General features: G+C 36.0%; 2 protein-coding genes across 3 annotated transcripts; one reads left to right on the forward strand and one right to left on the reverse strand.

Moving 5' to 3' along the window:
- Nucleotides 1-11,721: 11,721 nt before the first annotated feature.
- On the reverse strand, nucleotides 11,722-17,585 carry LOC115920033. Its single transcript, XM_030974903.1, has 5 exons — nucleotides 16,892-17,585; nucleotides 15,675-15,817; nucleotides 15,344-15,412; nucleotides 14,627-14,722; nucleotides 11,722-13,827 (listed from the first exon to the last, which is right to left on the reverse strand). The coding sequence occupies exons 3-5, from the start codon at nucleotides 15,400-15,402 to the stop codon at nucleotides 13,563-13,565; spliced, it is 420 nt and encodes a 139-aa protein (XP_030830763.1). The 5' UTR covers nucleotides 15,403-15,412; nucleotides 15,675-15,817; nucleotides 16,892-17,585; the 3' UTR covers nucleotides 11,722-13,562.
- A 5,013-nt stretch (nucleotides 17,586-22,598) lies between these two features.
- On the forward strand, nucleotides 22,599-60,747 carry LOC100893238 (extracellular sulfatase Sulf-1). Of its 2 annotated transcripts, none has more exons than XR_004062132.1 (15): nucleotides 22,599-22,746; nucleotides 23,346-23,516; nucleotides 41,807-41,957; nucleotides 47,459-47,634; nucleotides 48,327-48,446; nucleotides 49,309-49,389; nucleotides 49,765-49,882; nucleotides 50,640-50,820; nucleotides 52,096-52,247; nucleotides 52,715-53,382; nucleotides 55,130-55,299; nucleotides 56,049-56,197; nucleotides 57,028-57,160; nucleotides 57,547-57,670; nucleotides 59,775-60,747. XR_004062132.1 is itself a non-coding variant. In XM_030974905.1 (15 exons), exons 1-15 carry the CDS (start codon nucleotides 22,721-22,723, stop codon nucleotides 59,803-59,805), a joined length of 2,376 nt encoding a protein of 791 aa, XP_030830765.1. In that variant the 5' UTR covers nucleotides 22,599-22,720; the 3' UTR covers nucleotides 59,806-60,747. The 2 variants fall into 2 exon arrangements, 1 of the variants encoding a protein (XP_030830765.1); XM_030974905.1 differs by having other exon boundaries at nucleotides 57,547-57,595.
- Nucleotides 60,748-60,948: the final 201 nt, after the last annotated feature.

The raw sequence follows: 60,948 nt of genomic DNA on the forward strand, positions 1-60,948 counted from the left end.
TGTTTATCTATGTTGAAAGAGGTGCGCCTCAGTTTCATCAATTCATTTTGTGCCAATATATTATAAGCACTATATTTTGAGCAAGAAAGTTAGAAAAATCATGTAACTTTTGTATAGAAAGTTGAGTAAACATTCCCAGCTATAATTGACATGCCCTCTTATTATCTGCTGCAAGGCATTAAGGGGTGTTAACTGACTTAAGTTTACACAGGGTAAACACTAATATGGCTGCCAACAGAATATTTATATCCTTAAACAAATTGTCGCAATCACCATTTTTTTTCTGGTTCCCTCAGACAATGAACAAAATAGGAATATCCATTTGTTGGCTCTGTAGTTGAAACATGAGGAACCTGAGAGTATGTGCTGGTAGAACTATAGGTCCCTGGATATTAGAAAATCAGTGATGCATTGATCATCAGCGCTACTAAAGATAGCTGCATTTATATTCATAATTATGTTTATGCATGTTGCTCATGGATATGATTGCACTACCAGGCCAGCTTAATTTCATATGGAGCTGGTAAAGCCCATGTACAATGATAATTTGTTTTGACAAACCTCAATAGTGATTTGATAAACTCTTTGTAGTTGTTTTCTTTCAGAAAGCAAGATTCTCACAATTCTGAGAAGCTGTAAATTTGTCTTTTTTTTATTTTTTTATTGCAGACTGAATAGCAAAAATTGAATTTTATGGTGTAGAAACTTCATGCAAAATGAATTTCATTTTTCTCACTTCTATGAAATCTGCACATAGTTGTTACTGTTTTTTAATTCTTATACAGTGCACTTCTCATTTAGGATATTCATGCCATTATGATCTGTCTAAATTAATTAATGATCAAGCTTATATTTATAACTTTATTCATCAATTGTGGTTATATGTTAAATCTGTAAACTGGCATAGTTAATTTATTCTTCAAATTCCAATGGCTTAACATCTACCCCTGATATTCATATACCTTAATAGAGAAATATCATTAGGTTTTTATCATTGTCTAGCAATTGTTGGAGTAAATATTAATCATTAGGTTAATTTATAACTTTGCCTTGTGTACTCTTTAAAAAGTGCTCTTTCAAACAAAAATTTAATCATGATTAATTTTAATAACTATATACAATTTTAAAGTGTAAAATAAAGCAAAGATTTGTTTGATTGTAGATTAAAGGCCAGTTAATTTTTTGGTATCTAGATTGAACATCACTTGATTATGCTTTAGGGCAGTTGAAGTATGTGGGCACATTCCCATGACTGGAATTATTAAAGAGATGTAATTGACAGTTCATAAGACTGCATTTATTATATCGAATTTCTCAAAAAAGAATGTTTCAGCTATAAAAACAGACACTCAGACAGTCATTAATTATTAGCGGAATCAAATTTTACCAAATCCCTGTTTTAACCTCCCGAATTGGGAAGAATCCAGACTCCACAAATTAATCCTAATAATATGACCTTGAGCTGTTCATATCTCTGGAGTCTTCTTCCAATGTTAGCTGGTGTGATTGAGTAGGGGGAGGGAATCAGTCATCACAGCCTGTGCAAATATGCCATGTCAATCATGTCATGGAAATCGAGTTTTAGAATTAATAATTTGTAGGAATGTTGAGCATTCTGTATTTTGGCTTGCAATTTAACTAACTCAATATAGAGACATTTTGCGTGAGAAGATTTATACTTCAAACATATTTGAAAATGCTATTTCTGCAATTCATTCAAGTTCATGGATACTTCTCCCCCTTTAAGTTGAAAGATGAACTGTTGGTGTATTTTGGTAATCGTGAGTTGTTGCTAGATCAGAAAATATCAGTCAAAGTTAAGGTTTTCAAAAGGGACTTTTGTCAGGAAAGAATGCTTAGGATTCAGGCCCTATACATTAAAAGAAAATGAATTATTGCTCAGTGCCAATCGAATAAAATAAGCAATGCAATGTGGTTACCGTACTTTATTAACTTGTTTTTGGTGTATTTAAAGGTAATACAAAGTTTTGGTATGGGGTCATGAATTTGGTTCAAATGAACATATTTGAAGCATATGCGATTTTACAATATTCAGTGATCGTTGTCGCAGTTGAAATTGAGTCCAAAGTTATGAAATTGTCAAGGTCAAGATATTAATTAAGCGAAAAACAATGTTTCTTTACTAAAAAATCGACTGATTAGCTATTCCTGTTTGGAAATTATATATCAGAACTAAATATTCTGAGATTTTCATGGTCGCAGTTACTATTGTAAGGCCGTAGGTGCTATTTGAAATTTATCAAAATTTACCAGGAGCACCGGTAAATTTTGATATTCAATTTTTCTCGAAAGCAGAAGTGTTTTTTGGGCCAAATTTTTTAGTGCATCCAAATATATCAAAATTGTAATTGTAATTCAAAATTTCCCCAAACTTCGTATTACCTTTAAGAAAGGTTATTTCGCTGTTTTGTTAATACTGCAGCATAATTAGGCATTTGTTTAGTATTAAAAATACAGCACTAACCCATAACACTGCCGTTCTGGGATTCATGACTGACACAAGGCATTTGAGCCCCGGTCTTATTAAATGCATGTACCATGGAAAAACAACTCGTGTTTCTGATTGAAACATTATTTTAGCTCAGTCATTATCGGAAATCATTGTAATGTATGAAACGGAACCAATCGCTGAATCAAACATGACGCCTTTTATACTGGATTAAAGAGATTCGCTGCAGTTTTTAAAAAAAATGCTAGTGGTTTTGATGCTTTGCTAGCATTTGTGATGCATAAAAATCAAATGGCATCAAGAAGATACAATGTATTAATATCTCTACTGGTTACTCCATATAGTCAGTCAATAGTGAATTTAGGGATAACAAAACATATAAAAGTTGTTCATCATTGAAATGAAGGTTGACTTTTAAAAATCACAAATCAATTCCCAATTTTATAAGAGCTGATCTCTTCTTTTGAGATAAATTGTTTTACTTTCTCTTTAAAACTCCAGAATTTTATCTTTTCCAAAGTTTTACCATGTGCCTTTAAAAGCTAGATGAGAGTGCAACAGGAAGTTTGAGAAGAGATTTGTAAGCAGAAAAGTTCAAACATTTGGAGTACATTATTATGCTTGGCTCAGTGATATTACTATTCTTGATTGATCGCCATGGGAATGGATTTCCATGAGTGAATATTCCAGTGATCTAATCACTATTTGGCTTCTGTTTGCACAATTGGATTCATGTTGTGTGGTGCGAATATTGATAAGAACAATCGTGTTCAATCACATACAAGCTTACTGTTACCTTGTTTACATGCATTGAAGTCACGTTTTGTTCGTTGAAATTTGAAGTTTTTGACACATCCAGTTATAACCAATACAGGTGTTTATCACATACTGGATTTGCCTAATGTAAAAAAAGGTTTTGAAGTTGAAGGCTGTAAATCTGTTCTTCATATTACAAATACATTCAAGTGCATGAAGATTTGATATTTTTTGTTATTGGAATTTACCTGTCTCTCATGACAGACTTGTTTAAAGGTACCAATTCCCTTCTATTACGGTAGTCAAATTTGATTGGTAAATTGTATACAGTGTATATAAATGGTTTGCTTTTAAAAGTATAGTGAAATGTTTTTGACAATATCATTACCATTTAGCATGTTTTTTTTATAAAGAAATTTGCTTTATTATACTTACAGGTACAAGTATTTTTGAAGAAATACATGAAAATTAGTCATTTCCTTCTTCTGTTAATTGTCTTTCTCACTTTTCATCTTGATGTCTCAAACATGTTGGATGAATTTCTTATAATGCAACCCAAAATATTGAATATTACCATCTAAAATTTGACAGGGTCATGGGTGTATTCATAAGTCTTTTGAATGATTTTGCTAGAATATAAGAGAAAGAAGTTCTTATAAATTTTGAAGGGTGTAAATGGGGCAGAATTACAAAATGCTTTTATTATTCAGAAAATTTGGAAAACATAGTGCAACACTTTTGAAACCTGAAGTTGTCAGATTCTGACTCATCTCAATTTTGGAGTAATATCTTGTAATTGGGGTTGGCTCCATCCATGTCTAATTAAATAGAAACAGGGCTATTTCAAGATCACTAGATAATGAGTGATTGCTCATTAGTATCAATTGATCCTCTAAAAGATGTGGCATCACTGATTCATGTTTTCCTGTAAATTCTACCCATGTCTTGATATGTAGCATGGTGAACATGTATGATTTAATCTGATAAAGGAGGAAAAGAAACAGGGGTTTACCCTCAGGAATGGTTATTCTGGAGGGTGTGAAATGAAAAGGAAGTACTGTCATAAAATCCTTCTTCATTTTAAATAATGTCATCATATAGGTGCATCTGCTCTGCATTTACAGATTGATAATCTTTTAGAAGTTAACTTTGTAGTGAAGTACACAGAGACCACGCAAACGATTGCTAAGATTTAAAGATTAAAAAAAAACCTAAGCCAATTGCAGTAAATTTATTGTCCATCACCTATTGGCATGTATGAAAAATAAAACAATGTATTACAAACAAACATGATTATTTTGTAATGGGAAATACAGTAGAGTACTAGTATTGTAATTGCCTGTAGTTCCTTTGTGATCATGTTCACACATAATATTCATTCATTTTCCACCTTTTTGAGAAGTGTTGGGAGTTTACAGGCTCCAAAAGTAAATTGAGCTTAATATAGCTGGGATGAATTCATATGCACATACCAGTAATGCTTTTCTCCTTTCATTCACGAGCAGCTTGGATGCATATACAACATCCGTCTAGCTTTATCTATTTTCACACGTCCCTGCTTCATCTACATGAATATAGAAAAATATTGAGATGCCACATTCATTGTAGGATGCCAAAACTTATGTTCCTACCAGGGTCCCATTTTCTATTCCAGGGTTGAGAGAGACAAATGTAAATAAAATGACTTTTATGGGCATAATCACTGGGCTAGAATTTATTTGAACCATGAACAAGTCATGATAAGTAGTAATTAGTAGTCATGTATATTACAAACCACCATTCCACAGTACTCCCAAACTTGTTCTTCTTTGGAATATCATTGCTAGTTTATTACAAGCAGCAAATACTTTGTAGGAAATTAGAACATCAAAATCTGCCTCCAAGTTCCAAAGACAGGTTCCAGAACTTTATATTTTGTAGTTCTATCAAGAACTTTTTTTGTAACCTAAGTAGAACCATCACATTTTTCTTCACTTATTGCAAGTTGTAATGAAACTTTTCAGAACTTTATTTCATAGAACTTAGCTAGTGTGTGTGTGGACTTGGCTCTTGTATTCAAGCTAAAAAGTACTTGTGACATTTGAGATGAAGAAGACTCTGGGTGAGAGACCAACATCAAATCAATCATTTTGACTACCTCTTGGGAGAGGTACAAGAAAGAGACATCAATCAAAACAAGAAAAAAGAAAAAAGAAACAAGGAACAAGAACAAAGAATAGATGCGATGTCATGCTGTGATGAGCCATCGTTTTAAATCACATCACATGAGCAAGAAAGATAACGGAATGACAAGATGTTTCTGTTGAGGTGATTCTGGGGTGGGTGATGTTCATGACCTGTACTATCCTCTGTTCAGAGCCAGAAGGCCTTTAAATCTGTGTCAAAGTGTTTGAGTATAAACACATGTATGTATCTGTTATAGTTAACTTAGTTATAGTTTATGTTAAAGACAAGGTTGAGTTCTGGTTATGCGGTCGCATTGTAAAAGAAAAGGTGTGGAATGGATCAGAAAAAGTTGATCATGTAGCATGTAAGTATTGGTGTGTACTGCAAGGTACTGGAGTCATCAAAGTCATAATACATTTGGCCCAGTCTTGGTAAAGTAACAAGCACTGTACATATGGGACTACACAAATGGTGTCGGGCCTACACCAATGGTGTCGGGCCTACTTACCTTGATTTCCTTATGATCATTTCCTTATGATTTCCTTATGCTCATTACTCAGCCCAGTATACATTTTTGACCAAATTTTTTTGGCAAATGTTATTTATATATAATCTTGAACAATCAGTGTAAATTTTGTTTGATTGTGTGAGAATTATTTTTTTAATTTTTTTTTTACCAGAACTCAAGTTTATCGTTAACATAGTCTGGCTCTCAATAGACTGTCTTATGTCACCAATACCATGACAACTGATCACTGATACAAATCATCTTCCAATCAGTTATCGCCCATATAAAAAATATAAAGATATGAACAAATTGACAGTGTTATCTTGATGTAGACATTCCATATATAATCAATCAATCATCTTTGCCATATAAATGCTTCATTTAAAGCATGCATTTTAATGATCTAAAGAAGTTTCCAAGTCTTGAGTGATATTTCCTACATCTTCTTTTTAATAATGCTTCAAGTGGCCAGGGGAAAGTATGGGGTGGGAAAGGAGGAACTCTTCAAACTCCATCTGAAAATGATTCACCTCTTTCATATCCTTTGGAAACACAATCAGTGCATTACGGTCCAGTCATTCAATCATTTTGGGATATGCCCCCAGTTCACACTAGCAAAAATCATTGTATATAGCTATGTGAAAATCTGTATATTACAAGTGATCATATTTTCTAGTCTTGATTTTTGTATAATAAAACATGGGATAACAAAAGATTGTATAGTTAAAGGCAGGTTTGAGCATCTGAAAACTGAAAACTCTTTATAGAATTAGGGTCCATGTGAATGTTATTTTATACAAAATTACAAACCCTGCATGAATTTGCCTTATCATGAATGCATGCTGATGATGGGGGGGGGGGGGGGGGGCTCATGGGCTCAGAGACTCTGGTGGTAAGTGCTTTATAAGCACCGTTTTTATTTTTATTATTATTATTATTGTTATTATGGGGGCTTAATCAATACCATGCAATGAGCTATATAATAGTGTCAGCTGACTTTCTCTCCTCTAAACTAATTTCTTTGAATCTTTATACAATGTTTCTTTAATACTTTTTTCAAGTGTGCATGTTCTTCTCGGTATTACAACGATTCTGTGTAGGACATTTCTATATACGCGGTTTGAATGAATTTCCTCCAGTCTAAACAGGCTCATCGATCGTTTCTGTCACTAGAGAGTTTTGAATAGGATGTGATTATGATCATAATATTTCATCCATGTCCTCTGAAAGGAAAGGGGCAGAGATGACAAATCACTCGGACTTGAGAGATTGAATGTTTCCTTGAGCATGTCTTCATCAGCTCGAGATTGCGAGATTGCCAAATAGCCCGCAATTTCTGATTTGGGAAATAATCCCGAAGTTACAAATCACGTCTTCATCAGCTCGAGATTGCCAAATAACCTGCTATTTCTGATATGGGAAATAATCCCGAAGTTATAAATCGCGTCTTCATCAGCTCGAGATTCGACCTCGAGACAAAACTTGACCTTAAGAAATTAGCTCAAGATATTTTGCTCAGCGTTCGCGCATAGTGCAAGTCTTCGGGCTAGTGAAGACGCACCGGATAAATAGCTGGATATTTTGCGAAAAAATGGGATATTTTGCAAACTATTCCAAGATATCTTGGGATGATAATCCCGACCAAATATCCTGCTAATTGCAACTTCGGGCTGATGAAGATGCAAATTAGCTGGCTAGTTTGCGATCGGGATAGTTCAAATAGCAGGATATTTGGCAATCTCGAGCTGATGAAGACAGGCCTCTTGAGCATCGAAACTTGACCGAGGGGTGAGATGACATCGATTGATTTTGAGAAAGATGGCAAGAGCAAACAGATCATACTTAGACCATGTAGGCATTTTATACTTTAGAAAATGGTTGTGAAGAAGGCAGCTTGTGTTTTAAATATCAGGCAATCATTGATTATAACATTTTGAAGAATGTTTGTTTTCTGTCTGTGAATATATAATTTTAAACTCTAATTTAATATCAGTCATCAGAAAATGTGTAGTTTGTGGATTGGAAGAAAAAAAATGTGGAAAGAAATGTTCATTAACGCCTTGGGGAGGCACATGATAAGAGGGAGATGAAGGGGCCGAAGAAGGAGAAGGAGAAGAAAAGAGGAGGAGGAGGAGGAGGAGGAGTAGATGAAGGATTAAGAAGAAGAAGATGGAGATGGAGAAAGAAGAAGAAGGAAGAGGATTATAAGAACCTTGTCCCCCTTGCCTAAATGTTGAATACTTTAAACCCCTCTGTATACACCAGCAAGTTTCCTTTTCTTCCTTTTATTTTCCTTTTTCAATCTTCCTTTTTCCATCTCACCTTCCCATCTCACCTTCTGATCTTACCAGTATCTATACCCATGGTTCACCTCTGGGAGTGTTAAAAATGAGGCATACGTGAAGCCATTAGAAACTCCCTAAATCTGCTCGTGATTAGTTAGTAACTGAAACTTCCTTTCAATCTGCAAGGATGAAGACTGAAGAGTCCAGGACATAGGCAGGAGTCAATCCCGAAGAATATGTTCATGTATGTCTTGAGCTGATTTTCTTCGTCATTTGACCAGAAAACCCCCGGAAACCTGTGTAGGGTGTGTTTGATTTGTGGTCAAATTTTAAATTTGAACCGACTTTTGGGTTAGTCTGGCTTTCAACCTCTCGACCAGAATGAGTTTTCAAAGTCATTCTCAATGAAAGTAAGCTTAAAGAATCTCTACATACCTTGCTCTCCTTCTGTGTTCACCCATAGGTCTATGGTTTACCTGCTTGAAGTGAAACAGCAGATTCTTTTTTTTCCTTCAAAAATAAGGATGAATGATGTGAAAGAAAATAGAGTTAGGGGGTGGAGAAAAGACAAGAATAAAGAAAAGGGGAAGTTTCCTCTTTAAAGGAATAGTTGAGTGTTGGTCAATACTCACATTAGCGAACGAAACTATGATCTAAACATAAAAAACATACAATAAATGTCTAAGAATGCATCATTGAAGATATAAATCCGAAATATTACATTAGAGTGAATTTATATGCAAAAAACCTGTTCGACTGCAAATGATTTTATTTATCAAAAATTTTACTTTCGAGGCGTGTTCAGTGTAATTGTATAGCGCCACCTCTCGGTCAAGCGGCAGCACACCGTGAATTTTCGCCAAGACGACGATCGGATATGGGCGTGCAAGTAATATCCGAACCATGTCTATAGCGCGCTGACTGATTTATATTATACACATTATGGTATGCGAGGCCTGCACATAATTGCATGGTCTGTGGTACTGGTAGCGCTATTGTTTTTGAGCGCGATATGCGAATACTGTATGTGTATGTAGTGCGAGTACGCTCGACCTAGTAGTAGTGTATGTGTATGTATTGTACGTCGTATGACCCAGTTGATTACTTCTACAGTGTAAAGAAAGTGGCTTATTCTATCTATCAACCAATATGTGAGACAACGCAAGGGCAATTTTGTATTTCGTTTGTAGGAACAAAGCTGTGGAATGATGAAATTAGATTAAAAACATCGAGGTTATCTGTCCACCTACCTTCTATGTAAATGACGTGGGCCTTCGTTTTTCCTTTTATATTACTTGTCTTCCTTTTATAATATGTGAAGAGTTTCATTCCAAAAGGAGCCAAATCCACTTTGGGTACTTCTGAGTAAATTGCCTTTTTTATTTCTCCACTTTCCCTTTAGCCATGTATACCTTCATGTTGTTATATATGTTAAAGGTGTCACCCTGCATGGACCTGATTATCTGCCAATAATGATAAGAAAAAATCTTCCCTTCGGCTTTTCTGATGTTTACTAAATTTTTTGATTTTTTATTTTCGTGGATTTAGCTCCTTTTGGAATGAAACATGTTATTGTACCTAAAAAATAAAAAATAAATCATATTTTCTCAATAAAGTCACTGAAATTTTATTCAAATTTAGCAGCAAACCTTTCCTTTTAAATAATAATAGTGAAATCACACATAAATATAACCTTTCGAAAAGAAAGTAAACAACATTATTACAGTTTCATTCCAAAAGGAGCTAAATCCATTCAATTCCAAAAGAAGCTAAATCCATGTTTCATTCAAAAAGGAATTACTAAATCCACATTTTTTTTTTGGCACATATCGCACGACAACCAAATGCCCTAAGATGTTGATACCCACTTTGATAGAAAAATAAGGTTTTACAAAATGGAAAAATACTAGAAGAGAAAAGGTAAGAAAGAGTAAAGACGGATTGAGGACGGTAAACCCCAAACAAGAGACTCAAAAGATCTACCCCAGAATCCTCTCACCGGCACCAGAGTTGCCTAGGCCAATGATGGCCGAGAAGATTGCGCAATGTACCGCGCCGGTCTGGCAGGAAGGTGCCAATTGCGGTGAGGGGTTTTCATGGACCAGTAGATCTGAGATTATATTATCCAAAAAAAAGAGATGAATATGAATTGAAAAATAGTACCAAAAATAGAAGAAAAAAAAAGAAATAAAGTGAAAGGCGTAAATATTCTAAAAAAGAATGAAACGCCGATAATACCAAACAACAACAACAACACAAAATCTAAAAAATTTGATAGAAATCAGAAATAACTGGTGGATTTTTTGTCTTATCATATGTTATAGGTCCAGAGCGACACCTTTAACATATATAACAACATGAAGGTACATGGCTAAAGGGAAAGTGGAGAAATAAAAAGAAATAAATTTAAAAAAATATTAAAAATTGTTGTACAGTATACTATAATGAATAACAGTAGTGAATTAATTTAACATCTTACTTGATTCATACTTGTCCATAATGCAGTGTTTTTCAGTATTCTTATTTTGGTACTGCATGCAATTGTAAAGTTTTAAAAAAAAAGTGATTGTAACTTCTTGTAAATAAGTTGTGTTCTACAGTGCCTGTGTATTGCATGACCTACGTCAGTACGTGATAACTTGTAAATGTGTAAAGACATAAGATTTTAATATAATTATAGTAATGCTAAAATGAAGATACATAACATATTTTTATGGTGTACATTGAAAGCTTTATTCGGCCATAACTAACAGTTAAATTTACACAACATTATTGAGATGAATACAAATTATAATTGCTGTACTGAAGGCAATATTTAAACGTGATGTTGATTTCAACCATTGCATACAAACAGATCATGTGTATTAAAAAAGGCACATTTTTATTTAGCATCTATCGCTATGACAACTTTAACCGTCGTCATTAAGAAGGAGCAATATACTTTATTTGTATACCACCATGTCTTGTTACTTATTAGTTACTGCTTATTTATATACATCTTATCTTGTGTCTTTCATAAAAACTTGACATACTCTATAGGCAATGTGTAGATAAGTTTACCAAAGAAAAGTATCTATAACAGTAATGCTTCTACGCGCTTGACAAATATACTATTACCCCGGTCATTTGATTCAGTGCTTGCCCGCACACAATGTTTTGACTAGTACGTGATCATACAAATTTTGCCGAGAAACTGCCTACTAATTGATATATTTGGTAAATTATTATATCTATTTGGACTTGATAGATATAACGCATGTGTCGCGCACTTGTGCGTAGTCCCATATACATCTTTCTGTGTACAGTGCTTGTAACTTTACCAAGACTGGGCCAATTTTTTTATCATTTCGATGATTCTAGAACCTTGCAGTACACACCAAGACTTATATGCTAGATGATCAACCTTTTCTGATCGATTCCACAACAATCCTTTCACAATGCAGTCGCATGACCATAACTGGTTTTATCTTTTAAGTTTCACATCTTACTTTATATATAAATGCTTTAAAAATTGTCTGAGTGATTCTTTTCCTTAATGTGTACGAGTATACATGTATACATACTCCATATCGATCTCAAATCCTGAATCATATCAGTTTCAGCACAAAATTAAGTATAGTTAGGTACATATATGTCTTTCATCTTCCCTAATGCTCGACTATGAATATCACCTCAAGTGATTAACATCCAACATAAGGTTTTTCAAAAAAATAGCACAGACATTTCAAAACTGGTCATGTCCTATACGCACACAAAAGACAATTCTGCGTTGTGTGTACTGAGTTTCATATGAATTGATCAAACTACTTCCAATAGTTTGCTCACATACTTATTTTACACACTGCACATGCATTGAGTTTTATACTGTTATTATAATGCCTCATCAAAGATACCAAAACTATAAAATTGCTAAAACTTGGAAAGAATATGCTCCACAAGATTATTAAAACAAAAGTATATTCTTTGTGCAAAGCTTGGTTACCATGGAGGTACCTTAACAGACAGACACAACAAATGTGTCTTGCACACCCTCGGGTCAATCGGTATACCAAGTTTTATTACAATTTGCAAAAAAATTGGAAAAAATTTGACCCAGTTTTTTACAATAGACCAACAGAAAGACTCGCCTGCCCAACTGTATCGTTATTCCTTTATACACCCTTTCAAACTACAAAGTAGTTACAGGCAGCATATCTCTTGATGGTATAACCTTGAACCGCAATACTTTGGCGTTGAGCTGATTCACGTTCATTGATTCAAATGATGCATGAAACCAACTGTTTTGCTGTCTTGTGATCATTTCTCTTTTTCGCTTGCATTATTTTAGTCACATTGATTGCATTAAACAAAAAATGAAGACTATTTACAATAAGATATTCTACAAATCTTTCTTCTGTCCATGTTGATTTTCAACAGGTTCCGAAGTATAGTCTTTTTCATGATCGACTGTCACCTCAGTTACATGCACAGTCACTAAAACCAAACACATTGTTGACTCATGGTTTGACCTCTTGGCTGTAAATTTTATAATTACTACCGTAACTTCTTCAAGGAATATAGGTTGCCAAATAGATACAAATTGAAATATCCACCATTTCCACATGAGCAAGCACTGATTTTATCACAAATTATGAATTGTATAAATCACATAGAGCTTTTATACACTGATGTCACAATTTGTCTTTTATATTCCTACATTTCTTCCATTTGTAAACTTGCCAACCTCTTATTGTAATACAATATACAAGTGCCAAGCATGGTGGCTAATCTAGCAACAATAACAATTTATTTCTGGTACATGTATATCATGTGTTATGTGATTTTTTTTCTCCAGATAACCACATCCCCATGATCCCCAGGGACACTCTAGTATCAAGTTTGGTGGTATTTTGTCAAAGGGTCTCTGACATATCAAGAATACATGCTCGTAATGCTAAGCCATGCAATCTTTCACCTCCGGACCACAAAATCATTAGCAACCAAATGAGTCCAAAATGTTAAGTTCCAACCAATCCTCAAGATAGCCTAAAAACATGCCACATGGACAAATTAAATCGAGGCGATTAAGAGTCTAGCATGCAATCATGCAACAATGAACCTCATTTGACCTTTGACCTACTTATGTGACCTTCAACTCCAGAATATCATGGAGGCCAATAAAGGGCATCTACCAATCAAGTATGGTTACAAACAGATGCAGGGTTGGAAAGTTAGCAACCCTAATTGATTTTTGCAGGTAAGATTTCACATTAGACTTCATTCAAATTTGTGTACAGTCACGGAGGATGGACGGAAGGACGCCATTTGGATCCCTTAGTCTCTGCTCGAAAAAAAGCAGTTCTAAAGTCAGACAATCCCAAATGTTCACTACAGAGGATTACATGGATTTCTCTAATCGGCCTAGTCTCCTGGCTAGGATCACATCAACTTGTGGTGGAGGAAATGGTGCAAGCCGGGGCCTTGTGTGTCTAGGGTCATCAGGGAGCAGAACAGCCTTCGAGAACAGTGGTCCTTGGTCCTGTTCTCTGCGTTCCAGTATCGCACCGATGAGTCCTTGTACATACATGTAGGGGTAGGTCTTGGGGACCTTCTCCTTCCGGGCCACGTAGTTGTTGGCACGCTTTGACCATACTGCAACATATCTGTATCATAAAATAAAAGAACATGCAAAATGTAACAAGTTGCATTATATGCACACTCATTCTTGTCAATTGGAAATGATTCATATCTCTTAAAGATAAACTTGAGTTCTGGTAAAAAAAGAAAATGAATTCTCACAGAATCTAACGAAACTTACACTGAATGTTCAAGATTACAAATAAATGTCATGTGCCAAACAATTTTGGAAGAAAATGTATACTGGCTGAGTAATGAGCATAGAAAGATAAGGAAATCAGGGTAGTACTAGCCCCGACAGGCCGACACCATGTGTGTTGTCCCATATACATCTTTCTGTGTAAGTGATTGTTACTTTACCAAAACTCTGCCAAATTTATGATGATTTTGATGACTCCAGAACCTTGCATTACACACCAAGTATATTATTACACTGAATCCAAGTCCGCATTTAGGGTCCAAAATCAGCAGCATGATTGACAAACCATCAGCTTACAGTCCGTCATCTACATAATTTAGATGTGCGTCGTGTACAGGGACAACTTCTTTAGATGACGTCATATTTTGGCGATTTAAAAGGGGCGTTCCCAGGAAGGACAATTAGATATTTAATAATTTCCCCAAAATTGATAAATTTCATGGGAAAGAACTGCCAATTCGGATTGCCCTGTCCAACTACACAGGGAAAACAAAAAATCATGTTTTTTTTTTTACTCCACCCACTTTGGATTGCCTTGTCCATCTAAAAAAAAATGTACAAATAAAAATAGGAAAAACAAGAAAGAAAAGAAAACCTTTTTTTCTTTCTTTCTAATTTCCACTCACTTTGTATTGCCTTGTTCATCAATCTGGTCGGGCCTGTCCTTGTGTGCCATGTAGTCGATGACCGCAAGCAAATTCCTTGCCCGGTTTGCTGGGTAGCTGGATGGATAAGACAAACAATTGGTATTACCACTACCATGATGAATGAATAGTAAATGCTTTAGACAAATCTCAGACTCATTGGCCCGTAGTCACAAAGGAGGTTTGTAGGAGGTTTGTACAAACCATGGTTTGACGATGGTTTACATCTATGGAATGCTGCTCGCATACCGTAAATTGTAAATTAACATTGTTAACAAGTATGGAGTTTACATTCCTTCTCCATCAGTTTACAAATGGCATTCCATAGATGTAAACCTTGGCCAAACCATGGTTTGTACAAACCTCCTTTGTGAATACGAGCCATTCACTTCAGTTCTGGATTTGTGTTGTAAATTATTGACTCTTAATTAAAGGTAGTTACATTTCCCTGCTACAACCACTCCAACTTGACTTAACATCAGGTACCGACACAAGTACGATACAAAGTCTGCTGTTTCAAGACTCTGCATGCATCCAAAAGTGATTTCAGCATTTATATAGATGTCATTCATAATTTCTCATTAACTTTGCTATTTGCTTCAAAATATGATATTGTAACTGTAACCGTACTGTAATGATATGTTTCAACTTTTCCACAATCTTACTTCAAACATACAAAATGATACTAAAAATACTTACTCAAAGGAATACCGCTTGGAAGCATACATCAGTATATGGTTGTGGAAACACTCGAGCATGCTGGTGTGCCTAAGGAATTATGAAAACAAAATAAAAACTGATATAAATGATAGAGCATTTCATTATTTTCATACCACAAAATCAATATTGAAAATCCCATGTCATACACATGAGCAAATAAGATGCATTATCTTGACCTGCTGATATGTCCCAATTTTATAGATCATAACCGAAAAAGAGCTCAATCTTGCAAACATGTACGTAATGAACGCATTCTCATTAAATTCCTCTCAATTTACAGAGCCTTTTGTACATGTATACAGAATCCTACCTGAAGCGAGCAAATCAGCAGAGTAGGCCAAGTTCTCCATGAATTTGCGGTCAAAGGTGACTTGTACTATTCACCTGCTAATTCCCCTACTGCTGCTTGGAATTTCTTCGCTGGGGATGGATTGTGTTGTCTGTTCTTCATATCTGTAAAAAGTGAAGAAACAAAAGTCATTCACAAAGTAAAAAACATTCAGATTTTAAATCACCAAAAGAAATTATTTTGAAGATGGCATTCTCTAATAATTATCACAGCTAGCCAGATTTGGAATTTGCATGACTAATAACTGATGCATTGGTTCTCTGTCATGTATGTGAAGTTGAGACACTCTTTGGTAGAGATAAATATAGATGAGACAGTCACATCTCAAGCAAGCTATAGTATAACCTTGTCGACTTTTAAAAAGAGCAGGATGTTTACCCGGTTGACTAGCCCTGCACGTCATCATTACAAAGAAAACTGCAGTTGTAACGAGGGACATTAAAGGTAGGGTCTATCACAAAGTTTTGGGAAATTTTGAAAATTGGGTGGATAGTGATTCTTTACAATTTTGATATATTTGGATGCCCCTGTGGAAGTATTATAAGCACTAGAAAATTTAGCTCCTAAAACACTTCTGCTTTCGAAAAAAATTGAATATAAAAATTTACCGTTGCTCCCGGTAAATTTTGATAAATTTAAAATAGCGCCTACGGTCGTACAACGGTAGCTGCTACCATAAAAATCCCGGAATATGTAGTTGTGATATATAATTTCAAAAAGGTAATAGCCAATCGGTCAATTGTAGCTTGTTGTATAGCTGAATTAATATATTGACCTTGAGAGAGAGAGTTATAGTATACCCCATAAAGAGATTATTATTTACAATTTCATCACTTTAGACTCGATTTCAACGCGACAACGTTCACTGAATATTGTAGGATCGCATATGCTTCCAATATTTTCATTTGAACCAAATTCATCCGGAGGTCTAGTGGAGCCAGACGTAGTCTCAGTGGAACAACCGACGATATAGAGACTGAAGCTTTCGGTCTACTGTAGACCTAGGCTAGACTATCAATATCATATGATTCATGAAATCTGAATTAAAAATCCAAGGCAAGAGATAACAAAACGTAATTTCTTAAATTTGCCGATTCCATGCATCTAGTCTCTAGACTAGATCAAATTAAAACGGTAGGCCTACCCAATGCAGTGGGGCGTATATCATTTCAACTTACCTCTCAGTGAGCTGGCATGTCTATTGCATCCTCTAGACTCGGCAACGAGAAGGCCGCCTGCAGCTCGCGAAGTTTCTCCGCCGTACCCTGGCCTTGTTCACAGCCACTCCCGCGCCTCCTCTGGGCCGGATGGTCGAGCTGCCATTGCTTGTTTCTCTCCTTCCTCTTACCGTCTTACTTAGTCTTATTCCGATTTAGCGTAGCCTTAGCCTTGTCCTTAGGCTTAGCACTAGCTGAGTCCGAGTCGGCCATCGTCCGTGACCTCGAGCTCCTTTTCCAATCTCGATCTCGTTATCGTATTTCAATCAAAGCTTGTCTGTAGCTGTCTAGCGTTCGATCGGCGCCGGTGATAATCTGATATGAGCTGTGTGTGTTATACTTTACGTGAAAGCAGCGTATTGGAATTGATCAGCTGTACTGTATTACTAGCGCGCGGTCGGATACCCGCCTGCTAGCTACCTGTAGTACTGTACGTACCAACGAACTCAAACACTCGTTGTAAATACGCTGGTTGTTAAATGACATAGAGGGAGCTAAACACGTAAATTAAAAAAATAAACCGTCGAAAGTCAAAAGTGATGTCCGGACGTCAAACACTTTTATATAATGTTTTGAAAGCAAATTGCACAACAATTAGAGCATTTGATTTGGAATTATTATCATCTCCCATGTTTTTTTCGATAATCTTTCATATGGTACTGAAATAAACCAAATTTGTTTTGGAGGGGCACTTTGGAAATTACCAATACTCAACTATACCTTTAACCTTTCTTGAGAGGCAAACAATGCACAGGTAATCAAAATGCAAAATGCTTTCTCATTTTATTCCTGTTTGTTTTCTAAAGACTGAATTAAAAGAGAAAAGAAGTTGATCATACAGATTCATGTATGGGCATAGAGAGAGGTGGGTGAGAAGGAGATAAATGGCATATAAGTTTTATTTTAAAGGTACATGTCCCATTTGCAGGCCAAAAAATGAAAAAGTTAAATTCCAACTGCATTTGAAAGATAATACTAATTTAGAACTTCCCTAAAAAATGTGGGGCTTGAAAATTCCTTCAAGTGGGAAAATAACGACTATTAGTTGTCAAATCGACTTTAGGGCTATAGAGCCCAAAAGTAATAGTCTTGATTTTCAGACAATTGTACCGAATGGTCATACGTTTTATGATGCGCAAAGATTCAATCAGTTTAATCTTGGCCATCACAAGAAGTGGGTTATTGATGTAGACAAATGCTCATGTACCCTTTACAACTCTTTTCATGTATGTTATTACCAAAGAAGAAAAAAGCCAGTCAGTCACTCAATAGTGTCTGACTGTGAAGTCTAGCAAGTAAACAGGTTTCCTTGCATAATTTGAATATGAGGACACCGCTAACGTTTAAATTCTGCAGATAGGACAAACATGACATATTCATAATTCCTGCAAAGTTCTACAGAATTTGAGGTTGGCTGCAAAAGGGATATAGTACCTTTAATGGTGAAGAAGAAATCAAAGGACAAAAGTAAAAATTGTGGAATATATTACATTATTTAGGTAGTACAGATACTTTTATTTCTTCTAGCTGACAAGAAACATCGAGAAATAACTTGTTTCCTTCATTATAATGACCCTTCTAATCAGAGTACAGTGCCTCGAAGCGCATATCGAAAGCATACCACTCGATGACCTAATTTTGACAGGCCATGATCACGCAAGATTCATCTCTTCGGGGTGAAATTCCTGTCCCAGTCGATGGTGCATGGGCAGTGAGGTTTCTTGAGAAGTTGATTGCTTTATCAAGCCAGGAAGGGGGAAAATAGATGAATATTCATGAGGACAAATCTATATGAGAAAATAAAAATGGAAAGAGATTATGATTGAAGTAGATCAGAAACGAAAAGGAGGGTAGGAGGGAGACAAAAAGTGAAAGGGGAGGATATAAGAGCAAGAAATGTAAAGAAAATGAGAGAATTAACATCATCTAATATCTAATGAGAAGCACAGGAGCATTCAATTTGCGTCAAATATGATGAGCTGATAATCTTCCAGCTTTCAGCAAACATACATGTACGTAGATGTCCGACTTAATTCAAAATTTACATTCATCAAAAGAAGGGAGACAGAAAGAGAGACTCGGATAGAAACCAGACAGAATAGAGAAGAGAAAGAGGAGAGGAGAAAATAGAAAGGGAGGGAGAGAGAGGATCTTTAAAGGTAAAGACCAGTATTGGAAACGCCCCAATTTCAAAAATGAAATGGAAGCTCTTATTACCAATCATGTGAAAGAATATGTTTTGACTAATACATGATGAAAAAAAATTTCCTTGGAAACCGCCTACTAATTCATATATTTAGTAAATTTGTTTCTCTCATGGTCTGTGAGAGATATAGGGTAGTCCCATATACATCTTTCTGTGTATAGTGCTTGTAACTTTACGAAGAATGGGCCAAATTTCTTATCATTTTGATGATTCCAGAACCTTGCAGATGCTAGATGCTAGATGATCAACCTTTTCTGATCGATTCCACAACGTTTCTTTCACAATGCAATCGCATGACCATAACTGGTCTTTACCTTTAAGATAGGTGACAAAGGAGAGAGAGAGAGCGAGGGAGAGGGAAAAAGACGACCTATACGGTGGGTCAGAAAGGAGAGATGGAAAGAGAGATAGAGAGAGAGAGAATAAGAGAAGAAATGTATACATCTAGGAGGGACAGGAGAAGGTTAAAACAAAAAATGTAGACATTTTCCTATGATATTTATCTGATTTAAGAGTGCTTGTGATGAAAGAAGCTTGTTGACCAATCCTACTTGGCAGATTTCCTATATACCTACAGGCTGACAATGTGATGATAACCCATCTTCCTCACCATCCATCCATATACAAACCTGTGTGGCGTATCTACAAATATCATTGAAAGAATCGTTTTCACCTAAATGAGCTCTTCGCATGTAGATAAATTTGTAGATTGTGTAGATGCATATAAAGAGTTGGGAGGCATTCAATTTAGTTTGTGTTTCATTTTAAAGATATTTAACTAAAAGTATTTTTAGAAATCTCAAAGCAATGACAATGTATGAGTTTCTGGAATTATATAAAAGCACTTTTAACTGAATCAAACTATTTGCATAACTTTTACCCAGATTCGTACATGCACTCATTGTGTGCATCATCTCCATTGCTTGTGGAGTATTCCTGTCAGCTCTAAATTGCGTCTTCACCATGCAGACCGATATGCTCATCACAAACTTGGACAAGCGCACATTAGCCCACTATTTCCCAAATAGCGGGATATTTTGGAAACAACACCAATATTGCTTGGGATATTTTCTCGACCAAATATCCTGCTAATTGCAACTGCAGGCTGATGAAGACGCAAATTAGCTGGATAATTTGCGATCAGGATAGTTAAAATAGCGGGTTATTTGGCAATCTCGAGCTGATGAAGACAAGTCTTTTGATCAAAGCTTCTTGACAGTGACTTGGTTGAATTAATGGTTTGGTGATTAATGGGAAAGAGCAACAAGGGATGTAACCAATACTCACCATTTAGTTATGATTGTATTTTCAGGAGGCAAAAGAGTAGTGAAAGTATTGAACTCGCCTGAGAAAATGAATCCTTTTGCAGGCTTGAATATCTCTAAAGGAATGGCAGCTCTGATCTATTTTGACCCATTTGAAATGTTGCTTCTCGTGCTAGACATGTTTAAAAACATTAGTATCATTATGTTTAAATCTATTTCTTTCCAATGAAACTATATCATTATCATGCATCATAATACAATACAGAGGAATAAGTTGGAAGGATAGAGAAAATTAGATAAAGGAAGGGAAATGATGATTGAGGGAAGGAAAAAGAGGGCAGAGGGAAGATTAAGGTCAAAAGAGATGCCGAGACACTAGTATACATGAATATCATAACTGGAAAATAAATCTTCCTTTGAAGACAGTCATCACTATACTTAATGAGTAATTGAGATGATTTCAGATGCAGACAAGTACTTGAACTTTCCCTTTAACCTATCCCATATGACAAGCCAGGAGAGATAGTTTGCAAGTCATATTAACCCAGAGTGTTGGTCGCGGCACATTATCGATTCCCATCTAATTGAAGACCGGGTCTCACTATGATTTTGTGAATCGAGGGATTGTTGGCCGAGTCAGTGAGACGATCAATGAAAGGAATATGATGAGATGGGAGAAGATTTATATGATCTGTTCACACTGGAGATAATTTATACAAAGTTAATATGGAGGGGAGTTGTATAAAGAATCATTGTGGTGGTGAAGTGGTTCATGCACTTGACTCTCAATCTAAGGGTTGAGGGTTCAAATCCCAGCCCGGCACTAACGTCTTTGGCAAGACACAGTTGCCAAACTGTACTTAGGTGTAAAAGAGTTCCAGGCAAATGCTGGGGGTGATAATAAATGCAGGGCCCTCAGAAAGAACAGCATGAAGCTGATGAGGCTTCCCTGGGTAAACCAGGCCTGATAAAAACCCGATTTAAATCGGTTTCCCGATTTTTTTAAATTTTTCCCGATTTTTTCCCGATTTTTTTTCTTCTTCCCGATTTGAGGGAGAGGAGGGGAGGGGAGGGGAGGGGAGGGGAGGGGAGGGGAGGGGAGGGGAGGGAGGGGAGGGGAGGGGAGGGGAGGGGAGGGGAGGGGAGGGGAGGGGAGGGGAGGGGAGGGGAGGGGAGGGGAGGGGAGGGGAGGGGAGGGGAGGGGAGGGGAGGGGAGGGGAGGGGAGGGGAGGGGAGGGGAGGGGAGGGGAGGGGAGGGGAGGGGAGGGGGAGGGGAGGGGAGGGGAGGGGAGGGGAGGGGAGGGGAGGGGAGGGGAGGGGAGGGGAGGGGAGGGGAGGGGAGGGGAGGGGAGGGGAGGGGAGGGGAGGGGAGGGGAGGGGAGGGGAGGGGAGGGGAGGGGAGGGGAGGGGAGGGGAGGGGAGGGGAGGGGAGGGGAGGGGAGGGGAGGGGGGGATGGAAGAGATGACGAGAAAGGGGTAGTATATCCATAGCTATACAATTAATTTTGCTTGTCTGAATGAGGATTAGATTTGTAGAGTAGAAAGGGTCAACGTTTGCATTCACTGTTTGCATTGGTTATGTTTGCCCATGTCAGTATTGGGAGAGACTGAGTAGTTGTGTAGTTGGTCTCTAAATCAAAACGATATCTCAATTAGTGATGAATTTGAAATTCTGACAGTTTATCATCAAAATGGTGATACAGATATAGAAGAAGAAAAAAGGTAAACCCGACAGCTACCTGTTGATGGAATATGCATAAAGTATTTCATTACTGAAAGGTGTTGTCACTGACAGTATACCTTTGGAATATGCATTTTTAATTTAAAAAATGAACGACTTCTATTTGTTTTCCAAGAACTTATAGTCACTTTTATGAATACAACCAAATTTACTGGAATTTTCTTATCTTTGTTAAATACAACTATCAATGATTTCATATGATTTCCTTTGCTTAAACAATGGTTAATTTTCTCCAGTTTTTTAATGTATTTTTTTAACCGGTTTTCAAATTCAGATCATGGAGCTGATCTGAAGGAGGTACTGCAAAGTTCTTCAGTATTTACATCACTCTCATTTGTTTATACTTTCTGCCATGATATTTGTACATATTTTTTTTTATACAGATACGTAATTTTACACAAGATCTACTCATTCTCAAAACATTTTTTATCATTTTGTGTAATTTATTTGCAGGTTACTTTGGCAAATACCTGAATGAATACAGAGGAGACTACATACCACCAGGCTGGGTGGAGTGGGTCGGACTGGTCAAGAATTCTAAGTTCTATAACTACACCCTATGTAGGAATGGTCAGCTCATGAGACATGGATTCAATTATCATAGGTAAGGAGGTAGATTGTATGATGTAGCATTTTATCAAGGCATTGTTAATACAAAATTTTAAAAAGCTTGTTATAACTAGAGAATTCAGAACTCTAAGTTCTGTAACTGTAGACCCTCTGTACGAATAGTCAGCTGGTGGGACATGGATCCAACTTTCATAGGAAAAGAAACACATTGTTTCACTTTATTGAGTTTTATTTTGTGGTGATGGCTAATGAAACATAAGTTTGTAGCAACCAGGAATCAAGAATTTTGACTGTGCGGGATCACACAATCAATTTTGATTGATTTGCTGCATGCATGTAGAGTTCCTTCCACACAAAAAGGACAGAATTTTATCCTTCAGTAGTCCATCATATTTCCAGAATTCACTTCCCCCTATTTTTTTTCTTGTTGCCTATAACTCTATATCATCAATTTATTTTATTGAGTTAGCTTTATGTTGTCTAGTTGAACTGTTCAAATTCTTAATCCATAGCCTATGGGAACTGAATTGTTCATGTATTAATTCAAAATTGAGCAGTCAATGTGTAATGTAATCCCTTTCATTATGTTTTCAAGTGATGTTAATAGCTGTGTGTGTATTTTTTGTTGTACAGGGACTACCTACCAGATCTCATCGCCAATGACAGCATGGCATTCTTCAAGCTTTCCAAGAGGGCGTATCCACGGTTACCTGTTGCCATGGTGCTGTCATTCCCATCCCCACATGGACCAGAGGATGGTGCCCCTCAGTATCAAGACATGTTTGTAGGGAACAAACTACATAGGTAAGTTCAGGGTTCAAGCCCCCGTTGCTCATTGTACAAATACTGCCACTGGAACACTAACAGAGATCTATGCCAAGTATAGCAGTACCGATTCTCAGTATTTCATATTTGGCTTTGAAAAGAATATTGAAGACATTGAAATAGTGCATATTTTGAAAGGTAAATGCTTTTTTGCCAAGTTTTGACAATGTTTTGCACAAATTTTTAGACTCAGCTCATTAAAGATCTATCGAGTAATACTGATTCCCTCAACAATTTTCTTTCAGTCATTAGAATACTTAAATATTCCAGATAAAGTTGCCAGCTGTGCTTTATCATTTAGAAATCCCCCTTCCTTGTCATTTAGAAAGGCATCAACCCTCTAATGGGTGGTCCCTGATGTCTATTGAGAACTAGACGGGTATTAACGCTTTGTTAAAGGATATGAGTTAATGCCCTTCTAGCGCCCATCAGACAATGGAGGAGTTAAAGTGGTAGATCTCATTGTAAAACACTGTTTTTAGACGCCCTTCAAGGTTTTGTCTATCAATTAATGTTCCATCAAGAGACCCAAAATATTTTGAAGTTTTTGACGAAATCCAGATAGAGCCTTAAAAAGAAAATGCCCCGCTTTAATGAAGACATCCTACCCTACCCTCCGAAGGATAATAAAAAAGAAGCGATTTATAATATGAGGCAGCAATTCATCAGACCGCTTCCTTTGGTCAAAGGTGTCCCAAGTGTTTTCTTGAAGGCATCAATTAGTTGCTATCAGTCAGTGAGGCTTGGTGAAGATCGTCCCAAGGTGAGGAGGGTAGGTCAAACCAGTGAGCAGTTCTTGTCACGCAAGGTTTAGAAACGTTTGTTTTGATGAATAAACGACTGACGAGTAATGGCTCTGAGAAACGTATTCTTCCTTTGAGGAGAAAGTAGTTTCTTGTCTCGTTCTCATAACCCTGCACTGTCCTCCAGTGTGATAGGTGAAGAAAAACTTCTGCTAGCTGTTGCAAACAGGCTAACTTAGGCATATCTGAAATTGATTAGTGTGCTAGTATCAATGGATTACTGTAATTCAAGCATGTATCTGTAGTGGGAAATTGATTGTATGATTGCATAGAAAGAATGAGGCTTAAAAGAGTGATTTGAAATTAAGTACAAAAATTCAGCCAATATTCTGTACAACAGTTGATGCAAAATTGTTTAGTGGTCATAACATTAGTAGTCATGGACATAACTTAAGCGTTTCATCTCTTTTGAGTGAAATAAATAGACTCTTGTGGTATGGGATCTGAGTCCCATTTGACAGGCCATTTTCCAGTTATTTTGCTCTTTCCTACTAATATCCCTTAAGACAGAGCCAAAAGGACTTGGCCAGGAACTTACTAACAGTTATAAGTTGCAATAATTATTAGAACTACCACACCTTCACTTGAAAGACTCATTCCGTAAGTTATGACCTGAATATCTTTGGCCATGTTACACATCAGCAAAACCCCAAGAGAGAGACCAATTGCCATGGATGGAACTGGAAGAGGGAGATATCGCAGAGTGTCATGTGCTATTGAAGTGTTGTTGTTTTGATAGATAACATGGAAATATATGAGTGTGATTGGTTGGTTCCCTAGGGATACACTCCTACTAATGCCTCAAAATGGAAACATTCATGAGTGACTGATGCTGATGATTTTCAGAAAGTTGAGGTGGATATGGAGAGGGAGGGGGAGGGGGAGGGGGGGGGGGGGGGGGAGAGAGAGAGAGGGCCAGTGGAGATATAGAGTGGAAGGAAAAAAATGGTTTGTCCCCTAGGGATAAACTCCTAGGAATGACTCACGATGTGGAACATGAGTGACTGATGCTGATGGTTTTTGAGAACGTTGAGATGGAAAGATATGTAGAATGGGGAAGGGGACAAGAGAGAGAGAGAGAGAGAGAGAGAGAGAGAGAGAGAGAGAGAGAGAGAGAGAGAGAGGGAGAGAAGGGAGCAAGAGGGGGGATATTATAGATTGTTTAAAAATTGTTGATGAATATGGAAAGTGGAGATGGGGATGAAGAAGGGGGAGAGTGAAAGAGATTTAGAGTAGAATTTTAAAGGGGTGAGACATTTTGAGGCATGGTATATAGCTGTCCAGGAGTATGGTAGTAATTAAAGGGTAAACTGTGTCTGCTGTGAAAGCATGAAAAGTTGTATTTACTTGAAGAGCTGGTGTACGTTGAAATACAACAAACTGTAAAAGTGATTATCATGACTACATTCTTAATCCACTTGCAAGTTAACTGTGCATGTATAATCTATAACTATTGCAAATAAATATAGAAAATTAATTGTATTATTCTAAAGAATATATTGTTGGTCTTTCAGTGTTGCTCAACATTTAAAAAATACTATAATTATGATTGCAAGTAAAAAAGAAGTCACACATCATTGCAAAACATATCCATGAATTTAGGCCTGTCATTGCGATGCATGAAGACATGAACTGAATTCAATTATAGTATGTTTATTACTTGATGAGATGAAAAGGGTACATTTGTAGACATGTATATTTCAATTTAAAAAGACAACCTGTATAGTGAACCTGTATTACATGCAAACAATATATACACAGTTTGAAAACAACATTTAGATTTTTTTCAATCATGATAGCCATAATTCATAAATCTACCCTTGATGACATCTAAGTCTGAGTTCATACTTGTTTTTCTTATGGGCAATAGGAGAATGTCAACAAACTTCCCAACTGCATTATGTTTATGAAAGTCCCTATGACCTTTGACCCCTTGCAGTTGAAATGACAGATCAATTATCCCATAAAATACTCATGTTGTGTATAGCTCATGTTACTAGAAAGATATTAAAAGTTATATGATATATGATTAATGTATCATGCAAGGCATGGATTGAATTTCAATCTGAGGAAAATACACAAAGATAAAAAAAATAAAAAAAGTGGTCTTAAATCATCTGGTGTATTGGGCTCTCTCTATATCATTGAAATGAAGATTTTGATTCTTATATAAGATGTTCTCTTTGATTTTTGTTATAGAGTTGGGAGATGTAGCACCAAGGCTGTAATGCCAATTGGTAACAAATAATAATGTAAAAGGTATTAAAATATCAATAGAAAACATGAATTTTGTAGAATAGTTTTTTCAAAAGTAATAATTGTGTTGTTTTCTATTTTCTATAAGCATTTGCCAAAAGCAGCAGAAAACAGAAAGAGAGCGAGAGAGAGAGAGACAAGCATATCTCTCTGGTAAAACATTAAATGATCATTCCTTCAGAAATTTATTTATGCTCAATTTAAAAACATTGATAGTTTTACAAAAAAAATGTTTGATGATATATTGAAAACTTTAAAGTGGGTGTCCTATCATAAAAATGATCAGATTTGATTCTTGAATGAGAGACTCATTCTGATAGCTTAATCTTTGTAATTACCATGTTGCACTTTTAATTAGTTGATTTTTATCTTTAATGGAGGCATAAATGTAGTAACATATTTCACTTGCCAATTTGTAGCAAGCAGAGGAAAGTATTGACAATATCCAAGTTTATTGGAAAACTTTGAAGTTCAGTAGGGGTGGGGAAAAAGTAGTAGACAAATTATAAAACATATAAATTATATTGTTATCACATGAAACAGTAATTTGCTTCAAACTTGAAAATATCGGATAAAAGTGAGTGAGAACCCCTCATTAATCTAGATTTTAAAGTAGGTCCCTCAAAATAACAAGGGACGTTTTGGCAATATCCTAGTTGATCTGAAAACTTGGATGTGAGGTGAAGAGCAGTGGATCATCTTTTTGGGGATTGATTTGGGGAAACTCGCAAACTTGTAATATCACACAATAATTGTTTTGCTTTGAGTATTTCTTATATATTACAATCATACAGTCACTTTTGTTTTCACTTGAAAACTTTGAAACATTAAATTTTTAGTGTAAACACCACTTTGATTTGGATCTGAAAATAGTCCCTTTAGAACATAAGACCACAGGGAAGGTTTGGCAATATCCCATTTGATCTAAAACCTTGAATGTTTGAGGAAAGCGGATCATTTTTAGAGGGATTGATGTGTAGAAAAGCTGGATGTGACCATGAGCTTGTGAGCTTTAGGTGTGTTCTCTTCCATACACCTGCCCCAGATTGTGGCAGGTAAAGAAATGGTGATCTGTGAAAACATCTATGGAGAGCCAGAAGGGTGTTAACTATGAGTCAAGGCCCTTCTGGCTTTTGCTCCTCTGGTTTGGTTTTGTCTTAAAAGGGTTTGTGAGTGAGCTTTAGGATTGAGTTAGGTTTAAGTTCAGGGCCAAGGTAAGCATTAGGGTCAGGGTCAGTGGGGGATCCAGGGAGGGGGCCCATTCCCCCCCCCCCCCCCTCTGGGAACAAACATCTGTAAAAACACGTAAATTTTACCTCAAGGGGGGTGTTATTTTTCAGAAATTTATTAAACTACCGTAATTATTCCACCTTCATACCATGTAAAGCGCTGCATGTGAAACCAGCTGTGTGAAAGTGCTCTATAAATGAACGTATTGTTATTATTATTGGTTAAGAAAATGACTTGAGAGGGAAAAATTGTCACCTGAGCATCAATTATACTATACAAAATCTTTGTACAAGTTATCTGTATTATTTGTTATTAATACAAAACAGATTAAGTAAATATTTGTTATGCCTATTAAAGTGTAAAGTATTTTGATAGAGTTGTATTCTGTTGAACAAGCAGTTTACGGTGGAAATACTGGATTTCTCATGAAGGTGATATGGTATTTCATTATTGTAGCATGCACAATATAGTATAAAATCTCTGTAATTTCAAAAGGCTTCAGAAAATGTTAACCACCAGCTTGAGCTGTGGAAAATTGAGCATCAGTATTCTAAATATAATGGTATTACTTTTTTTTTAAACAAAAATTAGTTAATATGCTTTAAATCAGCTTCAGAAGTCAACAAATCTAATTACTTTCAAATAGTATTTCATTAAAACAAGTCCTAAAGTAGACAAAGAGTGGTAGTAAAATACAGAGTATTAAAGGATTGAACTTCAATCTAGTTTTGGACCAGCAATGAATGTTTACATAAATACCTTTATAACTATGCCACTGCCCTGTTGAAATAATTCATTTTGACATCAAATAGCAAACAGTGGTTATTTGAAATATCAAATTCTTGCCCCAGTTATTTATTGAAAGCAAAACACACACACACACACACATCAAATTTCTGGCAAACATTTGCATACTGGTTAGTTTGGCCTGGTTTTGGGATTTTGTTAGTTTTTAAGGGTCATAGAAATGTGGAATTTTCGGATCAACTTTGTATGATAAAATGTGGAAAATATTTAACTTATTAACAAAAATTCATGTCACTGTGTGCATTTTTGTTGAAACAACAAAGTTACAGAAAAGATGTATTGTATAGGTTTGATACTATCCGTTATTTTGGAAATTTACCACACTTTCAAACCACTTGATTTCATCATATAGCTATATGAGAATCTTATACCTATATTACACAAAAATGAACACCTTTTTCTTAGTCTGAACACATGTTTGAGCATCATTTCATTTTCAAATAAAAAATTGATAAAGAATTAGAATCCTGTTCTCGTCTCAATGTCATTGCATACCAAAATTTTACTACTGGGCAGGGCTTATCATGAGCAGGTGCTGATGATTGGCCGGCAGTCCTGTCAAGTGACTTCATCAAAACCAGTTTCTTGATACAACGTTTCTTTTTACGATGTTGTTATCTAGTCTGGACGCTCCTTTCTTGGTGATTCTTTATACAATGTTTCTTTATATATTTTTTGTATAGATATTCCATATCTTAACAGGCCATCAGTCCTGATTATAGATGACATAGCAATGATTTAATTCATGTTCAAAGAGTTGACCAGCTTCGAGTTTGAATCATTTTGACATTTTGCCTTTCTCTCCCCTCCCTCCTCGATCCCAACCCCTTTTTCCTAGACTGTAGTGAATAGTCTTTTTTTGGGTAGCTTTGCTTGCATTTAAATTTTTGAAATGCAAAAATTTCTTGAAATCCAAGTGTAAATCTGATAAATATGGTAGTTTGACGACATAAATTCAGGCGAAATGTTATCAGCTGTCAGCGTTTGTTTACATATCTGTCACCAAGTCATCATTCATAGGAAATTGATCAAATTTTGTCCTGGTTTGATGTATCACTTTTTTATGATGGAGTGGAAAAAAAAGATAGAGATCCCACAGACAGGTGCATGATTATGAAAATATGAAAAGTAATATCTTCCTTTTTTTCTTTGAATCCAATATGTTTCATGCGTTATCTCCCTTATTTTCATCACTTTTATAACCACCATTGTCTTATCTTTCAGCAGTTATAACCTAGGATATCCTTTCCTTCTGCTGCCCAATCCTTTTTGGTCTTTCTTTGCTTTAAAAGTATTTATTCATTCACTTTATTTTCCATCTTTATATTATCTTCTTCATTTTCATTTTTCTTCACTTTTGCTTCCTTGTCCCATCCACTTTTTGCACTTACATACATGTGCATTAATTTGTGTTTTTTTTTTGCATTTGAAAATCACATTCTTCAACTATATACATCTTTTTGTGAAATAAAAAAGAGTCTATACTTGAAATTGAAATTTGACCATACAAAATGAAGAAAAAAAGTGACTAATATCTTGTTAAACAAGCCATTTGGAAAAATACAGATATCAATAAAGTTCATGAGGAAAAATTAATTTAAAGGGTAATTTCCACCAAAAAAAAAACAGAAAGCGAAGGAACAGAATCGTCCAATGTAAAGTGCAATCGCCTGTCTATTGAGGAAATTTTTTGACAAAGTAGATTTCCTGCGAGATGATTAGCTCAAATGATTGGGTCTGTTTCCTTGACTATCAATTTTGAGGGGAATTGAAGAAATATGGGATGAATTTTGCAAAACGGCAGGAATGTTAGAGGGAGGTCATGGGGTGCTGTGAACTTGGTAGTGAATATGTCATTGTGTGATGCATGTTAGCACGTCAAATGGACATCAGACAGAGAGAGAGAGAGAGACAGAGACAGAGAGAGACAGACAGACAGAGAAGAGAGATAGAGAGAGAGAGAGACAGAGAGAGAGAGAGAGAGAGAGAGAGAGAGAGAGAGGAGTGGGGGTGGGAGAAATGAGTGAGGTATAGGCTGGGGATGAGAGAGAGAAGAAAAAACAAAGAATGAGGAAAGAAACTGAAAAGAAGCAAAAGAAAGGAGAAAGGAGAGATAGAGAGAGAGAGAGAGAGAGAGTAAACTCAGGGTTTTTTGAGAAGGAAATATTGATGATGATGTGCAACAGATTCAATGAAGGACACTGAAATAAGGGAAATATACAGACTACAAACACAGAATAAACGTGGGAGGGGGAGGGGGGGGGGGGTATTAGCATCCCTATTTCTCTCAAAGCTTTCTATTTTAAAGTCTGCGCATAAGTGTCATAATGTTTTTTAATCATTTCAATTAATAAAATGCCAGTGAGTTTACAAATAGAAGAAGGGCAAAAGAAGGAAAGAAAATTTGATGAGAATGTGTTTAAGGAAAGAACATGAATTTTCATGTTGTTTTCATGAATAGTATGCACTGCTGGTGTACATTAGAATAAGTGCAAATATAGTTCAAAAATTCTTCATTAGATGCAAACATTAAGAGACTTTGTGAAAGGATTTAGACCGTAAACCATCCTCATGAGCAGAATTGTAAACAGCACGTCACAGACAAGTCAATATTTACATATGATCCATCATGAAATCATGAATCTCTGTTGAGGTGTTTATTTGGGAGTAGATATAGATGGATTATGAAGGTGACATATATATGTGTATGCTGCTTTTATAGCATGGAGGAATAGTTCGATAAATCAGGAAATATTTTACATTTCTTGAAATAACTTTAAAAAGGCAAAGAATTCATGGAATATATATCTGATCCTTGTTTTTTGCCACAGATAAATTGTTTACCGGGTATGTGAAAAGTGTCTCGTTAACATTTTTGTTCACAATCGATCATGCTTGCATTTCTTCTTTTTACATTGAATCTAAAGAAACTTCCGATATTGTAAATACTCTTCAAAATGTATAGCATCTATGTAAGCATTTAATCTAATATGTAAATCAAATATAAAGAAATAATTATGTTGGCAGTGGAATGTTGTATAGCTTGCAAGTTACATTGCAATTTTTGTATATTTCAAAAATCCATTCTTTCCATTCTGTGATTCCTTTGTTGTTGTTGTTGTTGTTGATGTTGTAATAAAGGCTACCAAAGTTCAATATATACCCACAATAACATCTGGTAAGCATGATATCAATGGACAAAATGCTAATAATGATGATGATGATGATGATGATGATGATGATGGTGATTCTCAATATTCACATATTATAGTGCCATATGTACATGTATGTTCATTCAAAAAAATACAAGCACCTTCAATTAAGCTGTTACTTGAAATTTCATGATATTTCTCCCCAAAATGCCTTTCCGTCTCCCAATTACATTTTCCGCTTTCGGAGTTCCAAGTTTTTGCCAGTTATCTACTTCAACCTTTCAAATCCCCGCTCCCCCCCCCCCCCCCCCTTCTTGACAGAAAAAGAAATTGAAACCCTAGCTAGCATCAAGTAACTGTACTACATACTTTGCAGACTGTACTCATTTCTTGGGTTAAATCCCCTCGTAGTAAACTATCCCTGTCACATCTGCTTGACTGGTGACAGGGAGGATGAGATGGGATCAAAACATTGACTGTTATCCTTTATTCTATGGATTGAAAGATCGGAAAGGGGGATAGGTTACCATTCCAGTCCAGATGCTCATCTGTTAACCTACTGAATACAACGTCAGGAAATGTTAGGGGGGAATGTTAAAAGTTCTCTTTTTGTAAGATTTACATGGGTTTTCTCCTGTGTTTATGTCTTCTAGATTTAACAGTTACGGTACTCTTCCCTATAACGTATATTTTCTTTGTCTTTGATCTTAGATTTCAAAACAAGTGAGAGAGGTATGGTATCCATCATGTTCAACATATGTTGATAACAAATGGAACCAGAAACCATCACTCAAATCAAATGTGAAGAAAATAAAATGAAACCTGCCACCATAATCTTCTTCTTCTTCTTCTTATTATTGAATTCCTCCGATTGGCGAAGAACTCTGCGTGAGCACAGGTTATCGGAAAACAGTAGCACTGTCAGAGATAAGTCTTTTAACAAACACAAGTGGAGCGATTGTAACAATAACTGTCTGTAATTAGATGACATCATGTTCATGAAAATCAGTTTAATGGGAAATGCTCTATTACATTGACATGTAAGGGATTATAAAAAACCTAAAAACGTGCATAATGTTTAGAGCTGAACAACTTTTGATTTAGAAGTTATATTTACTGTCATTTATGAGAACTGGCAGAGTGCATGTTATGATGACATGATTGTATTATAGTGTGGTTCAACCGATCTAGATCTAATGATAATCCTGAAGTTTGTGCTGATGATTCAAAACCATAAATCAAATCAAATGTGAATAAATTAAAATGAAACGTACCACCATAATCATTTTGAAACAATTGTAACAATAACTGTCTGTTATTAGATGACATCATGTTCATGAAAATCAGTTTATTGGGAAATGCTCTATTACTTTGATATAACTATAAAAAAGTGCAAGACGTTTAGAGCTGAACAACTTTTGATTTAGAAGTTATATTTACTGTCATTTATGACAACTGGCAGAGTACAGGTCATGATGACACTATTGTATTATAGTGTCGTGCAGCTGATCTAGATCTTACGATAATCCTGAAGTTTGTGCTGATGATTCAAAACTATAAATCAAATCAAATGTGAATGAATTAAAATAAAACCTCCTGCCATAATTATTTTGGAGCAATTATAACAATAACTGTCTGTAATTAGATGACATCATCTTCTTGAAAATCAGTTAAATGGGAAATATTACATTGACATCTAAGGGGGAAAATAATAACTCTCAAAAAGCGCAAAACGTTAAAAGAGCTGAACAACTTTTGATTATATTTACTGTCCTTTTTGGGAAATGGCAGAGTGCACGTCATAATGACACCCCTGTCTTATAAAGCGGTGCAACTGATCTAGATCTATTTATATGCCTGAACTTTGTGCTGGTGATTTAGTTTGGAGCAGTAGTAACTAATTATGAGATAGAGCATTGGAAGCTAACTTTTTGTCAATTGTAAAGTGAGTATAGAGTCATATGAATTGAAGGTAAAATACAGAAGGCCTGCAAGATTTAAATGTTTGACCCCTCAGAAGAGATAATAGGAACATAAAGGTAATATCCATGTAAAAGGCCTGCATTAATTTATTGTGCCTGCTCTGCAAAAGGGGTGTGTTTTCCCCAACAAAACTTATGTGTAAGAATTACTTCATCATCTTTGGCAAGTATACTTCGGTAGCAAATTCTGTAGGATCACCATGGAACATCCAGGGAGGTGCATGCACTCCCTGGTTGGAACCAGAAAGACTGCTCATTTCTACCTAGATTAACTCCTTAGCAAAGCAAGTCTCTGTAGGTCTGTTAGGGTGATGAGAGGAGGGATGGGAGTGAGTACAAACATCGCTATTTGCCAGTCTATCAGTTTGATTTAATTTAGGGAATTGGGTCTTTGTATATCTTTGCCTTCATCATGAAACAGAATGGAACTCATGTTAAAGGGGTCAGTCACATCACTGAACTTCTCTCATTACATTAAGGTCTTATATCATCTGTTGAGAGCCAGAAAGGTATTAAACTCTGTTGAAAAGTATGTGAGTAAAGATCCTGGCTTTCGACAGACAGTATATATTCCCTGATATAATGCCCACCATTAAAGACCATTACAAATATTTGTTTCCATATTTCCTACCGTAAATTTCTGATGCCCATTAAAAAAAAAAAAATTCACATGTTTCTTGTGTTATTAAGTTCCAAAACAAATCGCCTACCGATAACAATTTAAATCTTGCATTTTCCTCCATGAAGCTCAAGACTGATATTTTAATGATATAATTGAATGCAAATTCCAATATGTGTCAAATAATTTGTAAATACAATATGGTCTTTGCCATTTGACTTTGTTTAATTCAAAAATTCAATGGATGAATGCTACAGTGTGAAGAGAAGGTCATTACATAAAGAACTAAACCCTGGAAAATCATCTTTTCAATAAAGTTCATCTCAACTCTGACTCTCATGCACCCTGCACATTAATGACAGATGCATGAAACATCAGTCATTAGCGAATGTCTTCCGAGAAGTGAGTGTTTTCTTGCATGTAGCGTGTGAAGCAGAATTAAAAGGATTATGTTACGATAGAAACGTGACCTAGATTTCTCGGGATGATGGCAGCCCCTGGCTCAGTAGTGAGTCAACCTACAAACGATACTTGTCCTCTCTCGTACATCCTCTGACCCCATTATTGAATAAACGTTAAGATTTTTATTTTGAATTTAATGGAAAATGAGTCCAATGTTATCAGAAAGTTGCTATGAAGGAAAGCAGAAAAATAAGAGGAGAGGTTTGGTGGAAATGTGAATGGAATTGGACAAATGATTAGGAAATTATGAACTTGCGAAAGATGTGATCACTATTCATTTGGGACTTTCAAATTGGTGAAATAATAATGTCCCTCTGCCATTTGATTAGAAATGCAAATTGGCCAAAAAATATGTTTTACTAAATTATGAGTATGACTAGGTATGGAGGACCTTTTTTATTTTTGAAGACCTCAAATATGATTTGAGATGGACATAATTTTGGGGATGTCGCTAAATTAAAAAAAAATATCTTCTCAGATTTCTTTCTCTTTACACCTTCTTTTCATCTTTTTTTCTTGCTCTTTTCCCTACCTTTAGAAGATCAAGCATTTAACCTGAGGCTCATGAGTTCACCTGGGTTCCAGAAAGTCTAAAGGGAGACTCCCACCACCACCCCCCCCCCCCCCCTTTGGATGATCCAATGATTTGCTTTTGTGACAGTTGATTCAATCTTAATTTCATCAAAATGTATATGGATAATGTTAAGACAGCAAGTGATTCGTCATCAAGAGTAAGGGTAGTTTTAGGTATAATATATTGGATTCGGAGTTGGGATTATAGATTTGTTCAGTGTAGGAAATTAACGATGGAGCAATTGCACGGGAGCATAACCTCCCCCTTAACAACTTTCATGTCCAAGGGCATGAGGATGTCCACTCAATTGATTTCAGACTTCAGTATACGGTCATCATCATCCCTGTTGGTCAATGTCAGGTTAATAATGACTTCAAATTAACCCTGTCATTTAACATTTCCTTCTGGCCATTATCATAATAATCTTATCAAGTAGATGAGGGGAAATAAGTCAATGAAATGAGGTAGGTCAGCATAAGAATGGAAAGAGAGACTAGAAGAAAATGGAAATGAGAGACTGAAACAGAGAGATAGATCAATCGATCAAGATCAAGAAGGGAGGGGAAGGGAGATGGAGGGAGGGATCAGGGAGAGAGTGAGGGAGGGAGAGGGAGGGAGGGAGGAGTGTGAAGGAAGGAAGGAAGGGGATGGAAGGAGAGACACAAAGATAGAAACAAAGATAGAAACAGAGATGGACATGCAGGACATAGCGATAGACTGAGAGAGAATTAAGCACGAGAGAAACAGACAAAATAAAAGTAAGACCAAGTAGACTCACAGAGAAACAGATAAACTGAGACATAAAAGGGAAATGGGCTGAGAGAAAGAGAGAGAGAGACACACATATAAAGATGGACAAAGAATTGGAAATTGTGACTTAAGGAGGAAAGAAAGAGAGACAAGCTGAAAGAAAGAGAGAGAGGGTTAAAGGAGAGGGAGGAGAAGATTGCAAGAGTGAAAATTTCATACTTTTCAGGAGAATTTTCTTCTATTGATAGCTGTAATAAAATTATATTAGCTGCAAGTAAATGAAGCGACAGGGGAAAAAATACACAGGGGCTCGGGGCGAAAAAGAGCCCCTGAAAGTCATAAAAGAGCCCCCAGAATTTGCATAGAGTTCAATGCAAAACAAATTAAAGAGTATTATTTTCATACAAGCAAGTTTGAAAAGTAGCCCCCAAAATTTGTTAAGTAATTTTTTTCCCTGTGAAGCGAAGTATACAAATCTTTTTCATATAGTTGAAGCGCAAGTTTGTCAAAAACCTAAACCAGTTTGTGTATCTATTATATACACAACCAGCAGAACACGGTATGGATTGCCTAAAGCGACACAAACCCCTTCTTTTGAAGAGGAATTTTTTTTATCAATTTTGTGTGATCTTAACAGAACATACTATCTAAAACCAGCTGTCATCATTGTGAAGTGCAGTGGTTGGGTCCATGGTTGCAGCAGGGACTGGTTGCAGCCTGCTTTTGTCATTTCTGAGCCTAGTTTTGATATTGAACCAGAAATTGTGAAGGCTGTTGTGGTGAAGGTGCGAATTTGATTCAGAACAGTTGTGTTTTATTTGTTGACAGAAATGTCATCAGGCAAAGTGCGTGTGACCTTTGAAAGGGTCCTAGTGTATGCTGAAACAGACCCCCATGTTTATAATTTCTTATTTAAAAAATTACTTTTTCAATTTTGTGTAAATTTTGAAGTTATATTGTAAATTAATGGGTATGCAGTTTGTGCTGTCCCATATACAGCAGGGTACTTGTCAGTGGAAAAAAAACTTTTTGTTTAAGAAAGCTTTCATTTTGGGGGCATTTACAGGAAGAGTAATTTTCCAGTGCCCTCTCTCTCTCCCGCCCCCCTCCCTCTCTCTCCCGCCCCCCTCTCTCTCTCTCTCTCTCTCTCTCTTAGCTTTTGCATGGGCTAAATGCTCCCTACTCATACACACTTAAAGCCCCATTGCATTACTTATAGCTATTTGCGCCCTCTATACAGCCAACAATGACTAAGCAGTACCCGTTGATCCACCATGATTCCCTTTTTCTTATGTTAATTGAGAGCTGATTTGATGAGATAACCACCTGTCAGTGAACTTGCAGAGAGGGCTAATCCCTCCTGGCCAAACTAGTGCAGAGGGGCTTTAAAGCAAATTTCTTGAATAATCTGCTTTCACATATAACCCAATGTCAAGAGTTGTTTCAGAAACATGAAATTCTAGAACCTCCGTCATAATTTTCTGTGTCAGCCATATTTCAAAAATCTAGAGTTTGTGATCCGAATCATGTCCCATTTTCAGAGTTGACTCAGGGCTTAGCCTTGATTTTGATAAGAAATCTCTGGGTTTCTTTCTTTCCCCTTGTGAATCGAAAATGGATTTACAAAATTTGTCCAAGGTCTTATGCTCCAGTTAGGGTTGTAATTCATGTACAAACATACCTGGAAGGAGAACATTTATTCTTTTGTAGTGTAGTTGAACTTAGTTATAGCCATGAGGGAGAGGGTGAGGTAGGGAGGGTGAGGTAGGGAGGGTGAGGGAGAGTGTGGAAGGGGGTGGATAGAGAAGATGGAAAGACAGACAGAGTGAGAGAGAGAGTGGAGAGAGAGAGAGAGAGAGAGGGAGGGAGAGGGAGAGAGAGGGAGGGAGAGAGAGAGAGAGAGAGAGAGAGGGGGGGGGGGTAGGGTAAAATGTATGTAACAAATACAGAAAGTGGTATACATGTAGTTATGTAGATTGAATTTGAGAGAAATTGAAAGCATTCCATAAATAAAGGAATGAGATACATGCAACGAAAGAATTAATTGCATGCTGATAATTTCATTTACATTTTAAATTTATTTCCAATTTATTTCCAATTCATTTCCAATCGATTCATCTCTGGCATAGAATTCAACAGGTGAAAAAAATATATGAAAAAGAAATGTAGGAGAGGGAGAAAATTGCCTTTTAAGAGAACAATAGATTGGGGTGGGGGAAGAAAACTAGTTACTGGAATTAAAGGTTGGAACAAAAAAGAGAGGCAGAAATGAAATATATTTATATGTAATTGTATAGGCTGGATATATAAAAAAGAAAGAATGTAAATCATTTTTGAACCAGTACCAGTACTATGTTGTTTTCTCAGCTTGCATTTTAGAACGTTGTGATTATGAAATTGTCTGGTGAAAGCCAGAAGGGTGGTAGCCCTTAAACTTTAACATCCTTTTGACTTTCAACTGATGAAATGCTGATTGTTGGAGATCTTTTGCCCTTGTAATTGACCTCTCTAAACCACCTGCATTCCTACCTTGCTACCATGGCAATGAATCCTGCTGGGTGACAATGTACTTCCAAAATTGAACCAAATCAGCCGAAAAATAAAAATATCTCTCAGAATTTGGATTCCATTTGTATCATTGCACTTTTTGCATTCCTCCCCATCACTTCCTCCTACACAGAATATTTTCAATTCCTTTTTTCCCCCAACAAATATATTCTCTTTCTTGTTTTCTATCTTGCTTTCTTTCCTTTGATTGATTCCATCTGTGTTCCTTTTTCATCTGATCTTATATAAGGAATATTTTTGTTTCTTTTTCTCTTATTATCTCCTGTATAATCTCCTCTTGCTCTCTCTCTCTCTCTCTCTCTCTCTCTCTCTCTCTCTCTCTCGTCCCATTCCGGCTTTCCCTCCATCTTGCGTTATTTTTCTCTCTCATTCTCTCTCTCTCTCTTTCTCTCTCTTCCCATTCCGGCTTTCCCTCCATCTTGCTATATTTTTCTCTTTCCTTCTTTGTTATATATATTTTTATTTCCATCCTCTCTCTCTACATAAGCCCCTACTCTATGTCTTTCCTCCAACAGAAACCTCTGAAGTACATTTAGACAAAATGAATATAACACACGACCCCTCCGCATTTTCACAAATCTGGATGGGATATGTAAGAACCCATTTTCTTGGCCTTGAAATATTTGTTGCATTTCTAAACACAATTGTAAGTCTAATGAAATGCCCTTTCATTTATTTTGTACAAAGGAAATTATTCCTTATCCTTCTAGATTGGCATTTCATATTCCATCTATCCTGTGGAATAATACCTGAATAAATTTAGCCCTTCTTCACCCAATGTCTTTCTCTGGAATTAATAAAGCTGCAAAAAATGGCTTCCAATTGACAATTTTGTTATATGCAATTCACAAGGTATGCAGAGAATATATCCTTGGATGTTACTTACCAGATGAATCCTATCTGAATGCAAATATCAATCTGAAAACAATTATTGTACATTGATCATACAAAAGCTACGTATATCTAGTTAGGTTCAGTATACATGGTTTCCAATGGCAACCATTAACTGTCAGGGCCTGGATTATATGTTACGTATCTACTGTACATGGTTTGTACTATATTCTGTTCATATAGGTATCTGGGGAGGATTACATAGGGAAAGGGGTAAAAGAAAGTTATAGGAAGAGAGAGAGATAGAGAGATAGGCAGGGAGACAGAGAGAGAGAGAGAGAGAGAGAGAGAGAGAGGGGGGGGGGGATGGGAGGGAGAGAGAGTTTAGAATGTTTTAAAGCTTATCTGCCATAGTTTACAGGAGGGATTAGACCGCCCTGCAAGGTCACTGGACAGGTGGTTACCTCATCAACTCAGCTCTCAGTTAACATAAGAAAAAGAGGATCATGGGGGATCAATGGTCACCGATTAGGCATTGTTTGTTATATAGAGGGCGCAAGTAGCTACAAGTAGTGCAGTGGGCCTTTAAAATTCAAGGGGTATGTGGAGGATATGGAGAGTGAATAGAAGGGAAATATCTGAAAAGCCATAGAGAGAGGAGGAGGAGATTATAAACGAGAGGGAGAAAGAAAGAAAGAAAGAAAGGCAGGCAAACATTTGCATATATATATATACATATATATAGAGAGAGAGAGAGAGAGAAAGAGATTGGAGTACAAGCATAATTGGGAAAAGAGGAACAAATTAAAGGAATCATAATTGGTATTCATCAATTTATTCAGCTGCCCATCAAGTTTATATCTCTTCTCCTGCCAGAAGTATTACAAAAATATTATATTCAAATCCTCTAGGTGCCCTGTCATATAGGCAAGATGGATGCACATGCTACTCCTTGGTGTATAATCAAACTCATTTCAAAATGAATACCTGTGACGGAAAGCCCTCTTTCTGTGCACAAGATCAATTGACAGTGCCTGGCTTCAAGCATGGAGTAGTAGGTCCATGCTTCAAGTGTGTGCATTTAAAATCTTGACAAAATACAGTCACTCCAAATCAGCGCTAATTTAATATTTACCCTAGCAATTATGTGGTTCATTTCCAATGAACAGTGTCTGATTGACACCTCTAATGATTCAGTCAATTTGCACAAAACACACTGGTCTACTCAATTACCATGTGTAATAAGACATCAAATATTGAACAGTCATAAGAACATGTATACCTTCATCCTCTATATGTGATTAAGTACATGTAAATTTTTCACTACAATGTCAGTGCTGCCAACTAGGATTTCCAGTAATTGTTACGAAAATTAACGATCATTAGTTCATTATGCCAGTCAGAAATTACTGATTTGTTCCCAAAATTACTGATTTTGAGCCTTGTGATTACTGATTTTCTGTACTGGAGGTTGGCAGCTCTGCAATGTTTTCTCTTATTCCAAGATGTATATCAGTGATGTAGTTAAAATGTTTGCCTTTGTTAAAGGGAGTTATCTGAATGATGATTCTGAATGATGAGAATATATCTTTTAGACTGGATCTTTTATTTTTCAGTGATAGGTATTGAATGATGATCAAAACAGAAAACCAAATTGAAGAGAACATTTTCACCTAATAGTACAAAGGGGGAAAAGAGAGAGGAGGGGCAGATTGATTTAAGAATACATAGTATTGTCTGTTGATAAAGTATATCCAATGAAGAAGTCCAAAGAAAACAGGATTTCTTTTTTTTACTATTTGGTAAAGAATCATGCACAAATAACAAAAGATAATTGTGTAAAGGATGTATTGTTCATTGCTATTGTCAATAGAAAACTTTATAATCATTGTGGTACTTTGATATATAGACCTATATAGCTTCATACTCCTGAATATACACCAAGAGCGTATGGATATGCATCCTGTTCTCATGCTTTAATACCGGTATTCCATTATTATGTAAGAGATTTTAGCTGGACACTTTTTTAATGCATATTGAATGGCCTCTTAAAAGGATTTTATTTGTTGAATGTGATGAGAACATTATATTTGGCTACCAATCTATGAAGATCATAATAATTGGTAATTATGCAACCATTATCGTAGGAAAATTATTGCCCTTGATCTTTTTCATATTATTGTAATTCTGTAGCTTACCAATATCTTAATCATTTTTTGTTTTGCTATACTCCAGAACACCAGCTTGGAACTATGGTCCTAACGAGGATAAACACTGGATTATACGCCAGGCAAGCAGGATGACAAAGCTTGAGAGAGATTTTACTGATGCACTGCAGAGGAAACGACTGATCACACTGCTTTCTGTTGATGATGCCATAGAAAAGGTGAGTAGGAATATGAAATTACAAATAAAATGTATATATAAAATTAATAAAAAATGATATAAATTATTTTTCATTTATTATACTGTCATACCTTTGGAGAAATTAATGGAACATTGCATGCAAACATTTTGAATGACTGTTTGAATGAACTTAATGGACAACCGACCTGTCCTGACACACAAGGGTGCAATAAAATTTGACAAGCCCAACCTCTTTTGATACACAATTCAATAAAAGAAAAACAGGTTTTTATTATCCTTTAGAATTCAGGCAAGTTAGTTCTCCTTTTTGAAACTCCCATTATTATCAAGCTTGTTTATGTCTGCCAAAGATGACACTTGACTTTTACAATAAGCATAAAGCTATTATGCTACAACCAGTGATACAAATGATATCTTGACCACTGCGCAATAAATACAGTTGACATATTTCTAATTGTTACCAACCGTACTAGAGTGAATACTGAGTCCGCAATCACGTCGAAATGCCAGAATAAATCCAATTAGATTTCTATTATTCCCACCTAATGTGATTTCCTGTCTGAATCGAGGCTAAATTGATGGCGAGAATTTTTGCATGAAAAATTGCAATAAATGGGAAGCCATGTGATTGACAGTATTGGGGTCATTGCCTGCCACTCGCATAGGGAGGGATTATAAAATGGCTGGTTTGTTGGGAGAAAGATGATGAATGGCCCAGATTTATACCCATCCCAATGGGGGCTATTCAGAGAATTTGGTTTGGAAATGAGAGCTTTGGCAGGAAGGAAAGTAGAGTAAGCAACATGTTGCAAAATTGTGGTGAGCAGCGTCTAATCGTTTGTTTTGTTTGTCAAAAAAGAATTGTTTATTCCATGAAAACCATAATGATATTCTGTGAATTTGTTTGAATTGATAACATTGACCACTTTCAATGAAGTTAAAATGAAGTGATTATGAGCCCAAACTCTTTTGAAAGCAGAGAAGCAGATTAATAACATATAATAGTGGTTGGTACATGTACACATGTGCTACCAAATTCATAAACAGTATTTTATTAAATCATTCCAATAAAAGAAAGTAAGGTAGGGGAACAAAAATATTACAGCCTAATCATTAATCTATATATTTTAATGGAGAGACCTGAATTTTTTCGAGATTTGATTATTAGCATACAAATCATATTTAAAGTAAACAAGATTTGTTTGAATGAAAATACATAATTAATTGATTTTTTTTGTGCATAAATGGCATCCATGATATATTATTACATATTGCTAATCAAGTCATTTTATGCATACAGTTACTAAAGAAAAAGAAAATTACATAAAAAGATACTTTTACAAACTTGACAATAGATTATAACCCCCCCCCCCCCCATCAACTCCGTATGGACAGTGATTTATGCTATCATAAATTTTGACATTTATGTTTTTAAGCAGTAGCCAGGGATGGGTAGTTTATTTTTCTAGTATGGCAATTTGTAGGGGTCTTGTTTGCCATGAACTTTACACAGGTCATATATCAGCAATGAGTGTTCCCAGTACAAAATAGGGTATATGAATTAAAAGTTACAAATGAGGTTTATTTAAAGGTCAATTGTCAATGACATTGATCAAATTCTCCTCTGTAGTTTTTTATTCTTCTTTGTGGCTTACTTCATTTTCCTCACTCCTTGATTCTTCTATTCTTGTTTTACTTCCGATTAATTTCCTTTATCATATATTTAATTTTCTTTATTCTTCTACTTCTTCATTCTTCTATTTTCTTCTCCATTTTGTATTAAATATATTTTACACTTTTTGAAGTCTATTGCTTCTCATTCTTCTTTGCTTTCATTTACTTGTCTAACAGTTGCTTCCTTGACAATTCAGTCTCTGCACTTTTCATGGCTTTAAAGTAAAATCTTTGGCCCCCCTTTAATTCTCTTCCTGTCTTCTTTATTTTCTATTTTTATCTTATTTGATCTCTTACACTGTATTGCCAACTTGGCTATGCAATTTTCTCTCTGAATCATTCATTGGGATAAGGGATAATGGTTGTCCAAAGAATTTTAATGTCCTTGATTAATACACAATTTTGCTTTTTATATTGGAGAAGTGAAAAAAAACACACCCGATTTACCAACCAACCAACAAACAAGCAAATGAACAAACAAACAAAAACAGGAATTACTCCCTGTAAAATCATAGATGTATTAACTAGTAAATTATATAGGCCTTTAAGGCCTTTAAATTATTGATGAAAGGAGGAAATCAGATGTCCATGTATGAGACCTCCCATACTAATTTATAATGGTCAAGCTGAATGGCCATTCCTTTTTCATGAATTTGTTTAACGGCCTTCGGGGAGACATAACTATGTAGAAAAGGCCACCTTATGTGAAATTGAGTTAAAATTTATTGAGGTCAATTTCAATATTGGACAGCAATTCAGTCAGTGATTTAAAGGCCTCCACTTCATCTCTCCTGTACATGTACCTGAAAATGTTCATTGTGTGTTCTTTCCAACTGTACATTGATACGTGGTGGAGGGAGAGAGGGAGAGAGAGAGAGAGAGAGAGAGAGAAAGAGAGAAAGAGAGAAAAAGAGAAAGAGGGGGGGGGGGACATTTACCAACTTACAGATTGTTATTTTAAAGAAAAAGTATGGAATATTTTGTGCACTTCCATTTTTTTTCAGCTCATACCAATGCATATTCAAAGTATACATAGCGCTCCCACTTTTTGAAATTCTGGATCAGGCAGTAAGATAATTGCACCTCATCATTTTTCTCTTTTCCACCTCTGCTTTCATCTCTACTCTTAATCCCCCTTCTGTTTATGAACATCTCTCTTTTGCTTTTCCAATACTTTCCAGTGCCAAAGTTTAAAAATTATATCCCAGTCATTCTCCTTTCTCCTTCCATCTCTCCCCCTCTCCCTTTCTATTCTTCCATTCTGATCTGCCATGGCTTTATGAAGTAACAAAAAGAAGGGGAATAATGAAATATCAAATTGAATAAAACTCTATTTTCCATAACTTTATTTTTTGTAATATGACACTTCCTCTGATGTACTTGTAGATACAGCTGTGTTGACGAGGAAATAATTCTGGAATGGACAAATAAGAAAGGGGGGGGGGGGTGTGGGGGATGGGAATTCAGCCTTTTCCTATAGGTACAGATATTTTCTTGCAAATGTAAGTGATATTTATTACTTTTGCTGGAATTCGCCCTTCATAGTGTGATATTGTTACAGTTGTGAGAGTGATAGAGAAGAAGGGGTACTAAAAGGTTTCATAGCACTAGTCACTAGTTTCCATGACCCATATAAATTCTCCCTTGTTCAAATCATAGTATATTTAATATAAAGGGACTTGGTAAAATTGTTCAGATGAGAGAAAATGGTGCTAAGGTGGTGACTTCAATGCTAGATGTACAATTAAAGATAATCTGAAAGTTTGAGTGAAAACAGACCATTATTAATGATAAAAATTGGGAAAAACCGATCTGATCAATTCCTTAATTCTCCAAACTATATTATTACAATGTAATTACATTTTAGGAGAATGTATATCGTCACAAAGCAATGAATTATCTCTATGTACCATTCCAGGCATTTACGTGTTGAAAGATTTTAAAAGCCTGTCTTATATCTTAATTCCATGGAAAAACGGTTAGGAAAATTCAAAAATGGTTGGGAAAATTTACTGTTAGAAGGTATCGCACAGTGACACCTTCAAATAAAAATCATAAATATCTTTGTAGTTTCAGAATTTGTCAGGATTGTTTGCATGTTGGAGGGTTATTACAGTAGAAGGAATATAATAAGTAACATCTCATACAAAAATTACGCTGTTTTTTCATCAACCTTCAACAAAGTTACAGAGTCACTTTAAGGTGTTGTGTATTTCGCCCATCTTATATAAGGATTTCTTTCCAAGGAACTAGAATTTAATCCATTAGTTTGTTTTGTGCTATTTTCAGAATTTTATTCTGCTATTCCTTTTCTTTAAAAAAAAATTAGCCCAAAGTTTAAAACAGGGGGACAAGTGCAGGATTTTCATGTCTCATATTTCAAGCAGGGAATTGTTACAATAACCTGGTTCAACCTTTGCAGTGCAATATCTTGGAAATCATTGGTAGCTACTCCTTTTTGTTGCAATTTTGAGGGAGATGGTAAGAACTGGAAGCACAACATACTTTACAAGTAGCTTAAACTTTCTTGAGGAAAAGTTTGTGAAAGTTTCTTTGCGGTTTGGGCTCCGCTAAGACCACACAAATATTCACAGGTGTACCCCAGTTGGATTATATTTTGGTCATTTTTTCTGTTCCGAAACTTGTTAAGAAGTTAGGCAAATAAAGATTAATTTGTTCAACCTTGTGAAAAGGTATCAAAATGAAGGGGGAAAAAATAAACCAGATTGTGCGACCAGTCTCAAGGAAAGCACGGTTTTCGTGTAAACTCTGGAGAAACATTTGTAAGAAGGGTATTTCATGGTTACAGTACTCCTTTTGTCCTCTCCCAAAGGGGATAACAGTTTGCAGAGGAAGCAAATTTGTGACACACCAACAATTGCTACTTTATTCAAGCAGGACTACAGTGTTCATTTGGGAGTAAGATCTCTAAAGACGATTTGGGTAGAGTTGCAAATCTGTCAGCCAAAGAGAAAATTCTGTCATGGAAATTTATACAAAATTCCTTTTGAATGCTCGAAAGATTACACTATTCTGAAGATCAGACATGCCAAATTTTTAAACTAAAAAATAAAGAATTTCTTAATTTTGCATTTCCCAAGTGGAAAAGGAATTAAGCTTTGTAATCATTTGACAGATTTTTCTTTTGTAATGTGGATGTAAAGGTGGACAAACTTGTTTCCTCCCAGTTCCACACCTTGGCCCTGTACCAAGAGAACATTTGTTAATACTAGCAGGTTTTTTTTAAGCATCTGTGTGAAATTACTTTAAAGATACTATGTCCCTTTTGCAGCCAACATCAAGTTCTGTAGAACTTTGCAGGAATTATGAATATGTCATACATGTCCTATAGCATCTGTGTGAAATTACTTAAAAGATACTATGTCCTTTTTGCAGCCAACATCAAAATAGTACCTTTAATGAATACCATAGTCTGAAATTCTAGTTAAAGATGTTTTTATAGATCATTTAGGAAATTATTCTTCTAGAAGTTAATGCTACCAATTAGAACCTCTAGAGAGAAATGGACTACATTGCTAATATTATGTAGGGGATGTTATAATGATAAGTGAAAGAATGATTCGAACTCCAATGTCCATCCTGACTGAATGATATAGAGGTAGAGCATTTAGCATCAAAATTATGAAATAAACCCCAACAAGATAAATAACTCAATAATTATTTATGTACCAATCTAAATCAGAGTTATGTAATTTTGAAAATCACCATTTTTCCCCAATTATTCAAACACTCAGAGAAACCAAAATATACTAAATTTCTATATTTCATTATGTTTTAAATTACCAGTACAGTTATACTTATTAAAGTTATTCTCATTTTATACAGTTATGCAGAGAATTGGAAGCATTAGGGGAGTTGGACAACACCTATATACTGATGACATCAGATCATGGGTATCACCTGGGTCAGTTCAACATGCTGAAAGGAAAGTCTAATGCATATGATACAGATATTAGAGTACCTTTCTATATCAGAGGTCCTGATATTCCACATGGAATCAGGTGAGTTGATTTAATTACCTCTTAATCTTAATTTTTGTTCTCTTACTTTTCCTTTTTCCTTTTTTTCTTTTTTTCTTTCTTTCTCTTTCTTGTTTTATTTGATGTCATGAATTAGGTGTTTTTTTTGTTTTTTTTTTGGGGGGGGGGGTGTCTTCTTTTGTGGTTCTGTGATTTTTATTTGTTTTTCTCTTGAATTGTTGTTATTATAAATTGTATATACCGGTAGACAAATTATTTCATCTGCCATAACAGCTTCTGTTAGAATATTTTTAGGAAAGAGAAATATATTGTAAAGGAAATTATTAAACATTCATACAAGATTTATGCAATTTCCATTTTATCAAGAAATTGCAACGCAAATTATTAATGTTATTTAAGATTCAGATGAATTGCCACATTTAGAGCTTATGCTATTAAAGGACTTTGTTTTCTACCATTTACTACACATGATCCTAAAGAGACATCTAAGCTAGGACACAGCACCAGACCATAATCCAAATTTCCCAAATTTACAGAAATCAATATTCTACAGCTTGAAATATGACTACAGCTTGAGATATATATGTAAATACACATTGAAAGTGTATTACTGTATTTTCAATTGTTCAATTGTTGTATTCTACAATGTGTCATAATTTATCATGATCTAACTTTGGTCATTTACTTTCCTTCCCCCTTCTGAAAAAATATAGAGTTCCAAATATAGTGTTGAACATAGACCTGGCACCTACCATGTTGGATATGGCAGGGGTGAATATTCCACCGCACATGGATGGAACATCAATCATGAAATTATTCCAACCAACATCAAAGTGAGTATTGCTGATATTTGATGAGTAAATATTAGTAGAAAGTTACATCATATGAAGGTATTTTTGATTTTGAGGACAATAAGGAATTTATAGGAGACTTACCGGTATTGTTATTTCTCTCTAGATTATAGACAACTATTATGGCTACATAAGAACGCATTAGTAAGTTGTGTAGTTCATTTGTATGATAATATAGACCAGGGGGGTGTTTCATAAAGAGTTTGTAAAGTTACGCATGATTTTACGAACGACTTGTATATGAAGTGCCAGATAGGATGCCCAAAGTTTTTTCTGATATTTCCAATAACCTCAATTAAATTATGGCAAAAAATATACTTTGCATTAAAAATGGTTGTTATAATAAGAAATAAGAATGTTAATCTACATCTGCACAGTTCAACTTAATAAATAATAATCAATATTGATTGAGCATCCCATTTGGCTTTTCATAAGCAAGTCGTTCGTAAAGTCATGTGTAACTTTACGAACAGTTTTATGAAACACCCCCCCCCCCCTGGTTTGATATAAATGTATCCTTGAACCATTAAAACATGAATAATATATGATCGTATGATGAAACAATTGTAGCCTATAGACAATTTAGTAACATCGATGAAACCTGCATATATCACTTTTAGATTATTATGCCTCTATACATCAGGGGGGTGTTTCACAAAACTTGTCATCAGTTTGGACAAATGACAGTTGTTGTTATAAGCTACTGAAGTCCTTGCTTCTGATTGGTTATCAGCAGATTTGTCACTGATATTTGTCAATTATCATTGAAAAAGGGCTTTGTGAAAAGGGTCCCTGATGTTTAATCAATCATTCAATATACCTTGCATTTCTTTCATATTCAAAGCTACAAGATAGCCAGGAAAAGCAAGAAATGGAAATATGTTGGGAGTGAGCCGTGGAGAGAGTCCTTCCTAGTGGAGAAAACGTAAGTATACTTTGTCTGCTGGGAGATAGAAGGGGGTTACCCAGGTATTGGGTGAAACATAGAGCTGTATGATTCAACCAAATAAGTTGTGTCCTGGTCGACTGTGTTATTGTATTGCACTAACTTTTCATGCAATAAAATTGCAGGGTACAACAAAATCGATGAATCCATCAAATATATATCTTTACAGATTTGTTGGTTCAAAATAACGACGACAAAATGAACTTATTTCATTATCATGAATATATATTTTGAATTAAATACACTACAAAATCTGTTACAGTGTATATATTATGTGCAATAAAAGTTATAAAACATACCGCAAAGAGACATCATGATACAACTTCTTTCTTTATATTATTCATTTTTCAACAGGAGATCGCCAGAAGAAATGGGACGTTATATGGAACGTGTGAACAGACCCACCAAAACAGACTTGATGAAACAGGAGTGTGAACACCCTGATCTCCAACCACCATGCAAATGGGGACAGGTTAGACATTATTTATTATACCATCATCCTAGACCAATTCCCAAATAAAAGCATAGTAGTAGCTGTATTAATTGTTTATGTATCTATCCCATGTAATGCTCGAGGCACCTACATATGTGTATTAGCATTGCTAGTCTAGCTGCCATAATGCACTGGAAGCATTCAAGGACGAACATCCTACCAGGTAGCCATTTACTACACCTGGGTTGAGAGTGGCATAAATGAATGTCTCACCAATGGACATTGGCAAAAACATATGTAAAAGAGAGAATGAATGTATGTATATGGATTGATAGGTGGATAGTTGTGGGGATGGGGAGGAAATCAAAGGAGGGAGATCGACTTAAGCAAACATCCATATGTGACAACTTGTACATGTGGTCCTCTTGACTCTTTCCCCGGAACCCTTACATTTACTTTAAATAATAATAATAATAAAAACATTACTTATAAAGCGCTTACCACCGAAGTCTCTAAGAGCTATATAACAAACAAAATAGACTGATAAACAATTACATATTAAACTAAACAAAAAGTGCAAATAACCCTACAAATTACAATACATATGAAATACACATCAATGCAAACAGAGTTAATCATCAAAAGCAATTTTGAATAAATGTGTCTCATCACTCATTTTAATCATTACTCATTTTACTCATTTTCCTCGCGAGATGAGAAGTACATGAGAGAATAAGCCCCCTTCAAAATCCTCCCTTTCATGTGATAATATGATTTTCATCCTCTTATCTCACAGTCCAAGGTGTGTGTTGAGGATGCAGACGGATCTCTTCACCTGAGGAAGTGCCGCGCCAAGAGTAAGAAGAAGTGTGTCTGTACACCGCCCCCAGTGGTAACAGGAGATGTGAAGGACATGTCAAGGACAGAGAGGAGGCAGCAGAGGAAGATCCTCAAGCTGCGTAGCGACTCAAACCAGGGTAAGTGCAGCTAGGACAATGCTGTACCAGGGGGGTGTTTCACCAAGATCCTAAGTTGAACTTATCTCTAAGGTGGAGTTAAGAATTATGGAAATCTTTAGCATCTTTAAAAATATTTTGTAAAAGTTATTTTAAAAGGCATAAAATGTTCATTCAAATTTCATATTTTTTAAGATCAAGGAGAATTCATGTTCTTGATGTGGAATTTATGAAAAGCCTAAAATACTTGAAAATTTTGCTCATGAATATATTTTATTTTAAGCCTACAAATGGCTCTCCATCATGTTTAAGTCCAACCTAGAGTTAACTTTGACTTAGGATCTTTGTGAAACACCCCCTGGAGGCAGAGACCTGGGGAAACTTAATGACGTTCATTTATGGCTTGTCCCTCGTGACACAGTAAACCTTGGTCCCATCTGATAAAGAGTTGAGATTGATCCTAATCAATCGCAAGTCTTCTATCAATCACAGTTGGCCGTCCACTATCTCTATCTCTCATGTACGTAGTTGCGATTGATATTAATTGCAAAAAAGTTTTGATTAATCATAACTTTTTGTAAGAATTAAGGGGCCATTATCATGACAGAAAATGCAAAATAAGTATAGTGCCCCGAACATTTCTTTATCTCACAGCTTGCAGATGAGCTGGATTTGAGTAATTTGTTATTTGCAGATACATTTTTCTCGCCCCCTCTTGATCTTGCCACTCACTTGCACTTTAAATCGTGTTTGATTTTCACTGCGATGGTTTACCACAAAAGTGTTGACAGGATGCTGTCTCTTGGTCAAGGCCAAAACGTCACAAACCTGCAAAGAAGACTCGTCTTGCTACAGATCCATGATATATGAAATGCCATTACAGGGAATACAATTTACCAGATACTTACCGGTATATATTACTATCCTGGGGCTTGAAGAAACAAAAAACCTCTCCTTATGTGACCCAATGTATTGTTAGAGGTTGTTAAAGCTTAAATGCCAATGTTAATATCATGATTTTTAAAGGGCATAGAGGTATATTCATATTTAAAATATGCATCACAAAGATGGGATAATCATTATTGATTGTTTCAAGTGGGACATTAGGGTCCAGTTTTCAATATAAATCAATGAGAATCCAATATTTTTCAATAACCACCTGCATATAGATTGTAGTATTCAACATGTTTAATACCTTGTACAGGGAATTTTAGAACAGTTTCATTATTGAAAGAGGTATCCTAACAAAAAAATAAACCCTAAATGGAAATGAATAAATTCTTGATTGATGTACAGGTGGCTTCAAATCTAGGAGTTCTCTACGAGGGAAGAGAGAGATCGTAGGTGAACCTGAAGAAGATGAGATCAACAATGAGGTGATTGATAACGCTGGACTTGAGACGATGTGCGAGATCTTACAAAATGAGACCATCATCTGTGACAACGAGGTAAGGGGGTCCTTTTCCTCCACTATCTGTACAATATTAAGTCTTCTCCTGTTCCTCCTCTTTATCATATTCTCTATCATTCCTTCATTTTCTTTGTCACTCCAATGGCTTTATTCTTTTCTCCACCCTTTTAGGTCCTATGACTCCTGCTCTTGCAACAATTGCTTCATAATCAATATATCCTACACTACCCAAATTCTTACGTTCACCCCTGGACCTGAAACCTTAATTACCTGAAACCCCATTGTAACAGTAACCTTAACCTTAACCCTAACCCTATATCTTTGAAGAAATGAGCCTGGAGCAATTGTTGCGAGAGCATGTCTCCATGCATAATTGTTCACTGAGTTTTTTCACTGTTTTTTTCCTTTCCCAATGCTCTGCTTTTTCGTCTTGTAATGTTCCTATCCTTCCTTTTAATTCCTATCTTTCCTTTTCATTAGTCTTTCTTTTGTTTCTTCATGCAGGTATTTTCTTCTAGGCAGGCATGGAGGGAGCACAGGAAATCTGTGGAGAACCAACTCAGATACTTGAGGCGCTACATGGACAAACTCAAGGACATCAAAACATTTCTCAAGAACTACCGACCAGATAAGGAACTCCTTGACACATTCCCTGGTGATAAAACGGCCTTCAGCATTGAGCTTTCCGAAGAACTAGAGTTCCCTTCCGATGATGATGATGAAGATATGCCAAGAGGTCAAATTCAAAGTACAGCACCGCCTGCTCGGGATAGAACTGTTTCATCAAGTGTCTTGAGAACCTTTGAAAACATTGGACAAAATGCGGGCTCAAACATTCAACCAGGAGAAGAGGAAGGGGATGAGGAGCAACGAGAGGTGGGCCCTGACAATAACTTAGACAGGACTAGAGGGGGAACCCCCAATAGAGGGCGCAATAATGGGAATAAGGAGCCGGATAGGGATCATGGAGAGGGGATCCTTGGGGAGGAGTGCACATGCAAGAATGTAGAGGTGTTGGAGGCAGAAGACGAGGACTTGGAGATTGAGATTCCGATGATCGAGATGGAGGAATTGAGTGATCCTGAGGATGAGGACGAAGATGATGACAGTGCCAAGGATAATGAGGAGGATGTGGAAGAGTACATTGAGAGTCCATTGCTTCAGATGCAGAGGTGAAATTCAACAGTGTTATTGTCATGATACTCTATTTGTGCATATATGTTTGGAGTTGTGATTGTAAGCATTGGCCAAATATATGAATGTGGTGGTGGTTATTTTACCCGACTGCTAAGGAAGCATAAATGCTTGTACAAGTAAGCAACCAGACGGCCGTCGTCTTTAGGTCCTCTACGAGGGACCTGGTAATGAGGATTAATGCCTTACCAAAGGGCACTAGCGTATCGACTTGGTTTCGAACCCAGGTCACCGGATCACGAGACCACTGCTCTACCGACTGAGCTATCGTGCCTCCTCAATATCCCTCGGTCACACAGGAGTACAGTTGCATTTTATTATTTTCCATCTTTATTATGTGATCAAGCATCACAGGAATAAGAAAACATTCTCCTAATATTAAGGTGGCATAATATTTGATTCATGCATTTTTAATCAAAGATGTAGGGTTAGAGTAAGGGTTTACATTAGGTTAGGAATGGTTTATGGGTCAGGGTTAAAGTTATGTTAAAGTTTGGTGAGTGTAGGAACTTGAGTGATTGTTGTTGTGCCATAGAACCCCTTCTGTGTATAAACCTACCTCTTCTAGACAGCTCCCCCACCCCCTTCTCTTCTCCCAGACAATTATCTTATGATGATTACAACTTTAACTACTCATTAGTATTGCCACTGCCCTAGAAGAGTAATTTTTTAAGATCTTTGTGGTAGTTGTCTAGTGTTTTTTTAGGGATAATTCCCAGGTAAGTCATCTGATCATAACCATAAGATAGTGGCAGCAGTGGGATAAATAATGCATGAATTTTGTGAAAGAATAAAACTTTTTTTTCTATATCATACACATTTGTGGAAGTGGATATGCAAAATAAATAATTGGCTGTTCTTGCCTTTACTCTTTTCCTTCAACTGTTCTTCTACAATATCTCTTTCACATGTTTTCTTCCTTTGAGTATCAATAATTTCTCTCTCTCTCTCTCTCCCTTTTACTGCCTCCTTCTGTTGCCTTCATGAATCATTTGGGTTTTATTTTCTACTATTTATTCCTATTTCAACCATTGTCTCTTGCTCTATTGTTTTGTCTCATTCCCCCCCCCCTCTCTCTCTCTCTCTCTCTCTCTCTCTCTCTCTCTCTCTCTCTATATATATATATCGTTGGTGGGGTGACAAAACCTCGTATCTCAAAAATCATGAATTTTCAGGAGAGCGGAAAAACATTTCCTGTCTCAACAGACTTAGTGCTGTGACACCGCCTTTGTGTGGAATTTGTGAAAAAACCGAGACAGGAGGCGTTCCATGGATTTGTCAGGTGGTGTCGTAGGCCATTAGGTACACAATTATGCAAAAAAAAATCAAAATCTCAAAAAATTAAGATACAAGGTTTTGTCACCCCACCGACGATATATCTTTCTCCTGTCTTGTTCTAAATATCTCTTTTCTCTTCTATAATTTAACTATTCTCCTTCAGTTCTTTATCTGCTATCCCACTGCTGCCACTGATAAAAAGCCTCTTCTTTCTCTGCTTCACCGTGTATCAACTAGTATGGTTCTCATCTCCCTCTAATTGTTGCCTTCATAAAGCGTTTGGGTTTTCTTTCTACTATTTATTACTATTTCTTATTGTCTCTTGAACTATTGTTTTGTCTCATCCCCCTCTCTTTCTCTCTCTCTCTCTCTTTCTCTCTGTCTCACCATGTATCAATTAGTATTGTTCTCATCATCTCTCTTCTCACATTTTTTTTTCTTTAAAAGGGATGACCAAAACCAGGTACTGTCCAAATCTGAGAGGATGAAGGCCAAAGCTAGAGCCAAGAAGCTGAAGAGAAAAGACATCATACAGGAGAAGAAACCGTGCAAGCAGACCAGGCTCAGCTGTTTCCATTTTGACCGTAATCACTGGAAGACACCCCCATTCTGGAACGGTAAGAATCAAGACATCTATTCATCATATACGATGGTATTTTATAAATAAGACTTATCGTAGCAAATTAGCATTAAAGTGCGACTGCACTACTTGTAGCTACTTGCGCCCTCTATATAGCAAACAATGCTTAAGCGATACCCGATGGTCCCCCATGATCCCCTTTTTCTTATGTTAATTGAGAGCTGATTTTATGAGATAACCACCTGTCAGTGACCGTGCATGGAGGTCTAATCCCTCCTGGCTAAACTAGTGCAGATAGGCTTTAATAGAGGAGTTTTAGTCAAGTGGATAGAGCACTGGACTTGTTGTTATACACAAGTCATGGGTTTAATCCCTGACATATGACACTATAATGTCCAGTATGTCCTTTGGCAAGGAATTTTAATTTACAATTGTCACTTGGTAAGATGATGAAAGCCTTTGTGATAGGGATTGCCACATGCCCTCACAGTGACCATACGGTAGGGAGTGGAGAAGGTGCATGTGAAGGGAAGGTAATATGTAGGTAGAAAGACAGAAAGAGGAAGAGAGAGGGGGTGGAGGCAAGAGAGATGGTGATAAAATATCATTTGATGGTGCAAATGAACTTTCTATTTTTTATAGAATATCATGGCAAACATATCCCTAGATAATGATAGAACATATTTTTCCTGAGATCAAAGTTTGTATGAAAACTGCCATGCTCCAATATTTGTTTCAATAATTTCATAGATTGTGTCTTTTCTCTATTTTTTTATCTCGCCACAGAGGGTGAGATTTGTGCATGCCTGAACACCATGAACAACTCGTACTACTGTGTCCGGACCATCAACGCTACGCACAACTTCATATACTGTGAATATGTCACAAATTTTGTAGAGTACTTTGATATGACATTAGGGGCAGATCCTTACCAGGTGAGTGAGCCATGGAACATTTTATTTCTTGAGAGTCTGTAGGTTGCTAGCTTGATGGTAAATGTATGCATTAATTCATTTACTTGTTGGTGAATGGGCTACCCTGTCAAAAGAATATAAATAAATAAATAAATTTCTGGCTTTAAAGATATGATTTTCACCGCATCTCTTCTGCTCTTATATACATTTTATCATGAAAAGGGGCCTTCTCTATCTCTCTCTCTATCTTGTGTGTGTCTTGCTTTCGTTATCTCTCTCTTCTTGATAACTCCTCTCTTACTCGCTGTGTCTTTATCTCTCTCTCTCTCTTTCTATTTGTGTCTTGAATTTCTTTGTTGTCTCTTTATCTCTCTCCTGTTAAATTTTAACTTCCTTTGCCCTTAGTTCTCTCTCTCTTTCTCTTTCTCTCTCTGTTTTGTATATGCAAATGTTTTCTTGCTATACACTATTTGAGAAGTTTCCATTATAATATGCAATTACTGATTCAAGGTACTTCAAGGACAATATAAAGGGCAAGGTATGATCAAATGCACAAAATTAGATACAAGGACAACCAAACTCAATACAAGGACAACCAAACTAAATACAAGGACAACCAATCTAAATACATGTCAATTTTTTCAGGATATAACAGGCTTAAAGTATATCTGTAAAGTGATTAGAGACATTTGTATTAAGCGCTATATAAGCGGAATATTATTATTATTATTATGAAGACAATAATATACATGTAGCCACAATACATGACAAGGATTTCAATTAACATAACATTTATTTTCTGTATACAAACTGTAAATTATCTTCCTTTCTTTTCTCCTGTCAATTCCTAGCTCGTTAACATAGCATACAGTCTAGATCCTGTATCAAAAGCAGAGCTACATAATCAGGTGGATGAACTGAGGACATGTAGGGGAAAGAAATGTTCACCATCGTCGAAGAGGAGAAAAGGATCAAGAAAAAATGGTAATTACTAAATACTCTAAAGCCAAGAACTGTACTACCTGCAAGAGTTTCAGGCAGGGAAATGGGCTGAGTTTTTGCAATTTGTTAAAATTGTTGCAAAAATGGCCTGTTTATAAATTGCAAAAATTTGGTTTTATGGTATGTGGAATGTTTATCAACATGTAAATTTTGTTTGTTTGGTAATATAAAGTCCTTCAAAAAGAATATTTTTTGAAATAGTGAGTTTTTAGAAAGAGAGAAGGGAGGGGGGGGGGAGATTAGAAGTGCAGGTAAAATAGAGCTAGGGTAAGATTATCAACTTGCCCACAATGTGAAAACAGTATGATCTAACAATTGTCTAATGAATTCATTAAAAATGTTATTATTAAATTATCTTCCTTCTTCAGGTGTATCGCAGCCAACATCATTCTGGCAGACGCTACCACAGACGAGCAGGTATCTACCGTAACGCTCGCAGACTCGCAAAGAAAACTGCTGCTCAAGCTGTTGATGCCTAACCTAACCAAAATGGTGCTTACTTTGCTTTTTCTGTGCATGCTTTAGTCGTAGCAAATGCTAGCTGCAACAGCAGCAGTGATAAGCCTTGTTCTTTCTTGACAGTAACTAATAAGCCGTATTAAATATTTAAAGATGACAAAACAAACTTCAAAAGAAAAAAATCCAAGTGCTGCTGCAAACTAAAATCAATGTACATGTAAATTAATTGCAGATGGGGATGAAAAAACAAGTAGTAGAGTGCCAAGGCTGCTATATGCACTGACTGCATGGTCTGTTTGAAGACCTATTTTCTTGTAAGAGACAGACATGGATCCACGCTCATGTTATGTTTCTCTTTTTTCATTTTTCACTGCAAGATTCTTTAGGTGGTTTTTCATGTCATATGGGAAAGAGGCTTTTGTTTTTATTGATTCCAAGTGATAGCTTTGTAGCAGGTTGTACAGCACTTGTATCCACAAGTACTCCGCGGTTAATATCCTACACTAACCAAATCCCTAAGTTCTATTCTGAACCAAACACTAAGCCTGACCCTAACCCTACTCCTAACCTGAACCCAACTCACTGCAACCTTAACCCTAAACCTTGTTATATATCTTTGAAAAATAAAGCCCAGAGCCAATGTTGCAGGAGAACATTTTGGATTACCCATTAATGTGATAGCTGTGTAGAAAACTCTTCTTAGTTCAAAGACTGCTAACTGGTACTCAGGGAGAAAAGAAGGTAGCAGCACTCTCTCAAAATAAACAGGTGCTTTAACTCCTTATATGCCACACAAATAATCTCCATGTATCACAGTCATTGTATTGATCTTGGGATAGACATACCAAAGGCTTCAAGTATACTTGACTTTTTTCCAGGACAAAATTAATCTATACTAACTTCTTCCATAGGAAGTGTTGCAATCATTTTTTTTTAAAGCCAATTCAATTTCTAGGGTTTCTCATGTGTTTAGTTTCCAACATTTTTTGTTGGACTTAAAAGTACTTTTTTTGGTGCCATTGTTTGTGCAATATGTCAAGTGTGGCAAACGAACAACAGTGCAGAGAGGCAAAGAAAGCAACTGAAGTGTTGATAGGGCAAATGAGATTTTCCCCCAAGCAAAAGAAAAAGACCTCGTAGCCTCCCATATACATGTAGCAATTGAATTTTCTTTTATAGGGCATGATAGGGGGTTCAAAAATTCAGAAAGAGCTCATTAAAGAAGAAACTTTCAGGTTCCAGAGAGTAATATCGATCAAGGGTTTATTTCAAAGCATGGCTTAATTGAGCTTAACCAAGAAATGTGCTTTGGCGACATCTAGCGCAATATTTTTTTTCCTTCACCAAATGAAATTTCTAGGGTTTCCCATTTCTTGTGCATTCTGCTTACTTTCCTTTTTTCCAAGAGTTCAGTAGGTCTTGCTTGGCTGTTATTTAGATATAGAAATCATTAACGCAGATGATATGTGGAATGCTTCGGCATCCAGCTGCAAAAATATATTTATAGTAAAGGAAATTGTCAAGTTGATTGTTCCTCAGATATCTTTTTGCTTTGTTGGCCTGTTAAGTCTTCAAGTTTTTTATGGAATTGTGCTCCTTTCCTTTATTCCTTTTTGAGCTTCCCCCTCCAATAGCAGTTTTGAAATTTGAAAAATTCTGGTGAATATGTTTAAATGTACTCTAACAATGTCTATAAATGCTACACAGATAGAAAAAAGGGCCTCTTTTTTAGAAGGAAACCATTTTGTAATTTTTTGTATCATGATTGCATGTATCACGACAAAACATCACTGTTGTTTTAGCAGTTATTATACTGCTGCTGCTGTTGTAGTTGATATTTTTATCATCACCATAATCATCATCTTCATCACCCTCATCTTCATCTTCATCATCATTATCATCATGATCATCTTCATCTTCATCACCTTAACCATCATCTTCACCATCACCATTTATCATTCAAATACTGTTATCTTTTACTGTTCTTATTATTACTTTTGTTTGTGATGCTAACGTTATCATCATAATCACTCATATTGTTGGTCTTTTTTGTGTGTTTATTATCTCTCATACTTTGTTTTCATTATAATTATCATCTGTTTTTTTTTTCTTCTTCTTTCTCCTTTCTATTTTGCAGTAGAGAACTATGGAACGGATGGGAGGGATAACACTTCAATGTACAGCTTAATACCCAACGCAGACACTGCAATTTACATGTACATTTATGTCAAGACCAACATTATTATGCATTCTACCCGTTACTTTTGTTTTTTTCTCATCGTGGAAATGAAATGCAATACACAGCTACTTTCTTGTACCCTATATTTTAAATGAATCAAAGAAGGCTCTATTGAAATTGTTTGCATGTTTTGGGCATGGTAGTTATCTTATTTTTCAGGTTTGTATTTCCTTTTGATGGCCAAGTACTTTATTTTTTTTAATGGCTAAGTTTCTGCTCCTGATTTGGGAAGTGGTATAAAATGGAGGTATTACTTTTAGTAACATTTAGAGCATTTCTTTTTCTTTTTAATTGAACATTTTTGTGTGCAAAACACTGAAGAAGAAAATAAGCTACAGCTTGGTTTCATGGGACATTTTGACAGGGAAAATATACATATATCATATTAATATGATTTACAGCATTGATATATGGCATTACACATCTGTTAAATCAAACACAATAAAAGCATGAAATCAGTAATTCTTATTTAACCTGTTGATATTTACCACAATGAAGTGGGATGTGTTGTAAGATTGTTTTTACCAATGTGTGAAATATCATGTGTAAACATACAATAAATACATACCAGGATACTGTGTGTGGGATGGTAGGCAAATTATATTCTCACAATCTAGAAGTTTTTATACACCTTGTGAATTTGAATGTCCCACGTAATTGTATTGATTTTACAATATATTAATGCCTCCATTGACAGTCTGACCTGACCTAGCTACCTAGACATGTCTTATTATTGGTATCAAAATGTCTCAATAATACTAAGAAAAATAAATTTTTGATTTGGTATATTGTATTCCTATGTGCTCACAATGCTGCCATTACATGTTTGAGAATATTTCTGTCATGATGGTGTGTAGATCTTTAGTTTCAATTCTCAGATTGTAGCTACATGTCAAACACGATGTCTACACTGGTAGGGGATATTACAAGATACCAAGAATTTAACGAGTCAATATAATCTCACAAATCTCACAATCTCACAAAGACTATTGCAGTATTAGTGGCGTTTTTTACCAAAAGGAAAAAATGGTTTACAGGTGGAAGCCTTTTTGTCTCTTTTTGCGCCAGAAGA

Source organism: Strongylocentrotus purpuratus, unplaced genomic scaffold (assembly GCF_000002235.5).
Source record: "Strongylocentrotus purpuratus isolate Spur 01 unplaced genomic scaffold, Spur_5.0 spur5_scaffold_7, whole genome shotgun sequence".
Classification (NCBI taxonomy): Eukaryota; Metazoa; Echinodermata; class Echinoidea; order Camarodonta; family Strongylocentrotidae; genus Strongylocentrotus; species Strongylocentrotus purpuratus.

Coding starts and splice junctions, on each gene's coding strand:
- LOC115920033 (XM_030974903.1), bottom strand. CDS start 15,402: ATGCTCGAGTGTTTCCACAACCATATACTGATGTATGCTTCCAAGCGG. Junction 14,723..15,343: donor TCCAAGCGGTATTCCTTTGA/GTAAGTATTTTT, acceptor TTATCCATCCAG/CTACCCAGCAAACCGGGCAA. Junction 13,828..14,626: donor GATGAACAAGGCAATACAAA/GTGAGTGGAAAT, acceptor TTTATGATACAG/ATATGTTGCAGTATGGTCAA.
- LOC100893238 (XM_030974905.1), top strand. CDS start 22,721: ATGAGACATGGATTCAATTATCATAG. Junction 52,248..52,714: donor CCATCATCTGTGACAACGAG/GTAAGGGGGTCC, acceptor TTCTTCATGCAG/GTATTTTCTTCTAGGCAGGC. Junction 53,383..55,129: donor CCATTGCTTCAGATGCAGAG/GTGAAATTCAAC, acceptor TTTCTTTAAAAG/GGATGACCAAAACCAGGTAC.